The sequence below is a fragment of the Tenrec ecaudatus genome, chromosome 4 (genome assembly GCF_050624435.1).
Source record: "Tenrec ecaudatus isolate mTenEca1 chromosome 4, mTenEca1.hap1, whole genome shotgun sequence".
In the NCBI taxonomy this organism is placed as follows: domain Eukaryota; kingdom Metazoa; phylum Chordata; class Mammalia; order Afrosoricida; family Tenrecidae; genus Tenrec; species Tenrec ecaudatus.
In genome coordinates, this window is record NC_134533.1 from 68,418,589 (window position 1) to 68,490,677 (window position 72,089).

Here is a 72,089-nt window from a genome sequence, read left to right on the forward strand (position 1 = left end):
TAACTAGTCAAGGCTCTCTTATTTCTGTCTGATTTGGTGTGTTGCATTTTATGTTTTCTGTATGCGATATAAGGCAGTATTGTGAATAAAGGGATGAGGAGGAATCTATGTCGAGTCTCAATTGTGACTTTGGTAACCTTTCCATTCCTAAAATGTTTTTTGTTTGCTTCTTTATTGAGGTCAATAATCCTGGTTTTGTCCACTTCTGAGGATTTGAGTGAGGCTCCCAAATGAAACCATTGAGTAACAATTATAAAGACTATTGTTAACAATTACTCAGAGATATTAAGTATTACTAATAGTGAAGGGGGAATTTTCTCCTATAACTGTCTCAATCTTTTTTAAAAATCATTTTAGGGGTGCATATAACTCATATCCAATCCAAATACACATCAGTTGTGTAAAGCACACTTGTACATTCATTGCCCTCATCATTCTCAAAGCATTTCCTCTCCACTCAAACCCCTGGCATCAGCTCCTCATTTTTTTCCACTCCCTCCCCACTCCCTTATGAAACCTTGATAATTTATAAAATATTATTTTGTCATATCTTCCACTGTCTGACATCTCACTTCACCCAGTTTTCTGTTGTCCATCCCCCTTGTAATAGGTCCCCCCTTTCCAGCCTACCCTCCCTCCACCCTCCCAGTATCGCCACTTGCACCACTGGTCCAGAAGGGATCATCCACCCTGGATTCCCTGTGTTTCCAGTTCTTATCTGTACCAGTGTACATCCTCTGGTCCAGCCAGATTTGTAAGGTAGAATTGGGATCATGATAGTGGCAGGCGAGGAAGCATTTAGGAACTAGAGGTAAGTTGTATGTTTCATCATTGCTACATTGCACCCAGACTGCCTCGTCTCCTCCCTGTGGCCCTTCCATAAGAGGATGTCCAATTGCTTACAAATGGGCTTTGCATCTCCACCCGGCACTCCCCCTCATTCACAATGATATGATTTTTTTGTTCTGATGATGCCTGATACTTGGTATCTTTGACACCTCGTGATTGCACAGGCTGGTTTGCTTCTTCCATGTGAGCTTTGTTGTTTCTGATCTAGATGGCTGCTTGGTTATCTTCAAGCTGTTAAGATCCCAGATGCTGTATCTTTTGATAGCTGGGCACCATCAGCTTTCTTCACCTGATTTGTCTTCAGCAGTTGTGTCGGAAAGGTGAGCATCATAGAATGCCAGTTTAATAGAACAAAGTATTCTAGCATTGAGGGAGTACTTGAATGGAGGCCAAATGTCCATCTGCTATCTTAATACTAAACCTATACATATTTGCACATAGATCTATTTCCCCATCCTCATATATAGAATATATTTACATATGTACATGCCTTTATTTAGACCTCTATAAATGCCATTTGCCTCCGAGCTCTTTCCTCTTTTTCCATTTTGTTTCCTCTTATCCCACTGTCATGCTATGTCTTCATTTGGGTGTCAGTAATTAATTCTTCTACATTACCCTTGAACACACCCTACTAGGCCTCCTACACACTCCTCACCACCAATTTTGATCACTTGTTGTTTCCTTGTCCCTGGGTTTGTTAACACCACTGCCTTTCTTCCTACCTCCCCTCCCCCATGTCCCCCCGCAACTGCAGGTCCCGTTGTTTTCTCCTCCAACTTGTTCATCCAGCCTATCTTATTTAGACAGACTAGCAGAGATAATAACATGCACAAAAATAAGACAGAGCAAAACCAATAATCAAAATCAAACAAACCAATGACACACAAAAAAACACAACAAGAAAGAAAGGCTTGTAGTTAGTTCAAGGGCTGTTTGTTGGCCTTTAGGAGTGTTTTCCAGTCGAATCTCTTGGGGCACCAAGCTGACCCCAAAAGCTATTTTTTTGAATTCCCCAGGGACTTCGTTGCTCTGTTCCCCTTGCTGTTCTATTACATACCCTTAGCGTTTTGCCTCGGTGGTGTGAGATCAGATCAAACGCAATTCCCACACTGTATCTTCAGTCAGTATTGTCCACTGTAGGGCTATGGATCAGAGAGGGATGTCGTGTCTCATGGTGGGACCCGCCATGTAGTCTTCTCTGTGGATTGGCTGCTCTGAGAGGGAATATCATCCTCAAGGCTTGGTGGGCCAGGATGTGCTCCACTCTCTCTTCTTCCCCCTTCATTTGCTCCCGTGTGCTCTGATAAGACATGTCCCTCTTCCAGAGCTGCAGGTTCAGTGCTGTCCTCTGAAATAAATTCTTCTGGGGGGAGGGGCAGGTGTCCATATAGTTGGGATAGGGGCTGGCCCCAACTGTCTGGATCATGAGAGAAAATTTACAGGAACTTCTACATGCTCTGACCTGAACTAATTCTTCCTTGCTGAGCCTATACCTGATCCCTTCCCCCTCTGATTCCATAGAGACATCTAGGTCCTGCAACAGACCACCTCCTATTGTCTTTTAGGAATAAGGACTCACCTCTTTTATCCTAAGTCTGTGTAGCACACAGGGTTCAGATGGAGAGTGTGCACACTCTGAAATAGGTGAGCAGATTCAGATTATATGATGATCTGACTTGAGGTGACACTATGAGTGCTGGGGAAGTCTGGGTCAAAGACACTCAGTCTTAGAGAAGGGAAAGCTCATGACAACAGTTAAAAGAAGTCCAAGTTTGGTTCATGTAATGGGTGATGGTAAGATGGCAGTGGCTGATGTCAGGGTAGCAAAACCAAGACTTGAAAAACAAAAAATGAGGAGAAAAACCAAAAGTTACAATAAAGGAGTGGGTAAAATGCCTATGTAATATGGGATGGGGCAGAAAAATAAAAAGAAGATGGAAGAATGCCTTGGCATAGTCAATAAAGTACAAATAAACATCTTTGTGATACTCTATTCTTTGAGTCAAGATCCATCTCACATCAGCAATGATATTCCTGTTTAACATCCTTTTCTGAAAGTGGCGTGAACCTCTGGCAGCCCCCCGGCAATGTACTGCTGAATGTGAATGTACTGTTGTTTGATGTTCAGTACAATTTCACTCATACATCACATCAGTGATACTGTTCTATAATTTGAGTGTCCTGTTGGGTCACTTTTCTTTGGAATTGATTCAATTGTTGATCAGCTGCCCAAGTAGCTATCTTCCAATTCCCTGGCAGAGACAAGTGAGTGCTTCAAGTGCTTCATCAACTTGTTGTAACATTGAAATTGGTAACATATCAACTCTGGGTGCCTTGTTTTTTACCAACGTAAAAAACAAGCTGCTTGAAGTACTTTCTTCAGTACCACTGGTTCTTGCTCACATGCTACCTCCTGGAATGATGGAATGCTCACTAGTTCTATTAAGTAGTGATTCTATGTAGTTTTCTGTCTTCTTTTGATGTTTCCTGCATCATGCATTATTTTGCCTGGAGAATCGTTCAGTATCGAAATTTGAGGCTGAATTTTTTTCTTGAATTATTTTAATTTAAGATTTGCTGAATGTGGTCTTTCTTTTTAGTTCTTTAACTCCGGGTATTTGCACATTTCATTGTAATGTTCTGTCTTCTACAGCCCTTTGAAATTTTCTGTATATACAGTTACTTCAAGAAAGCAAAAAATTAATGAAGAAAGAAAGCGACTTATACAGCTGTATAAGTGGGTAAGTCCAATCTGGTTCAAGTCTGTCAGTCATATGGCTAAGCTGGGGCTTTTCCTCACTCAAGTCCCTGCTGGGATTGACAAACCAGAACAAGGAGGATGAAGGAGGAAGACTGAGGCTGTTGGAGGTAGAGATACAGTAACTTGACGTCAGCAGATCACATGATAGACTCTGATGGTTCCCAGGGTCAGTAGAAAACATGGCGGGCCACTGGTTCAAGCCCAAAGGCCTGGAGGCTTATGAGCCAGATTCAGGATCCTGCTCACGCAAAGCCTCTACTATGTGTATGAAGTAGGCAACATGAGGGAGAAAACATCATCAGGGCTGGGACCTAAGTCAATGGTTCTTTTTCACCCCAATCTTCCTAGAACTGCTTGGTGGCCCCCAGAAGATCCCATTATGGAGTTTTCTGCATTACGTTAAGTCACATCATAGGTAAAGACTCAGATGCCAAACTACTGAAATCCTCGTGAAGTCAAGTTGACACAAAACCAATCACAGTTTGACTGACTCAAACCCAAGTATTTTCAGTCTCTTCATATGCATGTGAAAGCTGGATAATGAATAAAGTAGACAAAAGAGGAATTTATATATTTAAATTGTGGTGTTAATGAAAACTACTGAGGGAACAAAGAGATTAGTCTTGGAAAAAGTACAATCAAAAGGCTCCTTTGAAGTGAGAATGGTGAGATGTAATCTAGAGTAATTTGGGTACCTTATCAGGAAAGAGGAACCCTTGGGAAGGGACATCATGTGGAGGGCATAGCATGCTGGTGGGGCTGGATCAAGGGAAATGCCTCCCAGAGGAATTCGTGAAACCCAAATGAAGGGTCAGCATGATAGTGGCACAAGAGGAAAGTAAAATGAAATAGAGGAAAAACTAGGAGGTAAAAGACATTTATAGAGGAATAAGTACAGGAATTTACTTATGTAAATATATATTTTATATAATGATAGCAATTGGATCTATGTACATATATTTATATGTCAAGTATTAAGGTAGCAGACAGCCATTGGGCCTGTACTCAAGTATTCCCACATGCAAGAACATTTCATTCTAATAGCCTGGCATTCTGTGATGCTCACCTTCTCAACACTATTGCTGAAAAAAAATGGGTGCATAAGCAAACGTGCTGAATAAAACTGATGGTCCCTGGTTATCAAAAAATATAGCATCTGGATCTTAAAGCTTTGAGGATAAACAAGCCGCTATCTAGCTGAGAGGTAACAAAGTTCACATGGAAGAAACACAGCACCCTGTGTGATCATGAGCTGTTGACGGGATCAGGTTTCATGCACCAAAGACCCACAACAAAAAAATCATATTATATGAATAAGTGCGAGCACACTGTGGAGACTCAAAGCCCCTCTGTACACAATTGGACATGCCCTAACAGAAGGGTCTTGGGAAGGAGATTAACCAGTCAGAGTGCAGTATAGCACCAAAAAAACATACAATATTCCTCTAGTTCTTTAATGCTTCCTTCACCACCACCCCAAGACACACACTACCAAGGCCCAAATTCTACCTTACACATCTGGCTAGACTAGAACATGTACACAGGTACAGCTAAGACCTGCAAACACAGGGAATCCAGGACAGATAAACCCCCTTGGGATCAATAATGAGAGTATCAACACCAGGAGGGGAAGAGGAAGCTGGTGAGAAAAAGGGTGAATGGATCACAATGATCTAAATATACCCCCCTCCTGGGAGAACGGACAACAGAAAAGTGGGTGAAGGGAGAGAGTGATTGGCTGAAGTAGAAAGAAAATGTATTGAAAATTATGATAACAACATATCTACAAATGTGCTTGACACAATGGATGGACATATGGATTGTGATAAGAACTGCAGGAGCCCCCAATAAAATGATATTATTAATATGAAATTGAAACAAAATGTGTTAAGAAATTAAGCATGAAAAAGAAAGAATGGACATCATGCTTGGTAGAGCAGGGGGTCAGCAAAAAAGGGGACACATTCAGAGAGATGGGATGATTTAGCTGCTACAATGGATGCTCAAGCTTAACAGTAAGTGTGAGGATGGGCAGGATCAGGCAGTGTTTCCTGTTAGGGTAACTCTGAGTTGGAACTGAGTTGATGGCATCTCTTAGCAGCAACAAAAGAACAGTCACAAGTCAGTGTTGGTACAAGAAGGGATTGAAAATAGTAGAGTAGAAACAGGAGTGAAACCAGTATAGTTGTGGCGAAGATTATAAAAAGGAACAATGCATTTTCTTTATTTTTCTTCAAATACAGTCTTGAATCTTAAATTGGATTGCAATATAGAGAGTACAACTGCATCAATCAGCTTCCTCTAGATTATGATGTGTGTGCATGGTGGGCGCGGGGGGGGAACATTCAAATCTCAGTGGTTTTCTACAAAAGCAATAGCAAACACACAACCATGCTGTGTGAACACTGAGGAGCATATATGCTATGGTCCATGCGATGATCAGATTCAAATGTGTTCTGTGTATTTTATCAACTTTGACCTCAGCTGAAAGATAAAACTGGAGGTAGAATATTCTGATTGTTATGGCAGAGAAGAGACCAAGTTTCCATTCATAAAGGAACCTTTATTTCAATACCACTCACATCCCATTGGCCAAAGTTTAACATCGTTGGAGATAGGAAATTCTCCACCCATCATGGGTATATAGGAGAGTAAGTATCTACAATTAGTAAGAATACATCGAGGTGTTTCATTGTAGCAATAATATAATCTACCAAAAACACATATTGTAACTATTTCCTTATTTATCCCCATATGTCCCAATTTAAGAGAGAAGGGTGTTTCCCAGTTCATCCCTCAATGATGGTAGTTATATCTTCATTCATAAACATATACACTCAGAATGTTACTGAGAATGTTTGGAGACACAATGTGTAGCATGTAAACAGTTAGTTGGATAAGCTCATATATTATCAAGAAAGAATGTCGGAGGGTCTCTTGGCTAAGCGTCCCATAAAACACCTGACCGTGAGCATGGGTGAAGAGAGGGAAGGAAAGCAAAGGGGAACTGACTTAATGTAAAAAATAGGTTTTTGTGTAAATGAAAGTGCCCAACTACAGAGCCAAGAGTGTCCTGAGGTAGTAGGTAAATAAACTGTGGTTGTGTTCAAGAAGAGACAGGGGGCACTTTTCAGAAAAGAAACAGAGGTAATTTCAGTATCAGTCTTTGGATTATAAAATTCAGAATTAAATTTCTCATCCATAGCCGAAATGATGAACTTGTTAAAATCTATGCTACTAGAGACAACCTTAGGTAATATTTCCCGTCTTTTTACATAAATGAAAAAGTCTACCCAAAATATCACTTGAGGGGTTCTTTGTGTCTTCTTTAATCAGGTAAGAAGTCTATAAAATGAAGAGATCAAACCACTGCTATCAGACCAGATGAGAGGTACACCAGGACTGACCTAAATAAGTGGCTCTAAGGCCTCTTTCTTGATCATCCTGGAGAATTGCCAGCAGAAAGATTGTGTGATATTTCTATTTTAGATTTCCTCTGGTACCTTAAACTAGCATCTACACACTACTAGAAATGAGTGTGAGATGAACTATCTATCCATCTATACCTCCTTTCTCCGGAATAGACTGAGAACATGATCACGAATCTGCTTGGTCTTGACACCATAGATGATGGGGTTGATCATGGGTGGGAAAAGCAGATAGAAGATGGCAAGCAGTATGTGTACATGAGGGGCAGCCCGGCGGGCCACTCGGTGCATGACTGAAGAGATGACCACAGGTGTATAAGTGGACAGAATGGCACCTATGTGAGAGACACAGGTCCCAAATGCCTTGTAGCGGGCCTCCTGAGAGGCAAGCTGCAGAACTGCCCGAAGGATAAAGATATACGACAGGATGACAAACAGCAGATCCAACACCACAATAAACATAGCCACGGCTATGCCATAGATATTGTTGAAGCGTGTGTCCCCACAGGCCAGCCTCACGACAGCCATGTGCTCACAGTAGCAATGAGCTATGGCTGGGCCTCGGCAATAGTGGAAGCGTCGGAGCAGGAAGGGGAGGGGAGTCATCAATGCCACAGCTCGGGCAACAGCAGCCATGCCAATCCTGGTGATCAGGGTCCCGGTCAGCACTGTGGTGTAGTGAAGTGGTCTACAGATGGCCACATAGCGATCAAAGGCCATGGCCAACAGCACAGCTGACTCCATGATGGAGAAGGAGTGCAGAAAGAACATCTGCACCAGGCAGCCATAGAAGCTGATCTCTCTGTCCCTGAACCAGAATATGGCAAGCATTTTAGGCAGTGTTGTAGAGGACAGGACCAGGTCAATGGTTGCGAGCATGGCCAGGAAGATGTACATGGGCTCATGGAGGGCGGTATCAGAGCGGATGACGAAAAGGAGTGTGCAGTTGCCCAGCAGAGCCAGTGAATATGCAAAGCAGAAAGGGATGGAGATCCAAATGTGCAGATGCTCCAGGCCAGGGATTCCCATTAACAAAAAGGCAGCTGGATGAGTCGAGGTCCTATTGGAGACAGTCATTCTCAATTCTCTTCTCACCTATTTCTACGCGAATCCTTCCAGAAGGTATCCAAGGTCAGCAGAAACACAGAATTCAAGTTCAAACTCTTATCAACTATGTGGAAAATGTACAACTATGTGTATATTTTCCCATTTCTAGACCTTAAAAGAAATTGTGAAATAAAACCAATTTACATGGAGAAATGTAAGCCATGCTTTCTGCACACAACCTAGTTTTTAAAAAGTCAGAGAGAGGTTAGGGTAATAAATAACAATAAAGCATGAATTACAATGCAACTTTTCCGGAGCAATTGAGCGAAGGGAGGGCATTCTTGTTTTCTTCATGTTGCCAAAGGCAGTTTTATAAAATACCTAGATTACTCCTCTGATCTTAATTCTTATGCAAAAAACAGCTATACATTTCTGTTGCTTCCAAACTCAAAATACACACCTAATTTTGAAACTAGGAGCTTTCTCCTGAAATGTCAAGCTATATTAACAATAATAAGCATTGCAATCATAATAATTTACTTTTCACAACGTTCTGTAGTTTGTCTCATATGCGTTAATTCACATCTGGAAATGTTGCCAATGAAAGTGTTACCACCAGCTAACTTGAGAGTGTTAGGAGCCCTTTGCTCTCCGGCTCCTAACTTTAGTTTGACTTCCATTTCTATATGAGAGCCCCTCACCAACCTTCTCCCTAGTGTTTATATCAGAAAGCATGCTCCCCTCAGAGCGTCGTTGCAAGGCCGACCACTGATCATTCTTTTTCATTAGAACACCATAAAGAATCTAAAATTATTTGACGTGATTATAATCCATTAGTTTATTTGTCAGGGAAGAAAAAAATTTTAATGAGGAAAGAAAGGCTTTACAACAAATAATGTTGGAGCAACTGGACATCAACATGAAAAAGATAAGGGGAGGACTCGCAGTGAGATGAGTGGGCTCAAACACACCAATTGTGAGGAGGGCAGAGGACTGGACATTGTTCCATTACGTTGTGCATCAGATCATTAATAGACTGAAATGACTCCAAGACAGCTAACACTAAACAACGAGTGAAAACGTGAACTTAAGAATGATATACTGCATGATTCCGCTGTCATTATGAAAAAGATTAAATGATATAGACAGCAACGAGATCAGGGATTTCCAGAGGGTTAAAGGAGAAGTGTGGAAGGATGCCTAGGTGGGATACAGGGCATTTTGGAAGCGCTGAAATGATGAACACATGTCAACATACTTGAGTAAAATTGACAGGACAGTGCAATACTACATTGCTGTGCTTAGGCAGCGTCAATCAATCCTGACTCACGTAGACCCTGTGCACAACAGAGTGCAACACTGGCCAGTCCAGTGCCAAATTCACAACTCCTGTGATATGTGAGCCCACTGTTGCAGCCACCGTGGCAATCTCTCTCTTTTAGAATCTTTCTTTTTTGCTCACCCTCTACTGTGCCAAGCATTCTGTCCTTTCCCAAGGACTGGGCTCTCCTGATAACATGTGCAAAGTACCTTGCCATCCTCCATTCTAAAGAGAATCCTGAGGGTACTTCTTCCAAGACAGAGTTACTTGTCCTTCCACAGTATTTTCGATATTCTTTGACGACACCAGAATCCAAATGCATCTACTCCTCTGCAGTCTTCCTTACTCACTGCCAACTTTCACATACAACTGAGGCAGTGGGTCTCACAGTGACATCCTTTCTCTTCAACACTTCAAAAGAATTTTGCAAAAGAAATCAAGAAGATGATACTATTTACAAATCATACAAAAAATACTCAAGAATAAAAGTAACTGGAGAAGCAAAAAAAACTTGTATTAAAAAAATCGACTGAAACCAAGAGACTGTAAGAATGTTTATCTGACTTAACAGATCCTTTAATAGTCTTGAGATAGCAATGCTAACCTTTTGAGGACCAGTTTTCCTATGAATGTTTCAGTAGTTGGGAGACTTTTTCTATTGAAAACCTGTGAGGTTTATACATGCTATTTGTCAAGATTTTGGAGACCTTGATCTTCCAGATAAGTCTTAAAAAATAAATGCTTTCAGTATTAAGAACGGCATTGCTAAAGGCTCCTGTCAGGGTAAGCATTGGGGTAGTGGTTTATGACCACATTTGTTCTTTTTTCATTGTGGAAATGTATACTTAGCTAAACTCACAGGGCTGTGGAAATGGCTTTGTAGTTCAGGATAGACGGGTTTTGCATGTGTTTAGCTATATTGTATCAAATTGTTATTGCACTTACAATAAGCATTAAAGTTTTATGGTCACTGAATGCTAAGTAAAACTGAACATTTGTGCACCACTTATAAACGTTCTCTATAAATCAGTACTTGGGAAATTTTTACTTTCTTAACCTCTTGATATAAGGAATAAAGTGTGACAAGTTTCACGGAAAAAAAAGAAAAAGAAACCAAGAGACTTACATGGATGGAATAACATCCCATTTATGGATTTTGAATGAGTAATATTGTGAAAATATCACTACTACCAAAAGCAATCTATAAATACAATGCAATTTGAAGCCATATCCCAACTTCTTTTTTGAAAGAAATGGAACTACTAAGTACTAACTTCATATGGAAAGAGAAGAGACCCAGGAAAAGCAAAGAACTTCTTAAGAAGAACTAAGGAGGAGGATCCTGACTACCTGACCTCACATTTATTCCACAGCCACTGTAGGTAAAGCAGCCTGGCCCTCATACAACAATGAATGCATAGACCAAAGGAACCGAGAATTGAGAAATAAATTCATCCACCTATAGACAACTGATCTTCAACAAATGGACCAAAAAATCATTAAGCAGGATAGACACAGTCTATTGAACAAATGACACTGGAAAAATTGGATTTACATATGTAGATGAATGAAACAGTAGCCATACTTCACTCCATGTACAAAACCAAACTCAAGATGGATTGAAGACCTAAGTGTAAATCCCAGAGGCATAAAGATCATCCACAGCTAATGGGGACTAACTTAAGGGGCTACATTGCATGTAATAGGCACGCTATTAAATATAATGAAGAAACAGACACACCGTAGAACATGAAACAGATGACTGGGTCCTACTAAAAATAAGATACTTTCGAGCCTTAAAAGACTTCATCAGAATAATGTAATGAGAACCAATGGAGTGTGCGTGGGGGTGGAGGAAATCTTTCCTTTTTCTTGAAATACTTTTATTGAGGGCTCTTACATCTCTTATCACAATCCACACATTCATCCACTGTGTCAAGCACATTTGCACATAAGCCATCATCATCATTTCAAAATATTTTCCCACTTGATCCCCTAATATCAGCTCCCCATTTCATTCCCCTCCCTCCCTCACTTGTCCTCCCTCCAAAACCCTTGATACGTTATAGATTATTATTTCCATATCTTACATCATCCTCTGTAACCCCTCACCAACTTCTCCATTGTTCGTGCCCCTGGGAGGGGTTTCTAGTTTGAACCTTGGGATTGATTCCTCCTTTCTCCCACTACCCTCCCCTAATTTTCCTGTATCTCTACTCACATTGTTAGCCATTACAAGTTTATCTATCCTGAATTCCATGTGTCGCGTGCACTTATCTGTTGCAATGTGCACGTTCTGGTCTAATCCAATTTGTGAGGTAGACTTGAGGTCATGATAGGGGGAGAAGGAAGCCCCAAAGACTAGAGGAAATTGTGTGTTTCATCGGTGCTATACTGAACCCTGACTGGCTCATCTCTTCCCTGTGACCCCTCTGTGAGGGAATGTTCAATAGTCTACAGATGGGCATTGGGTCTCCATTCCATGCCTCCCCCACCCATTCATATTGGGTATAGTTTTGTTCTGGGTCTTAGATGCCTGATACCTGATCCCATCAATACCTCATGATCCTACAGGCTGATGTGCTTCTTCCACGAGGGCTTTGTTGCTTCTCTGCTAGATGGTTTATCTTCAAGCCTTTAAGACAGGGGAAATCTTTTCAATGACACAAGGCACAAGGGACTAATTGCTAAAAGATAAAGAAAATTGTGACACCTCAGTAAGAAAAAGATTGGTAATCCTAATAAAAAGTGGCAATGTGTTAAATTGTATGATATGTGAATTATGTGGCAATAAACGTGATATAAAATTTTTTGAACGGGCACTGGCCGTGGACAGTTCACCAAAGTTGATATCCCAGTGGCCAAAAAAACATATGAAGAAATGCTCACAATCACTAGCCATCCAGGAGAAAACAACAGTGACAATCAAATTCAACAAACCAGAAAACAACAAATGCTGGAGAAGTTACAGAGAGACAGAACCCTAATACACTACTGGTAGGGCTGTAACTATATTTACAACCACTATAGAAAGCAATGCGGAGCTATCTCCAACAACTGGGAACAGAAATTCCATGTGATCCAGTAATCCTTCTGCTGCATATATACCCTACAGAAATAAGACTCATAACAGCCAAATAAACACCCATGTTCATTGCAGCACTGTTCACAAAAGCAAGAACACAAGCCAAATTTCCATGAGTAGAAGAGTGGGTCAAATATACTCTGGTACATACACACCATGGAATACTCTGAATCAATAAACAAAAAATCAGGAACCAGAAGCACCTCATGAGATGGAAGGACCTGGAGAACCTTATGTTGAGTGAAATTGCCACTCATAAAAGGACAATTGTTATATGACGCCACAGTTATAAGGGGGCAAAAGACAAGACTTTCTTTACAGCCAAGGGAACAGATTTGTAGGATGCCAAAAGGGGCAGGGGAAGGGAAGAAAGAAGAAACAATGAGCAAGATGGCTGATGGGTATCGACTTGACTGAAGTGGAAGTGGTGAAACCCAGGAGGGAGAAAGTGAATTCAGGTAGAGAGGAGGACGAAACTGCTATGGGACTGATTAATCATTTTAGACTGTACAATACAAAGAACTCTCTGAAAGGTCAACCCCATCCTACGTGACAATTAAAAACCAAACACACTCACATTTGCTCTAGAAGCTTTTACCTAAATCACAATAAAAGTTATTAAAGAAAAATACATAAATAGATGTTCCTTTGTTCTGAAAGGACTATTTTCACTTGATTCATGTACAGGTTCTTCGTGGTCCATACACTTGAATGCCTTTAGTGAAAACTAATATAAACTATGGACTTTAGCTAATAATAACAATAATAACGTATTGATACTGGTTCATCACTTATATCAAATGTACCACAGGATTGAAAGAGGTTAATAATCAGAGAAACAGTTCCTAAGATTGAATATTTACAAATGCTGCATGTTCTGCCTAATTTTTCTGTAAACTTAAAATTGCTCTATAAGTAGTGGACATTAACTAAAAAACTTAACAAATCTTTGGACACAGTAAGTAAATGTTAGGATCATTTTTGAATTTTGAAAATTAAGTTATATATTGGCTGTCACCTAATTGGTAAATGTCACAGATTAAATTTGAGTCCCAGGAATTCTGGTTTTCTATTTAAAATTCACTGTAAAAATTCATTATAACTACAACCTCAATCTCGTCACATGGGCGACTTTAGTCCAACATATTCCAGTTAAAAGAAATAAAACTCAAACTCATTTCCACCTGTAGAAACAGACATGAATCTTTTCTATGTTTAAAGTCTTAGTTTCCCTGCTATGATACAAGATCAACAAGGATAGCATCCAGGTATATCTTGCAAAGTTTCGGTGAGGAAAATGTGAGTGGGACTGAGTAGACTGTACTGCACTGTACAGACGCCTTTGTCATCACTACCTCCCTCTTCCCAGGCCAATCTGCTGCTTTGGCTAAGAACCTCATCGAGGTGGCCTTACCTATTCCTCCAGCTACACCTCCTAATTCTGTTCCCTGTCTCAGCAACGCTTGTTCAAAAATTTATTTCTAGCCACTCTCTATCTTATTACCCCTCTTTTACCACCCAGTGCCTTCCTTGTTATCTGCCCCTGCACGCCTGCCTCACACTGATTTACTCATCTTGGCGTTCCCCTCACTAGCTCCTTGTCCTCTTCTCTCTTCTAGCCTTTTGTCCTTCTCAAACCAGCCTCCGTGCTCTCCCTGGTTCCTCTGGTGCATTTACCATCTGTATTCAAGCAGCTCGTAAATGGAGAACTTCTAGTTTTGAGTTCCAGTTTATTATATCCGTTTGCCTATTGGACATCTCTACTCAGATACAACACAGGCATCAAAAAACACAACTCAAAGCAGTAATTGTCTCCCCACCCAGCCCCCTCTACCCCATGTCTTTCCCATCTGCCAGCCATTGAAGAGTTAGGCAGGAAACCTAGGAATAGTCCCTAACTTAGTTATATCTTTCATAGTTCACATTCATTGCCAAATATTCTTTTTTATAAAACTCATTTTATTGGGGCTCATACATCTCTTATCACAACCCATCCATCCATCCCTTGTGTCAAGCACATTTTTACATATGTTGCCATCATCATTTCCAAAACCATTTTTCTACTTGAGCCACTGGTATCAGCTCCTCATTTTCCCCTCACTTCCTCACCCTCCTCCTTCATGAACACTTGAAAATTTATAAATTGTTATTATTTTTTCATGTCTTACACTGACAGATGTCTCCCTTCACCCACTTGTCTGTTGTCCGTCCTCCTGGAAAGGGGTTACATGTAGACCATGGTGATCGGTTTCCCCTTTCCTCACCTTCCCCTTCCCCTCCTGGTATGGCAACTCTCATTATTGGTCCTGAGGGGGTTATCTGTCCAGGATTCCCTGTGTTTCCAATTCTTAACTGTACCCGTTTACATGTTCTGGTCTAGCAGGATTTGAAAGGTAGAGTTGGGGTCATGATAGTTGGGGGAGGAAGCATCAGAGAACTAGAGGAAAACTGTATGTTTCATCAGTGCTATACTGTTCCCTGACTCGCTCCTCTCTAGCCTTGTGACCCGTCTTGTAAGGAGATGCCCAATTGTCTACAGATGGGCTTTGTATCTCCACTCCACACTGCCCCTCAATCACATTGATATGATTTTTTCTTCTGGGTCTTTGATGCCTGATACCGGATCCCATTGCCACCTCATGATCACGCAGACTGGTGTGCTTCTTCCATGTGGACTAGCAAATATTCTTACACTGAAAATTATCTTTTCCTCTCCACTCTTTCTGTTCTACTGTAAGCAGTCTTGAATCATCCTCATTCATTCTGGATTACAGTGCCTCCTATTCTGTCTGTGTGGTCTGAATCTTGATGCTCTATAATCCATCCTCTGTACTACAGCCAAAAAGACGGTTTCACTTTCAATTTATTTTATTTTTAATTTTGGTGAAAATATACATATAAAAACATTCACTTACACAACGACTTCCACATTTATGAGGAAAGATACCATTTTATAAGACAAATTATACCATAACAATCCCTGCTTAAAATTGGTCATGGACTTACCATTATAGCTAGGATGGAACCCATGCTTCTAACCCTAGCTTAGAAAATCCTACATAGTGCAAACCTGCTCACTTCTTCTGCCTCCTCTCCTTCCACTTTCCTTCTGCACTCTGCTGCAGCCAAGTGGCCTTCTGACAGATGCTAGAGCTTGTGGCTTTCTTTCCCAGTCTGTGCCGATGCCCCTTCACTCTCTCATTGGATTGTTCCCGGGCTTCTCTGTGACACTCTCTGCTTCTTCCCCAATTCACATCTCATCATTTTTGACTTGTGACACTATAAAAACCTCATGTTTCCTTTTCTACCACCACCACCTCCATTTCAGTGTGGCAGGACATGTGTTTAACTTCCCTGATGAAAACTATTTGTCAGATATCACTGCTAGGAGAAAATGAAAAACCACCAAGCATATTTGCAAGCTTTCCCCCAACTAAATATTGGCTTTGTTCCTTGTCATCATCAAATATGCACCAGAGGTGCAGCCACATTGGATTATCTGCCTCTTTCTGAACCGACCATGCTTGAGTCTGTGTCTCTGGAATGCTGGCCTCTGCCCTCCCTCTCTGGGCCAACGGCCTGCCACTTTCTTAGGGAAGCTTTCTCAGAATCTCCCTGGCAGATTTCCTCATTCATCACAACAGACGCGTTAATTCAACACATTTTACAGCACAGTGAGAGGGACCAGTGTGTCACCCATGAACGTGTCTGTCCACTCGCTGGCTTATGGGGACGCTAAACACAAAAGCTGAGCTTATTCCTTGTTAGCTTCACCAAACCAAAACCCAAAGGCACTGCCATAGAGTCTATTGTAACTCAGGGGAACCTATAGCGCAGCATAGAACTGTCCCTGTGGGTTTCTGAAACTATAACCCTTTACAGGAATAGAAAGTCACGTTGTTCTCCCGAGAAGCCACTGGTGACTTTAAAATGAAGACCTCATCAAAGAATAACCGATAGGCAATCCTCGGCTCCAATGTGATTAGTGTTCAATATGTGTCTTCTGTCTTTTATTTTTTTTAATAAATGCATAAAATGACCTCCTTTCTGGAGAAGCTTGCTCCTCCCCTGCCTTTGCACAATATATCGCCTAGAAGGTAGGAATGAGAAGGTTTGAAGTTCTCAGAAGATGCAATATTTAAAGAGGGTTATAGTTCAATGAGCTTTTCTACTCCCTTAAAGAATTAGTCTCAAAAACCCACAGGGACAGTTACTCTCTGTCCTATAGAGTTGTCATGACTCTACATTGACTGGATGATAATGAGATAGATAGATAGATAGATAGATAGATAGATAGATAGATAGATAGATAGATAGATAGATAGAGATAGGAGTATGTTGTTCTATATACCCATCCAGATATTAGGTAAGGAAATATCCGAGATGCGGTCCGTGGTTTATTTGATCATGGGAGCTATGTTAAAGTGGGAGTCTTGCCCATGCAGTCTATACTTTGTGTCCCATCATACCCTGTCCCCTCAAACATTAAACCCTCTTTCCCTCCTCAGCCTTGAGGTATTCTCCGTGGTGATTACTCTCTTCCGTTTGGTCTCTGTCATTATCTCAGTTATGCCGGTTTTCTCTGCCAGCACATCTCTCTTTCCATTCACCTGTGCCTCTAAGTTCCATGTGACAGACTTCCAGAGAGCACTTGATGTCAGTTTCAGAACCCCACCCTGGTTGGCTGGTCCCTCTCCCATCTGAGTCAATCCACTACTCTTTCCTCTCTTCTGCTGACCCTTCCCCACCACTTTCGACCCAAGGTGTTCTCACCCCTGAGCATGCGGCTCAATTCTGCGTGTGATCCATGGGCTTCAGGGGTGGAAATGGGGGTAGTAATCCTCTGGCAGCGAGAGAAGAGGAGGAAAGCAGAAGCCGGAAAGGGAGAGTGTGTGCTTATCCTTATAATCTGTGAGTCTATTCTCCGAAGAAAACAGTGCCCTCGTCCCTAAGGAACAGAAAGACCCGGGGACTTCTCTGCACTAGTCTTCAGACATTTGCTGTTCTGGCCCCTGAATTTCTTCAAAACCTACACTCTCTCCATGTTATTCTTCTTTTTTTTTTCTTTTTAAAGCAGCTTTATTTTTTTTACTCCAGATTTAGCATATTTGGGATTATTTTAGATATGTAAAATGGATTGAACTTGATTAACAGTATATCAAATGTATGATGTATGTGTCTGATACAATCAAAGAATCATAAAAATACCACTTTCAAATTCAATATGAATTTGAAATGTGTAACTACACATCCATTTATTAATTTACTGCAAAATTTGTAATCTCTAGAATCGTCAGATAATATTAGTTACATTCCTAAAAGGCACAAGCTAAATAGCTGGAAATTAAAAAGTTAAAATCAAAAGTATCTTAGTAATATTGAAAGTAAAGCTTTATAGATTATTTTTAATAATAGGCTCATTAAGAAATAATAATCAAGAGGCACATTTATCCTTAAAATGCTTACCCTGTTTGAGGACTACTCTCCCACCTATATGTTGGCCTTTGCATGAGTTAAGATGTGAGCTTTCAGGTTACTAGACTGAATAAACTTCCGGGAACAGCCCTGATAGGGGCACGAAAAGCGTTTCTCACCAGTGTGGATTCGTACATGTGTGCGCAAATTGAAGTCTAGGGAAAAGCGTTTCCCATACCCTTCGAATGTGCACCGGTAGGGCTTCTCTCCAGCGTGCACCAAAAAATGTCGCTTCAGTTTTGAGCTCTCAGTGAAAGCTTTCCCACATTCTGTACATACATGGTCTCAGGGACCATGAACTAGGAGATGCTTTCTCAGGGAGGACTTAACCTTAAACTTCCTTGGATATCCACCCTGAGGACAGGGGAGTGTTTTTTGGTCATCAGATTCTGTACTTTTTCTCGGCTTCTTTCTAGTAAATTCCGTCAGCTGTTTAGGATCAGATAAGTCAACACCAGGTATTCCACCAGGGGGAAGCTTCTTGCCAGTCATGTACTCAGAATACACAAGTGAATTCTCTTCAGCAAACTGTTGAGAAATGTTTGGTCTGGTCCCTTCTTTGGCGTATTCCAAAGAGCATTCAAGTGAGTTGTCTCCAAGAAGTGAATTTTCTCCAAGAACCTGTTGAACAAGGGTTTGTTCTGATTCTTCTTTCAGGTATTCCAAGGATTTAAGAATTAAGTCTTCTTCCAGGATGGGTTCTGAAAACTCACCTCTTATTATGCATTCAATGTAGCATTCAGGGAAGGGCTCATCAAATGCCTGAAGACCAGTGTCAGAGTACTCGCTGTCTTCTTCACATGGGGCCCACATTGTATTAGCAGGTTCCTCCTCTGCCTGCAGCATGGGGCTAGACTTCACTTGGTTTGGCTTAGTCTCAACAAAGGCCTTTTCACCTAGGCCCTTATGGCAACTTTTTCGGAGTCTTTTCTTCATTTGCTGTTCCATGTTCTATCTGCTTCCTTCTTGAAGTTTAACAACAGGATCTAGCAATCAGGTTTAGGTAGTAACAATCTGGTTTGCAGCAAGCACCTTTCTAAGTTAGACTCTTTGCAGGTCTTCGAGCATTAAATCAGCCCTCACAGTATACAAGCATCTATTTTTGAAACAAAAGGGTGCAACTTCAATGGAATTTCAACCCCACAGCTGGTAACTTTCTTGAGTACTCGCCTTTCTTCTCCTGCCCGTTTTCAAAAGTTTGAGGCCAGTGGCCACAGGGCCCTCCGACGTCTGCTACTCCTTTCCCAGATCCAGCCACGTCTCCTACTTCCTTTCCCAGATGCAGCGACCGGCCTGAGGAACTCGGAAGTAGCAGCCTAGGATCAGATTAGGCCCCACCCACCTGATGATGGACACATGTCGATCAAGCGGCACCTCCTTCTTCATTGGGCATTAGATTGGCCCACCCCCCCCCAGAAGGGGGCGTGTCTAGGGGGCGTGGCATGGGAGGCTGGCCCGGAGCACGCTGCCTGCGCGGGTCACTTTCAACTAGGGTGCTGGGGGCGGCTCCGCCCACTGCGTCACAGGCCCGGACTCGCCAACTGCCTCGAATGTGCCATGTTTCAGCATGTAGTACGTGCCCAGTAAAACGTCTAACACATTGGACTTGAGTGAATCTTCCTCAGTGATCCTACAGGGCAGAGCAAAACTGTCCCTTCAGGATTTTCCTGGGTTGTAATCTCCACGGAAGCCGACAGCGGGGCCGCCATCTTTGCATCTTGCCCCCAGGCCTGAACGCGTCCACATAGCACTGAGCTTCCAACGCAACCCTTCTAGTCGATGCCAACTCGGCGTGATCCTATGGACCGAGTCCATTATGTTCTTCTAAGGCAGAACGTATTCTGATGTCAGTATACACTCTCCCCACCCTTTCCATCTCCCCCTGTGTTCATCCATATCTTCCTTCCTTGCATTATGCCAGGGATCCTGAGAAAGAAACCCAGCTAAGAAACAGAAGCTCTTTAGCAGATACAAATGAATGCCTGTTGTGAGTGCTTTCAGGTTATGATTTGGAAAAGTGGGGTATCGTCATAACTAGTCGAGGCTCTCTTATTTCTGTCTGATTTGGTGTGTTGCATTTTATGTTTTCTGTATGTGATATAAGGCAGTATTGTGAATAAAGGGATGAGGAGCAATCTATGTTGAGTCCTAATTGTGACTTTGGTAACCTTTCCATTCCTAAAATGTTTGTTTGTTTGCTTCTTTATTGAGGTCAATAATACTGGCTTTGTCCACTTCTTAGGATTTGAGTGAGGCTCCCAAATGAAACCACTGAGTAACAATTGTAAAGACTATTGTTAACAATTACTCAACTGTCTCAATCTTAAGAAAGAAAATTTACAGGAGCTTCTACATGCTCTGACCTGAACTAATTCTTCCTTGCACACTCTAACAGCTCATGTTGAGCCTATACCTGATCACTTCCCCCTCTGATTCCATAGAGACATCTAGGTCCTGCAACAGACCGCCTCCTATTGTCTTTTAGGAATAAGGACTCACCTCTTTTATCCTAAGTCTGTGTAGCCCACAGGGTTCAGATGGAGAGCGTGCACACTCTGAAATAGGTGAGCAGATTCAGATTATGTGATGAGCTGACTTCAGGTGACACAATCAGTGCTGGCGAAGTCTGGGTAAAAGACAGTCTTGGAGAAGGGAAAGCTCATGACAACAGTTGGGAAAACACACACCTATTGTGCAGCTTATGATTCATGTTAAAAGAAGTCCAAGTTTGGCTCATGTAATGAAGGGTGATGGTAAGATGGCAGTGGCTGATGTCAGGGCAGTATAACCAAGACTTAAAATACAAAAGTGGGAAGAAAATACAAGAGTTACACTAAATGAGAGGCTAAAATGTGTATACAATATGGAATGGAACAGAAAGAATAGAAAGAAGATGGAAGAAATAGGAATCGTTGAATGCCTTGGCATAGTCAGTAAGACATAAATAAACATCTTTGTGGTACTCTCTCCTGTGAGTCTAGATCCACCTAATATCAGCAATGACATTCCTGTTTTACATCCTTTTTCTGAAAATGACCAGAACCTCTTGGCAGCTTCCGGGCAATGAATTGCTGAGACTACGGTTGTTTGATTTTCAGTAAAATTTCACTTGCCCATCATATCAATGATACTGTTCTAATATTTGAGTGTCCTCTTGGGTTACTCTTTGGAATTAATTCAATTGCTGATGAGCTGCCCAGTTGCTATCTTCCAATTCCCTGGCAGAGACAAGTGAGTGCTCACAGTGCGTCATCCACTTGCTGTAGCAGTTCAATTAATAACCCATCAAATATTGGTGCCTTGTTTTTGACCAATGCATTGAGAGCAGTTTGAAATACTTTCTTCAGTACCACTGATTCTTGCTCATATGCTACCTCCTGGAATGATGGAGTGCCCACTAGTCTTTTTTAGTAGTGATTCTACGTAGTTTTCCATCTTCTTTTGATGTTTCCTGCATCATGCATTATTTTGCCTGGAGAATCGTTCAGTATCAAAATTTGAGGCTTACATTTTTCTTGAATTATTACAAATTAAGATTTGCTGAATGTGGTCTTTCTTTTTAGTTCTTTAATTCCAGGTATTTGCACGTTTCATTACAATGTTCTGTCTTCTACAGCTTCCCTTTGAAGTTTTCTGTATATACAGTTACTTCAAGAAAGCGACTCATACAGTTGTATAAGTGGGTAAATCCCATCTGGTTCAAGTCTGTCAGTCACATGGCTGAGGCTTTTCCTCACTCAAGTCCCTGCTGGGATTGACAAACCAGGAACGAGGAGGATGAAGGAGGAAGACTGAGGCTGTTGGAGGTAGAGATACAGTAACTTGAGGTCAGCAGATCACATGATAGACTCTGATGGTTCCCAGGGTCAGTAGAAAACATGACGGGCCACTGGTTCAAGTCCAAAGGCCTGGAGGCTGATGAGCCAGATTCAAGATCCAGCCCAGGCACAGCTTTTATGTGTATGAAGTAGGAAACAGGAGGGAGAAAACATCAGGGCTGGGACCTGAGTCAATGGTTCTTTTATACCCCAATCTTCCTGGAATTGCTCGATGGCCCCCCAGAAGATCCCATTATGGCGTTTTCTGCATTACGTTAAGTCACATCATAGGTAAGGTCTCAGATGCCAAACTACTGAAATCCTCGTGCAGTCAAGTTGACAGAAAACCAATCACAGTGTGACTGACTCAAACCCTAGTATTTTCAGTCTCTTCGCATGCATGTGAAAGCTGGATAATAAAGTAGACAAAAGAGGAATTTATATATTTAAATTGTGGTGTTAATGAAAACTACTGAGGGAACAATGAGATCGGTCTCGGAAAAAGTACAATCAGAAGGCCCCTTTGAGGTGAAAATGATGGGATGTAATATAGAGAAAATTCAGCATCTTAGCAGGAAATAAGAGCCCTTGGGAAAGGCCATCATGCGAAGAGCATAGCATGACTGATCAAGGCCAATGCCACCCAGAGGAATTAGTGAAACCCAAATGAAGGGTCAGCATGATAGTGGCACAAGAGGAAAGTAAAAGGAAATAGAGGAAAGAACTAGGAGGCAAAGGACATTTACAGAGGGATAAGTAGAGGCATACACTTATGGAAATACACTTTTATGTGATAGTAAATAGATCTATGTACATATATTTATATGTTAAGTATTAAGGTAGCAGACAGCCATTGGGCCTGTACTCAAGTATTCCCACAATGCAGGAACACTTTATTCTAATAACCTGGCATTCTGTGATGCTCACCTTCTCAACACTATTGCTGAAAAATAAAATGGGTGCATAAGCAAATGTGGTGAATAAAACTTATGGTGCCTGGCTATCAAAAGATATGGCATCTGGGATCTTAAAACCTTGAGGATAAACAACTAGCCATCTAGCTGAGAGGTAATAAAGTCCACATGAAAGAAACATGCCCACCTCTGTGATCATGAGCTGTTGATGGGATCAGGTTTCAGGTACAAAAGACACACAACAAAAATCATATTAATGTGAATGAGGGCGAGCACACTCTTGAGACCCAAACCCATCTGTACACAAATGGACATCCCGTAACAGAAGGGTCTTGGGAAGGAGATTAACCAGTCAGAGTGCAGTATAGCACCAAAAAGACATACAACATTCCTCTAGTTCTTTAATGCTTCTTTCCCACACAGTCACACTACCATGGCTCCAATTCTACCTTATAAATCTGGCTAGACCAAAACATGTACATGGGTAAAGATAAGACCTGCAAACACAGGGAATCCAGGAGAGATAACCCCCTCAGGATCAATAATGAGAGTATCAATACCAGAAGGGGAAGAGGAAGCTGGTGAGAAAAAGGGTGAATGGATCACAATGATCTAAATATACCTCCCTCCTGGGAGAACGGACAGCAGAAAAGTGGATGAAGGGAGACAGTGGTTGGCTGAAGTAGAAAGAAAATGTATTGAAAATTATGATAACAACATATCTACAAATGTGCTTGACACAATGGATGGACATATGGATTGTGATAAGAACTGTAAGAGCCCCCCAAAAAAGGATATTTTTAAGAAATCAAAACAAAATGTGTTAAGAAAGTAAAGCATAAAAAAGAATGGACATCATGCTTGGTAGAGCAGGGCGTCAGCAAAAAAGGGGACACATTCAGAGATGGGATGATTTAGCTGCTACAATGGATGCTCAAGCTTAACAGTAAGTGTGAGGATGGGCAGGATCAGGCAGTGTTTCCTGTTAGGGTAACTCTGAGTTGGAACTGAGTTGATGGCACCTCTTAGCAGCAACAAAAGAACAGTCACAAGTCAGTGTTGGTATAAGAAGGGATTGAAAAAAGCAGAGTAGAAACAGGAGTGAAACCAGTATAGTTGTGGCGAAGATTATAAAAAGGAACAATGCATTTTCTTTATTTTCATCAAATACACAGTCTTGAATCTTAAATTGGATTGCAATATAGAGAGTACAACTGCATCAATCAGCTTCCTCTAGATTATGATGTGTGTGCATGGTGGGCGCAGGGGGTGAACATTCAAATCTCAGTGGTTTTCTACAAAAGCAATAGCAAACACACAACCATGCTGTGTGAACACTGAGGAGCATATATGCTATGGTCCATGCGATGATCAGATTCAAATGTGTTCTGTGTATTTTATCAACTTTGACCTCAGCTGAAAGATAAAACTGGAGGTAGAATATTCTGATTGTTATGGCAGAGAAGAGACCAAGTTTCCATTCATAAAGGAACCTTTATTTCAATACCACTCACATCCCATTGGCCAAAGTTTAACATCGTTGGAGATAGGAAATTCTCCACCCATCATGGGTATATAGGAGAGTAAGTATCTACAATTAGTAAGAATACATCGAGGTGTTTCATTGTAGCAATAATATAATCTACCAAAAACACATATTGTAACTATTTCCTTATTTATCCCCTTATGTCCCAATTTAAGAGAGAGGGGTGTTTCCCAGTTCATCCCTCAATGATGGTAGTTATATCTTCATTCATAAACATATACACTCGGAATGTTACTGAGAATGTTTGGAGACACAATGTGTAGCATGTAAACAGTTAGTTGGATAAGCTCATATATTATCAAGAAAAATGTCGGAGGGTCTCTTTGCTAAGTGTCTCATAAAACACCTGACCGTGAGCATGGGTGAAGAGAGGGAAGGAAACCAAAGGGGAACTGACTTAATGTAAAAAATAGGTTTTAGTGTAAATGAAACTGTCCAACTGCAGAGCCAAGAGCATCCTGAGGTAGTAGATAAACAAAGTGTGGTTGTGTTCAGGAAGAGACCGGCGGCACTTTTCAGAAAAGAAATGGAGGTAATTTTTGTATTAGTCTTTGATTATAAAATTCAGGATTAACTTTCTCACTCACAGCGTAAATGATGAACTTGTTAAAATCTATGCTACTACACTCCCTCAATACAATAGCACCTTGCTCAGTTAAACGGTCATTCCATGATACCCACCTTCCATACATGATCACTGAAGACAGACATGTGCATAAGCAAACGTTGTGAAGAAAGTTGATGGTGCCCGGCTATCAAAAAGATGCAGCATCTGGGGTCTTAGAGGTTTGAAGGCAAACAAGAGGCCATCTAGCTCAGAAGCAACCAAGCCCACAGAGGAGAAGCACACAAGCCTAAGTGAACATGAGGTTTTGAAGGGATCAGGTAGCAGACACCAAATAACAAAAACCATCATTGTGTGATCACCTTCCCCACATACGCTGAAGACGAATGTGTGCATAAGTAAGTGTGGTGAAGAAGGCTGATGGTGCCCGGCTATTGAGAGATATAGCGTCTGAGAACTTAAATGCTTGAAAGTAAACAAGTGGCCATCTAGCCCAGAAGCAACAAAGGCCACATGGAAGCAACACACTAATATATGTGATCATGAAGGGCCGAGGGGACCAGGTTTCAAGCAACAAAGGTGGGGGGAAATCATATCATCATGAATGAGGGGAGTGCGTTATGGGGATGCAATGCCCATCTGTAGACAGCTGGACTTCTCTTGCAGAGGGGTCGTGGGGAGGAGAAGAGTCACTCGGGGTTCAGTGCATCAACAATGAAACTCAAAACCTTCCTCTAGTTCTTGAACACTTCCTCCCTCCCCAATTATCATGATCCCAATTCTACCTTGCGGACCTGGTTAGACCAGAGGATGTACAGCGGTGCAGTAGGGATCTGAAAACACAGGGAATCTAGGACGGATGAACCCCTCAGGACCAGCGGTGAGAGTGGCGACACCGGAAGGGAAGCAGGTGTAGAAAGTGGGAACCGATCTCGGGGATCTACATGTAACCTCCTCTCTGGGGGATGGGCAACAGGAAAGTGGGTGAGGGGAGATGCCAGGCAGTGTAAGATAGGACAGAGTAATAATTTATAAATTATTAACGGTTCATGAGGGGGGAGAGCAGGGAGGGAGGGGGAGGGATAAAAGGAAAATGAGCTGATTCCAGGAACCCAAGTGGAAGGCAAATTTTGAGAATGGTGAGGGCAACGAATATATAAGGGTGCTTTACTCAATTGATGTATGTATGGATTGTGATAAGAGTTGCATAAGCCCAAATAAAATGATTTATAAAAAAGATTTTTAAAAATCTATGCTACTAGAGACAACCTTAGGTAATATTTCCACAGTCTTTTTACATAAATGAAAAAGTCTGCCCAAAATATCACTTGAGGGGTTCTTTATGTCTTCTTTAATCATGTGAGAAGTCTATAAAATGAAGAGATCAAACCACTGCTATCAGACCAGATGAGAGGTACACCAGGACTTACCTAAATAAGTGGCTCTAAGACCTCTTTCTTGATTCTCAATTCTCAATCCTGGAGAATTGCCAGCAGAAAGAGTGTGTGATTTTTCTATTTTAGATTTCCTCTGGTACCTTAAACTAGCATCTACACACTACTAGAAATGAGTGTGAGATGAACTATCTATCCATCTATACCTCCTTTCTCCGGAATAGACTGAGAACATGATCACGAATCTGCTTGGTCTTGACACCATAGATGATGGGGTTGATCATGGGTGGGAAAAGCATATAGAAGATCCCAAGCAGTATGTGTACATGAGGGGCAGCCCGGTGGGCCACTCGGTGCATGACTGAAGAGATGACCACAGGTGTATAAGTGGACAGAATGGCACCTATGTGAGAGACACAGGTCCCAAATGCCTTGTAGCGGGCCTCCTGAGAGGCAAGCTGCAGAACTGCCCGAAGGATAAAGATATACGACAGGATGACAAACAGCAGATCCAACACCACAACAAACATAGCCATGGCTATGCCATAGATATTGTTGAAGCGTGTGTCCCCACAGGCCAGCCTCACGACAGCCATGTGCTCACAGTAGCAATGAGCAATCACTGGGCCCCGACAAAAGTGGAAGCGTCGGACCAGAGCGAGCAGTGGAGTCATCAATGCCACAGCTCGGGCAACAGCAGCCATGCCAATCCTGGTGATCAGGGTCCCGGTCAGCACTGTGGTGTAGTGAAGTGGTCTACAGATGGCCACATAGCGATCAAAGGCCATGGCCAACAGCACTGCTGACTCCATGATGGAGAAGGAGTGCAGAAAGAACAGCTGGACCAGGCAGGCATAGTAGTTGATCTCTCTGTCCCCGAACCAGAATATGGCAAGCATTTTAGGCAGTGTTGAATTGGAGATGACCAGGTCAATAATTGCCAGCATGGCAAGAAAGATGTACATGGGCTCATGGAGGGCGGTATCAAAGCGAATGATGACAAGGAGTGTGCAGTTGCCCAGCAGAGCCAGTGAATAGGCAAAGCAGAAAGGGATGGAGATCCAAATGTGCAGATGCTCCAGGCCTGGGATCCCCACCAACAGGAAGACTGTTGGATGGGTTGAGGTGACATTGGTAGTTGTCATGACTCCTGGAAATTCTCTTTATTGGTTTTCACAGGTTCCTTTGCCTTCCAGTACACCTTCCAGATACATAGAATTTAAGAATCCAAGCTCTGATCAGTCACCGAAGAGGATTAGCTCTTTTTCATTATTCCTAAACCATATGTGAAATACAAAGAGTCCTCATAGACCTAGATAAGCATAACCATATTTCCCATCCCCAAATCACTTGGAACATCCCTGAATATTAAATACCAATAGATCACAAATCACAACTAGCATTAATAAAAGAGTGAGAAAGAGGTAATTTCTTTTTTGTTTATTCATGTTGTCTAGATTTCTTTATGAAAGAAATAAAATATGTTTACCACCAATATCCATTGACACCATCTTACGTACCTACTTAAGTTGGTTATGGATTGGGTTGCTAAACACAAAATCAGCAGTTCAAAACCACCAAGAGCTTCACGGAATGATTGGGCCTTCTATTTCCATAGTGTTCCTCTTAGAAACCCACAGGAGTGGTTAGTTGTGCTCTCGCTGAGAGGGTTGCTAGGTTTGGAATTGACTTTATGGCAATGAGTTTGGTGTTTTGATTCTCAATCACAAAAGTCAAGTTTCTGTCCTGAAACTTCAGACATTAGTGCCTGGGTGAATTAAATATACCCTGCTGAGCTCAATGCCCAAATTAATCCCAATTAAATATACTCTCTATACTTTCCCTAGAACTATGCTTTTTTAATAGAGTTCCCACTGGCTACATGTGGTTACGTAAATTTTGGTGTAAGTAAAGAAAATAGTAAATTTGGATTACCATTCCACAACATACTTCATAAGTGCTTAATTAACATAGGTCCCTGGTCTCTCTACTGTCAGACATTGTAGAGACAGAATATTCCTTCAATGCAGAAATATTTTTTTGGAGAGCAGTGCCCTACAAGATATCTTTGCGGTTCATTCAACACAAAGAAATCTCTCTAAATATTCTGCTGCTGACAGTTAACTGAGAAAATGAAGATTCCCTTTTCGGGGTTCTCTTCCACCAACATTCATGTCGGTTTTTCTATTCATGTGAGTCTCCCTCCACACATTTAACAATTCCTTACTTTTCATCGGTAGGAAATTCTCGCCTCTTTAGCAATACTGACCTCTGGCTTTCACACCATATCCTGTAATAGTCCATCATTCCCTCTTCTCTTGGTCTTTTTTCTCTTCTGCCAAAGTCCACAGTCAGACTATTTTCTTTGTTGCTGTTGTTGTTACAATTAGTTTCCATTGAATTGGTGCTGACTCATGACCATCTTTTGTCGGACGACTCCCGTGTCATCTTCATGATTGCTGGCATATTCGAAATTATTGAAGCTGTTGTCCAATCCAAGGTTTCAATCCAGCTCACTAAGGATGTCTCTCATTTTTGTTAGTCCTCTAATAAGCATGGAGTTCTTTTCCAGCTATATGATTTTCCTGAGGATGTGCCTGAAGGAAGTTAAAGTCTTGTTCTTCTGGCTTACAATATAGATATATATGTGCTGGTTGTATTGACTGACTTGTTCATGCCTTTGATACTCCACAGTATATTTAGTATTCTTCACCGACACTACAGTGAAAATGCACCACTTCTTGTTTCAAATTCCTTTTTAATTATCCAATTGAGTTGTATTGAAGCAATAGATAAAAGTATGGCTTGGGCCATACACATCTTAGTCAACAAACTAACATCATTTTCTTTTATCTGCTCTTGCCACAACAGCCACATAACAAAGGCATAGAGTCACCTTTTTGTTCTTCAATATCTGTTCCTACTGCAAGTGTCCCCAGTGTTGTGAAGCGAAGGGACTTGAAGTGAAAGGACTGGGTTGCGCTTTGCCTTGTTTGGCTCTTTCACCTCTATTTCCCCGGCCTCTCTCTAGTACACACAGCAGGTGTTGGACATTTTGCCAAGAAAAGCATGAACTACCAGACTACTTGAAAATAAGTCTTACGTGTATTTGTAAAAGATCCCTTCTTCAACTGATACAAACATAAACTGGCTGGTTATCTCCTAAAATGCACCCTGAGTAGAAGTTCTAAGAAACCCAACAGAGTAAAAATCTTCTTCTCATTAGAAAGATTTTTACCAAGTCTTACTAATATTTGTTCATCTTTTCCAAGAGTGAACAGTGGGATGTATACCAAGCAACCCCTAATAAGGACTTTTTTGATCATTTTATATATTTCTGTATCTCTAATATCAGGGTCATCTGTTTTTTATTGCTGTATCTCTAATAGCTAAGATCTAAGATCAGTATCTCTAAGAACAGTGCTGAGTAGATTACAGGATTCTGTAAATAACTGTGGAGTGATCCTACATATTTGTTGTATATATTTGTTGCCATTTTATCCTCTGTGAATATCCATTTTCCATATACCTAAACATGTTTCATTTTATTCCTGATCCTCCATATCTTCAGGCTTCCTGCATGCTTCTTATGATCACTGGCTGTCCTATGACTGCCCTCCCATCCTTATACAAAGAAAATTTTATTTATTCCAAATTTTTAATCCCACAAGCTTAGAGTATTCATTAATCTATGATGTTTATTTTCTTTGCTTTTCATGCAAAATCTTTCCCTCCCAGAATCAGGGTCCAGAATAGGAGTGCAAATACAGAAATTTATCTGCCCCTAATTACTAGAACACCACCCTAAAATTTATCTGCAGTAAATGTTTTGCCCACTGTGTAAAAGTTATTGTTCTGTACCCATATCCTTCTTCTGAAGCTAGAATTTCCTCACTTGGCTACCCTTCATCTTCTGTTTCTGTGCCTCTTCCCAAAGTGTTTAAACAGAACTCTAAAGGACTGTACAGAAAGTACTCAGTCAATGCTAGCAACTATTTGGTAGGCTACATATTAATCCTAAAAATATATAACTAGGATAATAATGGAAAATTAATACTCTGATAAGAGAAGATGGTTACTCACCTAAGGTACTTTGAGGCAATGGCTTATGGCAGAAGAACCTAAAAGAAATATATCTCCTGCCCAAACGCAGGCAGTTGGTTGTCCAGGGAAGCCGGGTGTGCAAGTTGAAGAGACGAGGACCTTCCTCTAGAACAGGGGTTCTCAACCTTCCTGACGCTGCACTCTAACACTGTTCCTCGTGTGCGGGGGGACCCCAGCCATAAAATTACTTTTAGTTGCTACTTCATCACTGTCATTTTGCTACTGTTACGAATCGTCATGTAAATATCTGAAATGCAGGGTGTATTTTCATTGTTACATATTCAACATAATTAAACACAAAGCATAGTGATTAATCACAAAACAATATGTAATTATATATTGTGAAATATTTGTGTTTTCCAATGGCCTTATATATAAAGGATATGATTCTTATTTTTTAAAAAAAGAAATATATCTCCTACCTCTCCCACCATCTTCCTAGTTTCGGTCTCACTGGCTCTTTTCTAACCCCTGGAACAACCTTCTAATTGGGATGGGGACTCTGGTGAGGGTTGGGAGGAGGAATGCCAGGTGGTGAGAAGTGACCAGATCTAAGCAGGGATAATCAGAAAAGACTGCTTTTCTAGAAATGAAACAAGTATCTTCTGTGATCTCAAAAACTGTGAAACTGAACTCATTGTCATCAAATCTCTTGATTCAGAGAGACCTACCTGTAGGATAGAATAGAACCACTCCTGTGGGTTTCTGAAACTGTAACTCTAAATGAGAAAAGCTCATCTTTCTCCAGAAGAGCAGTTTCAAACCGATGACCTTGTGGTTAGCAATCCCAATATTTCATTCGCTACACCACCAAGACCCCTTTCCCTCTGTGACAGAAGGGTTTGCTTACATAAAACCTTTGGCTAGGACTGTACAGACCTCCCTTCCTACTGAAAAGCCAAAGGATAAGCAAAGGGGCGTTGCACTACAGCAGCACAGGGGAAACGAGGCTGAGACCAACAACAGGACAGTGCCCTCGTCATTCCCCTTCAACACATTTGCCTGCTACTTCCTGTTTTCCTGCCGTTCAAGCTCTCACCATAGCCTCTGTCTGAAGCACAATGCGCAAACCTTTCTACTAGCTTCGTGAAGCTCCATGCGTCTGTCCATGTTCAGTGAGAGCACTTTGAGAAGGAGGGAGCTGGGAAGGAAACAGCTGAATTTATCCTCATAAATCTGATTTTCTCCCCAAAAAAGCTGAAACCATTGCATTTGAGAAGGGTCCTTGGGGGCTTCATGATAGGCTCCAGCCTCTTCTTTGGCCATTAGTTCAAGGAGACCGCCCTATCCCAGGGCTCCTGTCCCCAAGGTTTCTAGCAGCGCATCGGCTGTCCCCATTTAGTGGCATTAATTCATGCCTCCCCAGGGCCATCCCTTACTCTCAGGGACTGAAAATTTCAGATGGAGCCTGTTTGTGCCTGGGTCATCGATCCTGCTCCCCTTCTCCCTTTCCTGCAGCATCTCCTAAGAAAAAGAGCCAAATTATATTATATAAATTACAACTAACTTCTGTCTGACTATGACTGAGAAGGGCAGAAATTCCAGCTAACCAGACCAAACTCATTTATGAAGTGTTTTAGTTCCCAGGTGTGCTACATATTGATTTTTAACTTGTGTCTATGGCAGGCACTTAATTTCTCTGACACTTGGTCTGTTTTCTTCTAAAATGAGGGTAATAATCTTGATTATTAAATTATAATAACTCACAGAGTAGATGAGAATATGTAAATAAATTACCCATATACTCGTGTATATACTCGTGAAAAGCTGGAGTTCCGCTTATAAATGGATCAGTGGTACCCCAGCGAGGTGTAACATCTCGCTGGTTTCCCCCAAGGTAACCGGAAGAGCCTCCGTTATCTCTAGGGTAATTGCCGTTTCTCCGCTGTAATTCAAAGCCCCGCTGACACTGCAGGGCTTTGAAAGTTTGTTTACTCACATCTAAGCAATCAGAGCCGTCCTATGACGTGTATCTTTGAATAAGCCTTTTAAAGACTGTGTGTGAAGGATGTGGCATGAATGGATGTCATCTGGTCAAAGCCCGACTAACAAAAGGAGGGAATCTCATGAAGCCTGACATAGAGTTAATAGCAAAGTGGGTTCGAGATGCATGGGAAGACATTCCAGAAGACATGGTGTGACGTGACTTCCAGAAATGTAGTATTAGTAATGCTGTGGATGGCAGTGAAGACTGCGCTTTGTATGAAAATGACAGCAGTGATGGTGATGACGGCGATCTCAGTGAGGACAGTGTCTATGATGACCTCACACCAGCTGAAGCTCTGCATTGGGATACGGATGATGATGAGGAATCCAGTTTTGAAGGATTTTAAGTCTTTACATTTCAGCTTGGTTGCTGATTGAGCTCAGGAATAGTAATCTTAAGGTATCATTGTGGATACCTTATTATTTTTGTTGAACCTATTTTCCATTTACTGTGCTAGTTTACTAATGTTAAATGACTTGTCCTTTTATTTATGTTTTTTATTTAAAATAAATATTTAAATACATTACCCCACCGATGTCTCCATTTTTAGTAATTTTATTTTCATTTGTTTTGATTATTGAAACTCACCAATAGCTTCTGCATTTCCCACCCTAGGCTTATACTCGAGTCAATCAGTTTTTCTGGTTTTCCAGGTAATGATTAGGTTCCTCAGCTTATACTTTGGTCAGCTTATATTCGAGTATATATGGTAATTATTATAAATAAGTGAATGATTAAGAAAACATTATTAAGGTATACATAATTAATAATAAATAATTTTCAAGCATTGATAAATAATAAAGGACTATGTTTTCTACATAAAATGATCTCAAATGCCCAGTAGTTTGCAAAGATCTGAGAGCAAAACTAGCTTCTTGAGAGCTGGCTTTATGGGCTTTCCCTTTCTGATGCCTAATAATACTTCACAAAGATAACCTGAGGAGCATACTCATAGCCACCCCTTTCTCACAGAATTGTCCTTGAGTTCCCTTTATTTTGTGTAACACTTTGTTCTCAGAGAGTGTGAACTCAGCCTCCCCTATGGTAAGTTGAGTACCTTCAAATGTTAGAAAAATAGGGGTTTACATTGACTAGACACAGGCCTACTGAGGATACGGGTTATATGAAAGGAACACGGGCTATGCCTTAAGTAGCGAAAGTTGTATTGCCATACCTAGGTTTGCTGTAATGTTATTCATAATAGCAAAAAAAATGACGCCAACATGCATGTTCATCAACAGATGAAACAAAAAATAGTCACATATCTACAGTGAAAATTACATTGCCAAGAGATATACGATTTCCCCTTTAAAATATCCACAGGATATTCTGAGTAAAATAAGGCAGTTGCATATTGTATGATCTCACTTTTATTATGTGACAAAAAATTTACACATGCAGAAACTAATGTTTACTTGTGGTTACCAGAAATGTGAGTGGGGAGAGGGAGGTCATTCTTTTGGTAGTAGACACGTAGTATGTTTAGTTATGGGAAAGGTAGCATTGAATATAAGAAAATCATGCAGAGCTAGGCCAAGGTAAATGGTATCACTAAGAAGTACAGACACACATGGGATGCTTTTGGTAAATGCTAACCCACTGCCTTTGAGTCTATTCCAACCCATAACAAACCTATAGAGTTTCTGAAACTGTAAATCATCTTTCTCCTTTAGAGTTGCTGATGTGTTTGAACCACTGACCTTGCCGTTAGCGGCCCAACCCTTAGCTTACAGTGCCAAAATACCAGGATGAATATAATGGAGAAGCAACAACAACAAAAATGTGTTTACATATGTAGGTGTGTGTGTGTGTGTATACATACATACAGCAGCATTTGGTTTATGGGTTTATGAGGAAGTGATGTGGAAGCCAAATCTAACCCCCTCTGCCTTCAGTCTGGAAAAGGAGCCTCCCACATCAATGTAAGGCTGACTGCCATAAGACAGAGTTCAACCATGCCCCCACTCTCCACCCTTCCGTACCTACTCTGACAGCAACTATCCCTCTCACAGCACTCTGCTTCTCTGCGGGGTGCAGCTACTCAACAGATTCAAAGAGTCCATGGAGACTAGGGGACAGAGGAAGGAGTCAGGCTGAGACCAAAGGCGGAGGCAAGGAAGCCGTGAGACAGAGCAGAGGAGCGGTGTCTTTCAATTTCATCGCAATGGCACCCAATTTGGTTGTTAAATTTTCCAATCTGAAGGATTATCTAGCACTCTATCTGACAGTATTCTGCAACTATTCATAAGATTTTCCGTGACTAATCTCTCAGTAGTGGACAACCTGTTCCTTCTTCATAGTCTGTTCTTTGCCTGAAAACGCGGCTGAAACCTGTTCAGCACGCGTGAACTAGTGATGGCATGGCTCCCGGCACCTAGCAATGCCCAAGCCAGCACAGAAGAGAAGCAGACATGTCTATGGGTCACTTGAAAATACCAAGACCTGGGTCAGGCACACCTTAGTCTTCAAAGTGACATCTTTGATTTTTCACTCTTTTGTAGCAGACTAATTTGTGCAGCAATTGTTAAATTGAAACCTAATTGGCTGTGTACATTTTCAACAAAAACATTAAAAAAATTTAAGTTGCTTTCAGGGTAAAGGCAATACAGAGAAAAACAATCATAGAGTCAGCAGAATGTCCCAATAGACATTATGTAATAGCATATACTGTTTGTGCTATTGCATTAAAATATTCATCCTCGTGCTGTGGGGCTTTATTTATGTAATGACTCCAAAGAGAGTTGGTGATACGTGCAGTAACGCTAAAAAAAAACCCGCGAGAACCACCCAGAGCTAAAGACAGAAAACAATGTGAAGTTTGAAGCAGGTCACCGCTTGTCTGATTTGGCGGATGAATACAAAAGGACTAGGTCGATATTGTCAACATTTTTTTAAGTGTGATTAAAGTGGTTAATGTAGCAAAGGATATGAAATTGCTAACCGGGAAACCAAGAACACAGACCATCAAAGAGGTTGAAAAGGTATTGTTAATTTGGATAAATCAGAAACAACCCAATGGCGATAGCGTATCTATTTTGCACCTCAAAACGAATTTTTAGATTTTCCATTCATTCTTAGGAGAAAAATATGTTCAGTTCTCGAACTTTTTGGTGTTCAACCACAAATGTGGAATGAATGGAGTTCAACAAGCGAGGTGGTCCTCCCTTTCCACGGAGACCTCCAGAGAGCCTCATCAGATACCCTCCACGGTGAGGACTCGCCTCTCTCACCTGGAGCGCAGGGGTAGGTGCGGGACTCCTTCACAGGACCTGCATTGTGAACGTCTGCGTCAGCCTGAGGACACAAACGCTAGCTGGTGTTGAGAGCAGTTGGGCTGAAAGATACCTACCTATGTTGGGTTAGGAAAAGATCCTGGGTCGGGCTGTTTATGATTGATATTAAAAGGGATCCAAGTTCAGGATACAGTGACACAGACTGAGGTCCCAGGGGGCTCGACAGGGCTGAACGAGAAGAGAAGTGGATTGATAGCTAAGGAACCTGGTTCCATGGAGCTTGGGGTGAACGAGTGTAAACCAAGAGGTGTGTAACTAGGACTGGGGGCACAGTCTGAGACTAGAAGACACGTTCACTTTATTTGCTCTATTTCTTTGGTATAAGTATCAGCAATGAGGTATAAATGTGGAGGATCAACAAGGATCCAGGTCTATATTTAAAATGCAATGATATTAACTAGATTATAGTGCTACCAATGGGGATTTTCCCCTTTATTCCTCGTCAACATATACGATCCCTTCTTGTTGAATCCATGCCTTATCTCTGATCATTTTCCTTCATCTACTGACGATTTAACACCGTACTCATTTCCACTTCTACTCTCCAATTATATTCTCTCATTGTTAGTGATTTTAGTAGCCATGTACACAATCTCTGATTTCTCAATTTCTTTATATCTAATTATCTCATCTTCAATCCCATGTCAGCCACGCACTGCCATGGTCATACAATTGACCTCATCACTATCAATAACTGTAGTACCAGGATTTCCAATGACCACAGTTTGACAAATCCAATAATCAATTCTTGAACTTCATTGTACTCAACCCAGTGGCAGGACTTGGCAAAGCTGAGCACTGACTACTTGCTGACTTCCTGGACATCATTCTCTGAAATCCTACTTTACTAGAGTCTTCTGAGTATCCTTTGCTGGCTAGTTCATCTCTTCCCGCCCTCTAGCGTTAGAATCTTCTTTTAGACTATTTCATTTTTCCTGACTCTGCTATTTGATGACTCAAAAATGAATTTGGTGTCATCTCTTCAGACACCTACTCTGAACTTCAACTTGGTAAATATAAATTGCCGACCTGACACCTCCTCTACAGTGTCTAGCATACATTTCCAAAGTCATGTGTCCAAATCAGAACCCTGGTTTCCCTATCCCTTGATCCATATAAGCCGACTTTTCTTTCAGTGTTTCTCATTGATCTTCCAGCATCCATTTCCTCAGTATAGCGCCTTCCGTCAACCCCTCAGGTTCTCATAACCCCATATTCATTTCATCAGAAAATCTTATCTGCTGGACTTTGGAAGCATATTTCAATTGTAATGTGACTTCTCATGGCTTCTACTATTGCCACCCCAGGCCAAGCCATACCATTTCACTCTAGCTATTATTATAACTTTCCATCTAGTCTCCCACTTTTCCCTTGTCCCCCTATAGCTCTGCCTATAACCCAGAGTACACATCGTAAAACTTCAATCACAGCATGACATAACTCTATTTTAAAATGTTCCAGTGGCTTTCTAGCACATTTCAAATAAAATTCTGTGTAAATCATGCTTATAATATACTCCAAAAACCTCGACCTCTACAAATCCAGGTCCTTCTAACCTCGCCTCACAGTCACCCCACTTCAGAAACTGGCCAATGTTCTCGCACTTGACCTGATACACTCCTGACCTCAAGGTCTTTGGCATCGACTTTTTCTTCTGTCTGAAACACTGCCCTCCACACAGCTTCATCGTTTGCAGGTTTACTTCCTCCAAATGCCTGCTCACATTTCACCTTCTCACAAAGGTCTACTGTAATCACTGTCTCAAATTAAGTCTTCCTACATTTTCTACCATGTTATTTGTGGTTCATCTTTCTCCGTTGTACATTTCAATACTTTTTTAATTTATATATCAATTTTTAATGAAAGTATCTCTGCTAAAAAACAAACACCAAACTCACTGCCATCAAGTAGATTCCACTAATAGAAACCCTACAAGACACAGGAGAACTGCCCTGTCCAGATCTCAGAGACTAACTCTTTGTGGGAGTAAAAAGCCTCATATTTCTCCTGAGGAGTGACTGATGGTTTTACACGGCTGACCTTGACGTTTGTTGCCCAATGTGTAACCACTATGCCAGTGAGCGCACAGAGGAGTCGGAACTGATTCAAAGGCAATGTTGATTTGTTTTGTGTTAACTGTAGACTTATTATGTGTCAGGCAATGGACTAAACACTTTATACATAATCTCTCACAGGACACCTCACGACATTTCCACAAGGCAAATAATCCCCATTTTTACTGCTGGAGAATAAGCGGCAAAGAGTAATTACTTTACTTAGGCACCACATCACACCAGAAACTTTAAAGTTCACTGTAGCATGCAAAAGGAGCCCTGGTGGTGTAGTGGGTTACACATGGGGCTGATAACCACAATGTCAGCAGTTCAAACCCACCATCTACACAGAGGGAGAAAGATGAGGCTTTCCGCTCATGTAAAGATTTACGACTTAGAAAACCCACAGGGGCAACTCTACTGTTTCCTATGGAGTCACTGAGATAGGATCGAATTGATGGATGTGATTTTGATTTCTGGACTGAGGAGCACAGAGAGAGCATTTGAAAGGAGACAAAAGACCCTCGCTGTGGCTCAAAGTATTTGAAGTTATTTGAGAAGATTTTCACTTTGACCTGAACTCTAACATCTCCCAGAATAAACAGCAAAATATCCCCAAATCTCTTCCTATCCCCAAAAGTCTATTAGAGTATTTTTTTGCTTATGGATTCTCTCCAGCTACACCCTTCCTACCACACTGAGCCCTCCAGGTATAGCTTCTTTGCTAGCCATCATTCCCTACCCAATCAAGGCTGAAGTGTTTTAGCCTCACTTTGCTGACTCTTTCCAGAATCCCAGAGGTCCTTTTAGTGTCCCCAGGGAAGCCACACTCTCAACCTGAGCCCTAATAACAATAAATACTGTAGCTATTCTGCTCACTCGCACTGTAAACCCTGCAGGCCCCGAGCTTCCACTCTCTGACCCTCGATATGGTAAGACTGGCCGTCTATGTGCTCAACCCTTCGACATGTACACTGTAAGCAGGCCAAAGACAGGACCACCACGAAAATAATTTGCTCGCTGGGGTGGTCTCCCCTTCAGATAAAGGGGACGTAGCAGATAAGCTGTATGTCTTGATCACTACCGTGTGCCATGTAATGTGATGTGATGTGATTGGCTCTTCAAATGAATATCTTCCATGATAATCTTCAAAAGGAAATTCCTTCAGAGCCTAAGGATCAAACCTCTCCAAATCGAGATTACAATATCAGATGGAAAGAGGTTAGGTGCCTTTATCAAGTTCACGCAATGGTGAGTGATGAAGCTGGGATTTGAACTGGCCTGCCCTTGGTCTCCCATTAATGAATGCTGACTTCTTGGCAGGTGGCTTCCGGATGCTCATGGACACATATGGGGAACTGATGAAGACCTTATCCCTTTCCTTATGAGACAGCCTTGTTCCTAGTATTTCAGGTCCTTATATTATATGTTTTGGGTAAGATCATTCCCATACCAAATGCCAGGCTGTGGCGTAGGGTTATCCTGTGGGAGCTATCTGGAGAAGGCTGGGGATCTGTCTTTGTTTAATCTCCAAAGTTTACATAGGTATAGGTCCAGGAAATCGAAACCTCAACATTCTCACTGCAGCTTCTTACATAAGGATCGCTGCTGGCATAGCGGGCTCTTTGTTGGGCTGCTGTCAATGAGGTTAGCAGTTCAAACACACCAGGTGCTCCCCGAGAGAACTTTGAATTTCTGTAAAGATTTACAGTCTCAGAAACTCAGAAAGGGGCAGTTCTCCTCTGTCCTCCAGGGTCACTAGGAATCAGAATCAGCTCCTTGGCATTAAGTCTGGGGTTTTTTGAGTGCTTAACCTGTGCTTTTCCAATTTCTGCTTTGCCATCTGTGCAAATGAAATGAGGGCAAGGCAAATTTGCTACCAAATCAAGGAGGGAGCAAAAGTCCTTTGAATGGCTGCAAGAAGCGAGGAAACCTGATTTTATTATGGAAATGCAGAGGGGAAGGAAGGGAAAGAAAGCAGGACCGTTCCAGTAATGACTGCACTATTCAGCTCTGACTTTGCCACCCTAGAAGGCAGGCCCTGAAGCAGGAAGACTCCCCAAACGATGCTTAGCTACCCTCTGGAGAGCTCTGAAGCCAGGCTTGTGGAAGACACACAGGAGAGGGCTCTAAGCTTAGAGTGAAAACAGGAAACAGGCGAAAAAGTGGATGATGAGATAGAAAGAGGTGAAATGATTGCTTCAATATCTCAATGACAGCCAGCGTTGAAATCCTGCCAGGCATCCCAATCCAGAATTTCTTCCCCATATCACATTATACTGTGTCTTCTTACCCTAAGACAGTTTCCTGTGATGCCTGGTACGGGACGTGAATGGTAGAGATTGCAATGAGTATTCGAGTGTAAAATAAGTAATGGAAATAATAACCCCAGGCTTTATCCACAGGGTCCGGTGGGTTCGACTCTCTCTGTTGTAACTGACAACTAGAACACAGCTCCACCTATTATCAACCCTTCGACGAGATGTAGATTTTTCCCGGCTTTTCTGCCCTCGCCTTTATCTATTTGTGGTCCTTATTCTTTCCTTCTTATCTGTATCACCTTTCCCTTTGCTTTATTTTTGTTTACTCTTCTCCTCTCAAAAAAATTCTCAATTCCTACTGGCTACTGGACACGAGAAAGGCAAAGATGTGCATATAGGTGAGAGATGACCAAGGTGCATGGAGTATGTGGGCAATTAATAGAAAATATGAGGTGGAGATTTGCTATATGTGTTATATAGATTCCTTGATATTGCCTAGAGGATATGAATCTGTGTTTCCAACAACTAAAATTTCCTCCCATTTTCTTTCTTGCTTACCTTTCATTTAATGAAAATATGCTTTGTACAGTCATCTATCAATTATTTTATTAGATCATGTATCAGCCTGGTGCCTCACTACTTGACCAATTATGCACGATTCCACCGGCCTCTACCAATATCGATATAGGACGCTTAAAAGAAGTTTAGAGACCTAACACTAAGCTTGGGCCAAGAAAACTTAAGATGGTTGTAGGCAGCAAGAGCTCTCAGCCCCTCGCTATGTACTTGGCATTTCCTAATGAGAACCCAGGCTCTGACAATGGCATGAGAAATCCATCCAAAATCTCTTTCCTCCCTTATCTTCCCCGCCAGTTTTGATCTTCCCACCTCTGAGTGTGCTACCTAATGTGCCTGACCTTTAATCATCACAATATCCTTCTATTGTCACATGGCACCTGAAGCCAAAGAAACTGCCACATAAATACAGAAGAGGGTGTACAGGCAGACAGAAAAGGGGCTGTCTTTAGCCCCTCACTCTGACCACGGCAAAGATGCTGCTTCCATCACACACACATACCCTCCTTGATGTTCTTGAGATCACTGACACAGACAGAATGTGCAAGAGGCCCTGGGAACCTGGGTGATGGTAACCCCACATCCTGCCTTGCTCCATTTCCCAATGGCCTACAATGTTCTCATCCTGGATGTTTTTCGAGTTTTAACTCAGATATTTCCTTCTGTCATTTTAGTTTCAGTCGCTTCACAAGGATGAATCCCAGCTGTTTCATCCCCCAGGGCTTCCCAGTGCTCAGAGAAGGGCAGTGAGGTCTTCGCGGTCTACCCTGCCTTGGCCTAGCCATGCAACACACAAATCACAGCCATCAGAACCCAGCCTTCTTTCTGCTCGTGGGAATTCCTGGCCTGGAGGCATCCCACTTTTGGATTGCATTTCCCTTCTGCTCAATGTACGCCCTGGCAGTAGCTGGCAACATGGCGGTGCTGCTGGTGATCCGTTCAGAGCCTGCGCTGCACCAGCCCATGTACTTGTTCCTATGCATGCTGTCGTCCATTGACCTGGTGCTCTGCACCTCCACTGTGCCCAAGCTTCTAGCACTCTTTTGGGCAAATTCGGCTCAGATTGCTTTTGGGGCTTGTGCTGCCCAGATGTTCTTTATTCATGGCTTCTCAGCTGTAGAATCTGGCATCCTGCTAGCAATGGCCTTCGACCGCTACTTGGCCATCTGCCGACCATTGCACTATGGTTCACTCTTGCCCCCAGAGGCAGTGGGCAAATTGGGGGCAGCTGCTGTGCTTCGTGGCCTGGGGCTCATGACCCCACTCACCTGCTTACTGGCCAGACTAAGCTACTGTAGCAGAGTAGTGGCCCACTCCTACTGTGAGCATATGGCAGTGGTAAAGCTAGCTTGTGGGGGCACAAAGCCAAACAATATCTATGGTATCACTGCTGCCACGCTGGTGGTAGGCACTGACTCCATCTGTATTGCTATCTCCTACGCCCTCATCCTACGGGCTGTGTTAGCCCTCTCCTCCAAGGAAGCAAGGGCCAAGACCTTTGGCACTTGTGGCTCCCACCTGGGTGTCATCCTGCTCTTCTACACCCCAGGACTCTTCTCATTCTACACACAACGCTTCGGACAGCAGGTGCCCCGGCACATCCACATCCTCCTGGCTGACCTCTACCTGGTCGTGCCACCCATGCTCAACCCCATCATCTATGGCATGAAGACGAAGCAGATCCGGGATGGGGCCCTCCGACTGCTGAAGTGGGGCCCTGCTCAGTCATGAAATATTCGACTCAGCCCTGGAATTCTACCTTCTCCTTCCCTCGGCGCCAGGCACTCCTGGAGAGACCCATAACTCTCAGCATAACTAGAAGCAGAATCTATCCTCAATGTCCTCCTTGCTTTTCAACACAGCACACAGCACAGACCACATCAGAGTTGAGGGGGGCGGGGGAGGAACTCCCAATCGATACCAACTTAAGAGATAGGTATGGGCACAACACTCAGGGGACATGCCTAATGGGGTAGCATAATACCAAGCTGATGACCTTCCATGCCTCCCACCTTCCAGATACCTCAGCAAAATGAGAAAGATATGGCTAATGGTCTGACAAAATAACCTCTCACCCATAAGCAGGTGGTCCTATTCTGAAACAGACAGGTGGATACCTCCCTCCGTGAGCACCGTGTCTAATTAGAATGCACGCACACACACACACAAGGACACCCACAGAGAGAATAAGACAGAAACACAGACACAGCACTGAGCTATAGGCCACAGAGACAACAAATGATGAATAATCATAGGTAAACTGTCCAAAGAAATAAACAACAAGGTGTAACACCAATTTAGGAAGGTTCTCTGGAAGGTGTGTTTTGATGTTTTCATTACACATGTACTGTGGACCAGATATTTTGCTAAAATGTCTTCCTGTCAAGGCGACCACTTACTGTTAGAGGCGATGAACCTACACAGGACTTCGAAAAACTTGTGGAAAGTGGAATCGAAAGCCTTTTTCCCCAGACTTTTGGAAGCTCGCTTTTATGAAGAGAGGGTGGCCAAACACCGTCAAACGACTGTGAATCGGATAAGCCCAGGACTGTGGACGTAGCACAAGGACACCTCTTTTGCTGAAGGGAAGTGAGGTCCCAGGGCCCATCTTGTCCTGTTCCCACATTGTAAGGGCATAAAAGGCCACTTTCTCCCAGGTCACCTAACCTGAAGGCATCTAAACAATTCTTCCTTCACTCAAAGGCTCAGGACACATTCAATTAACCGACTTAATGTTCTCAGTTTGTCAGACTATACAGAACCACAGGTTGGCAAACTAAGTCTATTCCCAGGATCCTTAAGCCAAACTACAGAGGAAGTCAACAGAGCTCCAGCGATGGAGTGGGCTATAAGTCTGGCTGTTAATTACAAAGTTTAAGCCCATCTGCTACTCCACGGAAGAATTATGAGGCTTTCTGCTTCTATAAAGCTTTACAGCCTCAGAAACCCACAGGACATTCTACTCTGTCCTAGAGGATCACTATAGATTAGAATTAACTTAATGACAGTAAGCAATTTTGAGATGGGGGAAGTCAAGAAAATTGGCTAGATACTATTTGAGGTAACATTAGCTATGGTTTTAACATTTTTCCCAAAACTATTTCCCCCACACACACACTCCCCACCCCACCCCCAGAGCAAAATCACTGCCATCAAGTCAATTCTGACTCATAGCAACCATATAGGACAAGGCAGAACTGCCCCTGTGGTTTCTGAGACTATAATTTTTTAATCATGTTATTGGGGGCTCGTACAACTCTTATCACAATCCATGCATCCATCCATTGTGTCAAGCACATTTGTACATTTGTTGCCATCATCATTCTCAAAACATTTGTTTTCTACTGGAGCCCTTGGTACCAGCTTCTCATTTTCCCCTCTCTCCTGCTCCCCCTCCCTCATGAACCCTTGATAATTTATAAATTATTATTATTTTGTCATATCTCACACTGTCCGACATCTCCCTTCACCCATAGGAGTAGAAATCCTTGTCATACTCTCAAGAAACTGCTAGTGGCTTCAAACTGCTGACTTTGTGGTTAACAAGCCAAAATGCACATATGTTGAGTGTAGGAGAAATAGAGGCACAGAAGTTAAGGGGTTGGCTGCTGACCAAAAGATTGGAGCCAACAACAATTCCATAGGGAAAAGACCCAGTCATTTGCTCCAGGAAAAACTGTAGCTTAGGAAACCCTGTGGGGAAGCTCTACTCTATCCTACAGGGTCTCTGTGTGTCATAATTGGCATGATAGCACACAATGAAAGCAACGACATTAAGCCTACAGATTCCCAGTGCAAACACCACCCCAATCAATAGCTCTCTCTCATCAGAAATGTCCGTGGGCCCTTTTGCAGGCACTACTTCTACTCCGCTATTCTTTGATTTTAATCATTTTGGATTAAATTAGCTACTTTAGGCAATTAAATGATACAAAATATATTCGTTTGTGTCCAACTTTTTGGTTCAACCTGTTTTGTTTTTTAAATTCATTCATGCTGGTAAAACCAAACTATAATTTAATTCAGTAAAAATTTCTGGCTTCAGCATTATGATCTTTAAGAACTATTTGTATGAGATCAAAAGTAGAAACTTTTTTTTTTTTATAAAGTAGAAATTTTAAGATTAGAAAAGGAATTTAGGGGGTAATGAATTTTGCAGGGAGAAAAAAACAGAAAAGTAAGCTAAGAATGGTTGTATAACTCACAGAATGTAATCAGAATCACTGTTTTGAATTGTATATGGAGAAATTGTTGAAATGGTATATGTTCTACTGTAAATATTCTCCACAACAAAAATAAATTATTTTAAAATTATACATAAAAGTTTCTTTGTATGCACTATTTTTACAGCCTCCTAAGAATATTAATAATGTTAAAATATTTTAAATCATTTTATTCAGGACTCATACAACTCATCACAATCCATAATACATCAACTGTGTCAAGCACATTTGTACATTTGTTGCCATTATTTCAATGGGTAGTCCATCAATTCCTGGAGCATTATTTTTGGCTAATGCATGCAATGCAGTTTAAACTTCTCCCTTCCGCACCATTGGTTCTCCTGAAATGGTGGCATGCCAACTACCTAATAGCATTAGTTGGCACTAAAGCAATTTTTTCATTTGGAAATGTTGTAATAATCTTATTATATGATGTTTTAGGATTTACTTGATGTAGAAATGGTCCAGTGAATAATAGCAATCTAAAGGTTACTTAAAAAAAAACAAAGCATACAGGCTTTGGATTGATGTATAAAGTTGAGTTGTATCTTTGTTTCGTTTTAACCATGATGGGAAATTTTGAAAGTCATTGTAGAGTCTTAACTGAGTAAACCAGTAGAAAGCTATTTAGAGGTCATCTCAGGCCTTCGCCTATGCCAGCCTCAGCTGCTCAGTATGTCTTCTGCCTGTGGAGCAAAGAAAGGCAGAATGGGACATACCATGATGTTTGCTCACTGACAGGAAAGGTCAGATCTCCAGAGCCCTTCCACCATTTTATTCCAGTGAAGCCATGGAGCGGCCAGCAATAAGAAAGGTTATCTTGCGATGATAAGTACCGTGGAGGGAGAAGGCTACACACTCAAAACTGCTGAGAGAGAGCAAGAATGATGAAGGCAAAAAATCTCTGAAGTCTCAAATGTGTGCTAACATGTAAGTTTTATTCTCTTAATTCTCTGAATATAAATTTTTCCAGCTCCAGGATTTTCTGTTCCTTTCTCTTCTGTTTGCTTACCTAATTTTGACTTCCAAGGGCTGCTTGTGGTTCCAAACACAATCACATCATCCAAGAGTTTCTAATCAAGAATAATGGCCATTCCGGTTCCCTGATAAGCATCTTCCTCTGTTCCACCCGGCTTAGTCCCCCACCCTCATGGCCCTCCGACAGATTGTACATTGCTATTATTTTCATCTCTCACACTGACCATTGTCTCCCTTCTCCATGTTTTCTGCCGTTCTCCCCCTGTAGAGGAGTATATGGTTATGTGTCCATCACTGTGATTGGTTCATTGTGATTCGTTCCCCCTCTCTCCCTTCTTCTACCCCTCTTCCCCCTACCCTTCCGGGATCACCATTCTCACTCCTGGATTCTGTGTGTTGTGAGCTCCTATTCCTTTCTATACCTGTGTACATGTTCCAGTCCAGTCTGAACAGGGAAGCAACACTAGGGTCATGGTAGTGGGGGGGCGGGAGGAAGCCTCAAGGAGCCAGAGGAATATAGTGTGTTTCCTGGATACTTTACTGCACCCTGGTGACTCATCCCTTCCCTGTGGCCCCTCTGTGGGGAGATTGTTCCACTGTCTTGTTGAAGGCCATTTAGACTCAGCCTTGAAACGGCTGAGAAGTCTCATGACCTATGTGTCAGTGTTTGCTGATTTCTTCTGTGACTTTACGTTTTGAACAGACTGTCAAGGACAAGAAAGGATGCAAGGTCTGGGAAAAACAGGTTATTTAATTTTCTCAAGGATGTCTGGCTTGGCAGAAGATAGAGTTGCTACGTGTATCAAATGTGTTTGCTTAACAATGAGATCATTAACCCCGGGTTGTTTCTGCATGGATATAAGAAGTGTGTAAAATAAACTCAGGTGCTTCAGTCCATCAGACTGTTGCCCTCCCAATACTTTGTCTCTCTTTTTTTTTCCTTAATCCTCACTCCCCTTTTCAGGACTGTTTGACTGGCTCTGACACTATCTACAGCTGGGTTTTGGATCTCTGCTCCAGCCCTCCTCATTCGCAACAATATGTTTTTATTACGTGTCTGCTGATGCCTATTACCCGGTCTCTATGACCCTCATGATTGCACCGGCGATGTACTTCATCCATGTGGACTTGTTGCTTCATTGTTGAATGGTGACTTGTGTAACTTCAAGTCTTTAAGACCCCAGATACTACATCTTTTAATAGCCAGGCACCATTGCCTACTTCACCACATTTGCTTATGCACCTGTTTTGTCTTCAACAATAATGTCGAGAGGGTGGACATCTCAGACTGCCAGTACCAAGGACTCAATGAAAAGTAAATGTCTAAAAGAGAATGGGGGCTGCAGTGTGCAAACATGCCTGATTCAATTGATGTGATAAGAGTTGTGCAAGCCCCCAATAAAATGATTTTAAAATAAATAAAACCCAAACCTGGAAGAGGGAATAGTATTAAAGCTTAAATTCTGAACACTTGGTTTGCAGGCTCTGAATATCAGCAAAGGCCCAGAACCCATTCAAAGGGTCCTCTCTAGGTTCTCCAGAAAAGTAAGCTTCTAGTGAGCCCCCTCTGACTATTGGACGACGGATAGGAAAGGCCTTGTTATCAAATAGCACATAGTAGGTTGAATTGCTGCATTTGTAGATAGGTCAAAAAGGAAAAGAAAAAAGAATCTTCCTCTGAAGCACAAAAGGTCCACAAGGACTGCTCTGCTTTGTGAAGTCCATTACGTCGGACGTAGTTGGGTCAAAATGTAATATCTTATCATTTGATCTCCCTTTTGATTCAATTTAATGCTGTTTCAGTTTTAAAAAACTGGAATGTAAATACACATGGATTAAGCTCCTGGGGAATCCCCTTTAATCATGGATCAGGGGTGTGAAATGCCTTGCTAACATGCAGCATGCATTGGAAAGTGGATTCTTGCAGATGCAGTTAAGTTAAAATTTAGCAACCTGCCATTTGATCTCCCTTTTACTTCACTTAAATTTGTTCTAGTTTTTAATATTTTCTGATTTCTTTTTTATTGAGATTTAATCTGTTTTATTTTGTTACTGTTTTGTTTGTTTGTAATGTTTCTCTATATATGAAATTCAAGATAAGCAAATATACGCTGGGCTTTGCAGATCGAGTATCACATGTAGATGCTAAAAACACAATCAAAGGATTAGAATAAAAGATTCTGCACCAATTTAGGCCACAAAGTTATATCTCCTCAGACCAAGGAACACACTTTAGAGCCCACAAGATTCAGCAGTAAGCCAAGAAGCATCATGTTAGATGGACATACCATATTGCATACCACCCTCAAAGTAATGGCTGAATAGAGAGTTGGAAGAGCAATTGAAATATTTGCTATCAAAAGTGAGGGGATGGGGCTGCCTTTCAGAGTGTGTACCCACATTCAACATCACAGGAACAAAAGGAGAATCACCACTGGCTAGAGTCCTACATTTTCTCAGGAGAGTATGGGGGTGAAGGGGTGGGGGAGGATGTGGGTGCCACTGTACAGTTCTTCCCCACATCACCTGAAATTGCTTTTTCTCCCTGCTGGATGCTGTGGTTCCAGGAGCAGGGATGCTGTGCCGAGTGCCAAAAGTAGAGTAGTCCCTCAACAGGAGTCTATAGCTGTACTCCTGAACCTGCATGTGAGGATTCCCACGGCCTGATAGGATGGATTGTGTCTTCTTCCTATCTGACAAGATTGGATGGACTGTGAACAGTGTCATAGTGCCTAGTGGCTGACATCATCTCCTACCCTTGTACCTATGCAACCCCACCCAGCATGAATGGGAATGGAATGAGGGAGACGCAGTTGCTACACTGGTCTTGCTATCACACATCTGGACTGTCAAGGCAGTGGAACCTAACGTTCTTTCCCATGGTGGAAAAGTTAAGGCAAAAATAAGTGACCAATGGGAGGAAAGAGAAATAATAGCTGAAAGTAAAGGAATTAATGGATTAGGCGGTGAGGAAAATCTAACATTATGCTTAATCCCCAAGAGAGACTCAGAGTAAGGGACTCATTAAGAATGAATAGGTTAATGTAAGAGCCAAGAAGTAACCTAAAATTGTAGTCAATTAATAAGGCCTTTGTAGTAATAACTCCTTATGTGGTATATTAAAATTCTGGATCCTACACCTGTGGTTTTAATCCCATTTTGGAAGGCATTCTCTACAATACTGATGGACAAGATTAGAGAGGGATTAAGACCAGACTTTAGGTCTTGAGAGAGAGGGTAAGGGCCAAGTCACACCCTTTGTTTCCTTGGGGGTGCATCTTTAGACTCTGCATTGCTAGATGATATAATTTAAGACACCATTCTTTTTTCCTGGAGGGTATGGTCTGCTAAAAAACAAAGGCACACCTGCATCAAAGTCTGGAGCTCTGGTGGCACAGTGGTTACATGTTGGGCTGTGATACTCAAGGTCAGACGTTCAAAACCGCCAGCCACACTTTGGGAGGAAGATGAGACTTTCTACTCCTGTAAACAGTTACAGTCTTGGAAACTAACAGGAGCAGTTCTACCCTGTCCTATAAGGTCATGATGAGTCAGCAATAACTCAATAGCAGTGAGTTTGGAAATTTTATCAAAGTCATTCCTCTGTGTTCTGATTTTGGTAGAAGCAAGAAGACCTACTTTGATTTGGGGACATTTAGGGCTTCTGGCTCTGGACTTTACATTTGGCTCCCCTTTACCAGACCTTCAGACTTGGAAATGAATAGCACCCACGCCCACGTGAGACACTTCTTTAAAGTTTTGTGAGTGTCTGTGGGATATTGCAGAGAATCACAGAACCTAAGGATGTGAGGAAATATATTCAAGAGAGGAATGAGGGGTGGGAGAGGTAGGGGAATAGAGCCAAATCACATCTTGAAAGAATTGGACAATTGGAACATCATTCGTTTCCAACTCTTCATAACTAGTCTGATATTACCTCTTTTTTAATAAATTATTACCACTCTAGGGTTTCTTATCAAAGGTGGTGAGACCCTCAAACTAATGGTCACACTGGCTCACTGGTCTTAATGTTCCTGTTATCAGGGTGGATGGTGGGTGAAGTAGTCAGAGCAGACTGAGTGGGATGATGCTTTTCCAACCCAAGTTCCTAGTCCTTAAAAGAGATAGTTGATAGAAAAAGCTATCTTTTAGCAGCCTTTTATCTTCTGAAATATCTGGTGAAACAGCTTTTGGATGTACTGAAAGCAAACAATTTGAATTTACTAAAACCATGGGTTGACAGTGAGTAGACATGATGTTCTAAAAGGATATTTCTGAATGCAGCCTTTATTAGCCTTGCCTTTTGGGCTCTCTGGGTAGATCTGGCCATTTTCAGATGCACAGGGCTCTTCATTCCTTGAAATCCATGTTCAGTGCCCATCTAAATACAATGTCTGATGGAAAACAAGCTTTCCAAATAAAACTGCATTTGCATTAGACTCAGAGGACAGCAAGGTCTATTGGTATAACATAGCTCACAGACAATGCTCTACAACCCACTTGGGAGAGTAGCAACTGGGTATCAAAGTTCACAAGCAGCCAGCCAAGTTGCAACCACTGGTCTCTCCCCATCCAGAAGAAAAGTGGTGAAAATCAAAAGACAAATGGATATAGTGGACGAGTGGACCATGCAAATATCAGCCTCCATGGCCCTGAGAGCAGAAGAACTAGATTGTGCGTGGCTATTCCTACCAACTTCTCTGAAATGGATCGCATCGCAAGGTCCTGGGAGAAAAATGTGGAAGAAAACTGAGTCATAAAGGATAACAGGTTTATTGGCCAAAAAGAGACAGCTGGAACCCCTAAGAGTATATAATTGTTAGTCACCCTTCAGGTCTGGAACTGAACCCACCTCTGGGGTTTTAGGTTTTTTTAAATCATCTATTTAATATCAAAAGGGCAGCATTTACCCAACACCAAAGTTTAGAGAGTTATGGGTGGAAAAGGGGAAAACAAGAAACCCAGCGGGGAGCGGAGTGGGTGATGGTACACTGAGGGGAGTTGAAAAGTGTGGATGAGTTGCTGAGTGTAAAAACTAATATCTGCCCTGTATACCTTCACCTAGTTCACACCAAAAGTTTTTTAAAATGAAAATAAAGCTTCATGTGCAGTGCTCATTATTATGACGCCTGCCTTCCTACTTCTAAGTTTCTCACCCTCTCTCATTTCATAAGGTTCATGGAAATGATAAATAAAAATGACCACAATTACTGCATCTTTGCCACCTGGATGTGCACAGATATAGACAAGGCACTTTTAGATGTTTTAACAGCTTGTTCTATTAAATTTGAGCAGTGATTTTCCCCCAGGAATACTCTTACACCATTAAATAATGCATGGAACTTTTAGAATTTAGTAGACCAGGGAAAAATCTAGTATGAGGGCAAGACATCTCTCCCTTTCTAGCTAAGTCTCTTCCTGGAAATTGATAAGTAGCTTTAGAAAATGCTCCACAATAAACTTACGTTCCCTTTGAGCTCCATTGGAAATGATTTTCTTTACCACATGATACAGGAGAACCTTGTCCCACTGCTTCTGATATCTCTCCTTACTTCACTCTGTTCTAGTCTATCAAATGCCTGCTACCTTGCACCCTCCGACATTCAGATCTCCCAATCCTCTTCCTTCCTGTGAGTTAACTGTTAAGAAACTTTGTCTCTTCATCTTCCTTCCTTCCTTATTCAACAATATGCATTGAACATCCACAATGTGGTAGGCACTGTGGGGAAGTGGAAATACAGTTGGGAATAAAACAGCCCCTGCATTTCTACTCTCATAGGACTTGCATCCTGGCTGATCGCCGATTTTGAAAGTGCGTCTCCCACTCTGAGGTCCAGTCCACCCTTACAACTGGTACTTAAAAAGCCAATGCTACATAAGCAAATGTTATAGAAAAAGTTGAGGGTGCCCACCTATCAAAAGAGATAGTGTCTGGGGTCTTAAAGGCTAGAAGGTAAACAAGCGGCCATCTAGCTCAGAAGCAACAAAGCCCACATGGAAGAGGCACACCAGCCTGTGTGATCATGAGGTGTTGAAGGGGGCCAGGTATCAGACAAAATCATATCATTGTGAATGAGGGGGAGTTCTGATTAGGGGCTCAAAGCCCATCTGTGGGCAACTAAACAGCCCCTAACAGAAGGGTCATGAGGAGGAGATGAGCCAGTCAGGGTTCAGTGTAGCAGCGATGAAACATACAACTTTCCTCTAGTTCCTAAATGCTTCCTCCCCCCACTATCATGATCCCAGTTCTACCTTACAAATCTGGCTAGACCAGAGGATGTACACTGGTACAGATAGGAACTGGAAACACAGGGAACCCAGGACAGATGAATCTCTCGGGACCAGTGGCAACCGTGGCGATACTGAGAGGGTGGAAGGAAGGTGGGGTAGAAAGGGAGAACTGATTACAAGGATCTACATATAACCTCCTTTTGGGGGGACGGATAACAAAAAAAGTGGGTGAAGAGAGACATCGGGCTGTGTAAGATATGACAAAATAATAATAATTTATAAATTATCTAAGGTTCATGATGGAGGGCAGAGCATGGATAGAGGGGAAAAAAGAGGAGCTGATACCAAGGGCTCAAGTAGAAAGCAAATGTTTTGAGAATAATGATGGCAGCAAATGTGCAAATGTGCTGGACACAATGGATGGATGTATGGATTACGAGAACTGTTGTAAGAGCCCCAATAAAATGATTTTTTAAAGCCAACGCTATCCAGAGGTTATAAGGAGTTTTACTATGTTTGGAGGGCCACACTTTATGTCTTGCTAACAACATAGACATACCCAAAGAACACCAAGAGAAAAGCAGCATTCTTTTTTTTTTTTTAACAATTTATTGGGGCTGATACAATTCTTTTCACAGTTCATACATATACATACATCAATTGTATAAAGCACATCTGTACAGTCTTTGCCCTAATCATTTTTTTCTCTTTTCTTCTTTTACATTTTATTAGGGACTCAAACTCTTACCACAATCCATACATATACATACATCAATTGTATAAAGAACATCCATACATTCCCTGCCCCAATCATTCTCAAGGCATTTGCTCTCCACTTAAGCCCCTTGCATCAGGTCCTCTTTCCCCCCCCCTCCCTCCCCATTCCCCCCTCCCTCATATGCCCTTGGTAATTTATACCTCGTTATTTTGTCATATCTTGCCCTATCCGGAGTCTCCCTTCCCCCCTTCTCTGCTATCCCTCTCCCAGGGAAGAGGTCACATGTGGATCCTTGTAATCAGTTCCCCCTTTCCAACCCACTCACCCTCCACTCTCCCAGCATCGTCCCTCACACCCTTGGTCCTGAAGGTATCATCCACCCTGGATTCCCTGTACCTCCAACCCTCATATGTACCAGTGTACAGCCTCTGTCCTATCCAGCCCTGCAAGGTAGAATTCGGATCATGGTAGTTGGGGGGAGGAAGCATCCAGGATCTGGGGGAAAGCTGTGTTCTTCATCGATACTACCTCACACCCTAATTAACCCATCTCCTCTCCTAAGCCCCTCTATGAGGGGATCTCCATTGGCCGACACTTGGGCCTTGGGTCTCCACTCTGCACTTCCCCCTTCATTTAATATGATATATATATACATATATACACATACATATATACACATACATACACACACTTATATCTTTTTTTTTTTGCATGATGCCTTATACCTGGTCCCTTGGGCACCTCGTGATCGCACTGGCCGGTGTGCTTCTTCCATGTGGGCTTATTTGCTTCTGAGCTAGATGGCCGCTTGTTCACCTTCAAGCCTTTAAGACCCCAGACACTATCTCTTTTGATAGCCGGGCACCATCAGCTTTCTTCACCACATTTGCTTATGCACCCATTTGTCTTCAGCGATCCTATCATGGAGGTGTGCAGTCAATGATATGATTTTTTGTTCTTTGATGCCTGGTAACTGATCCCTTTGGGACCACTCGATCACACAGGCTGGTGTGTTCTTCCATGTGGACTTTGTTGCTTCTGAGCTAGATGGCCGCTTGTTTATCTTCAAGCCTTTAAGACCCCAGTCACTATCTCTTTTGATAGCCGGGCACCATCTGCTTTCTTCACCACATTTACTTGTTCACCAAGCAGCATTCTTTTGCTTCAAATAATTGCTAGATAAATTGAGCGTGCACAATATTGTATGTATCCCTCCCTCCCCACTCTCCCCCTCGCCTCCACACATGTTTCTGCATCCTGGTATATGTGCTGGTTAATAGTAATTTGGGAGAGAGGACCAGTATAAAGGTAAATATCATTTACCACTTACCTTCTGTAAACTTAAAACTCAGGGGAGAAAATGAACAAATAAAATAGGGGAAAGAAGTGATACACACACATCCTAGCAGTTAGTGTGGTTGAGTCCACTGGGTAAAAGGGGGACTGGAACTGCCCCCAAAGGATTTCCAAAGCCGTAAGCCTTACAGTAGCAACTACCACATGTTTCTCCCACAGAGTGGCTAGTGGGCTCGACCTGCCAACTTTTCGGTTAGCAGCTGAGCACTTAATGACTATACCTCCCGAGTTCCTTAATAATAGTTATAGAAACTGATATCGCCCCACAAAGGACTACCAGTAAGGGAATAATTATTCAGAATTCTCAAAATATTAGCTCTTCCCCACTATGTCCATTCTTCTACATCCCACAGAGCTACTGAGCCTTCTGCTATTCTAGGCGCTATCAACCCTCTTCTGCTGGAAGCGCTTCAGGAGGCCCTGGCGGATCTGCTTAGACTTGATGCAGTAAACAATGGGGTTCATGAAGGGCGGGACCAAGAAGTGGAGGTTGGCCATGAGCACGGCTAGCGCAGGGTAGCTGTGCTTCTCTACTCGGTGCAGCACGGAGAGCCCCAATTTGGGCAAGTAGAAGATGAGAACAATGCAGAGGTGGGAGACACACGTATTGAGTGCCTTGAGCCTTTCCCCGGGGGATGCGATGCCCAGCACAGTCCGGAGGATCAAAGCGTACGAGAGCATGATAAGGGAGGAGTCAAGGCCTAGTGACAGCAGGATGGAGACCAGGCCAACCAGACTGTTGACCCGGGTGTCTGAGCAGGCCAGTCCCACCAGGTCACAGTGCAGACAGTAGCAGTGTGAGAGTATGCTGAACTGGGGAAAGAGCAGGCGCCGCAGGAGGATGGGTCCCGGGAGGTTGAGCAGGACAGCTCTCACTAGCACAGCAGCCCCCATTTTGGCCATGGCTGAGTGGGTAAGGATGGTGGCATAGTGCAGAGGGTTCCGGATGGCAACGATGCGATCAAAAGCCATGGCCAGCAGCACACCGGATTCCACATAGGTGAAGGCATGAATGAAGAACATCTGCGCTGCACAGAGGTCAAAGGGCAGTTCACGAGCACCGAGCCAGAAGAGCCGCACCATGGTGGGGAAAGTGGAGGCACAGAGGCCCAGATCAGATGCTGCCAGCATGGACAGAAAGATGTACATGGGTTCCTGCAAGGCTGGGTCTGTGCGGATCAGGAAGAGGATGATACTGTTGCCCAGGATGGAAACCACGCAGATTAAGTTGATGGGGATGGACACCCAGTGATGAGAAGCCTCCAGGCCTGGAAAGCCAGTAAGGAGAAATGTAGAGTGTGCAAAAGTGCTGGTGTTGCAGGAGAACATAGCGACTCCAGGAGGGAGTTGTCCACCCTATGGAGAAGAAGCATTCATTGACTTGACTAGCATTCATGAAGTTCCCTACCAAGTAAAAGGAAAGAGGCCTGGTGACGCAGTGATAGACAACTTGGCGGCTAAGCAAAATCTCAGCAGTCCAAGCACAGCTGCTACTCTATGAAGGAAGACATGGCACAAACATCCCCGCCTTGGAAACCCAAGAGGTAGGTCTGCTCTGTCTCCTAGGTCACAATGAGTTGGAATTGACTTGACAGCAAAAGGTTTCTGTTTTTTAAGTTTAGGTGGTAAAAGAAAATTTGTTCTATATTCTTTCTTGACCCATCAAGGAACCTAGTTCTTAGAAGGTCCATTCTCTGAGACTTGCTGCTTAGGTTAATTTTCTCTTTGAATAAAGAGATATTAAATAAATTTTCCAAATTGATCTTATTATGACTATTTCTTTTTTATTATTAAAAAATGATTTCATTTGGGGCTCTTACAACTCTTATAACAAGCCTTACATCAATTATATCAAGCATGTTTGTACATATGTTGCCTTCATTATTTTCTAGACATTTACTTTCTATTGAGCCCTTGGTATCAGCTCCTCTTTTACCCCTCCCCTCCCACCCTCATGACCCCTTGATAAATTATAAATTATTATTATTTTCATCTTACACCAACCGCTGTCTCCCTTCCCACAAGGTTTCTGTTGTTCATCCCCCTGGAAGAGGGGTGGTGGTGGTTGTGTGTCAATCATTACAATTGGTTCCCCCTTCCTCCTCTCCCCTCCCAACTTTCCCCCTACTTTTCTGGTATCACTACTCCCATTCCTGTTCCTGGATTCCATTTGTCGTGAGCTCTTATCTCTTATCTGTACCTGTGCACATGTTCTGATCTAGCCTGCAGTGAAAGGCAGGACTGGGGTCATGAGAGTGGGGGTTGAGGAAGTCTCAAGAAACCAGAGGAATAATGTGAGTTTCATTGGTGCTATATGGCACCCTGGTTGACTCATCTCTTTCTTGTGACCCTTCTGTGAGGGGGATGTCCCGTTATGACTATTTCTTTAGTCACTCATATATTTACTAAACAACTATGTTCTTTTTGACTTAAAGAAACTCCTGAAACTTTCACTAAAACTGCAGCTAAATATTTGCTTCCTCTAGAGTGTCTTCTCAAATTCGATGATAAAAAGTAAAAAGGTAAATTTTGGTTTAAAGTGAATAACTTTTAGTGGATTCCTTATTATTGTCTATACAAAATAGCATACCATTTGTGATTTTAAAATTATTTTATTTCTTCCTTTCCAATCTGGCTGTCGTTATTGTGCTTTCTTAAATGACTGCTTTTATATAGCAAGCATCCAAATCAAGAAATTAAATGTTGTCATTACCCCAGGAGACCCCTGCGACTCCTTCCAATCACTTCAACTTTGGGAGTTAACTACTTTTCTAATACTTATCATTAATTTTGCCTATTTTTTGAACTTCATAACTTCAAGTCATAAAGTGTGAATATTATGTACCTGGCTTCCTTCACTCAGCTTAATATCTGGGAGATTCACCCATATTGCTGCAAGTAGTTGTGGTCCATTTACTCTCACTGCTGTATTACTTTCCACTGTGCGACCGTACCTCAGTACATTTATCCAGTCTATCATTGGGAGATATTCTAATAGCTTCCAGTTTGGAGCTAGTCTGACTAGTGAGTACTGGCATAAAAATTTTAATACATGTCTTTTGTGAACCCATATATGCATTTCTATCAATTACATATGAGTTGATTCTCATTATCTGCTGTATTTATAGTCTATAACGTTTCTATGAACACAGAATTAGTGAACGCTAGATCTTTTCTCAAAGGAAAACATAGAATTAAGTTTCTGTGAGACTCTGGTCACAATATTTTTTGTCAACCAATCCGTACATAACCTTGTTGTATGTGTGTTTCTATTTAAAGACACATTGTTTGTCCATCATTGGCATTGAATTCATGGCCAACAGTAGTGTAACTCCTGACTGAACAAAGCTATTCTCACACATATTTCTTTTGCAACGTTTCCTTGTAGCTTTCAGACGCTTCGTTGGGAACAGTAAATAGAACTTCAACATAAGGTTTGTGGGTCATTTTAAACATAAATGTAAACCCTTGAATTATTTTATTATTTCCATTTCTGTCCTTGCTTTTTAGCGCTTCCTCTTTAGGAAACTGTGGGGATACAGCTGGCAGAGGAAAGGTAAATAGAAAGCGTCATTTCACCCATTTCAACCCTTTAGACAGTCTTCCCCAGCTGAGTTTCATACCCATAACCCCCCAGCGAGGACAATTATGTGCTTACTATAAATTCATTTAAACAATTGTCAAGGTCAGAGCCACCACTCTGGACAACTGTGATGGGGCACCATTCATATGCTAATCTTTGTGAAGGAGGCCCTTGGGGTATGGTTTTCATTGCATTACCAACTCAACTGGTGAGGAGCCAGGTAATACATACTGACATTGAGTCTGATGAGACCCTCACACACTCACAGGAGGCGGTCAGGGGATCAGGGGAGGCTATTCAGCTGGTAGACAGTGGCAGAGGCCAGGGCTGGGGAGATGATACTTGCTTCCTCTCGAAACCAACTCATTGCCATCCGGTTGATTCTGACTAATAGCGACCTTCTGGAACAGGGTAGAATGGCCCCTGTGGGTTCCCAAGTCTTTACAGGAGAGGGAAGCCCAGTCTTTCACCCATGGGACAACTGGTGGTTTCAAACTGCTGTCCTTGCCATTAGAAGTCCAACCCCAAACCACTCTGCCACCAGAGCAACTGCTTCCTCCAGCTAAGAATGTGTGTTGTCATCACTGTGCTCCAACACTTAGTGCAGGATCTGGCCAGAAATGGAACTAAATAAATGTTTGGTGAAGGGATAAATAGATGATATGACTTGATATAACAAGCACTATCATGCTCACTGAAGTGTCTGCTGTTTTAAACACGGCTAGAAAACGGATGTAGAGATGAAATCTAACTATGTTTTACCCTGAATGCATGCAGTCGCACCTCTTGGTATGTGATAATGGTTATTAATAATGACGATGACATTATTGACAAAAATATCTCTAAAGGTTAGATGAGAAACCTAGGGGGCAATGAATTCATGTTCACTGTGGTGGAATAATTTGGACATCTGAGAAAAGCTATGCAATTTGAAGAATGTAAGCATTGCCACCGCATTGCTCATAGAGTTTAAGTAATGTATCCCTTGCTGTGTGTATTCACCAAAAATCAATAAATGAATACATTCAAAGGACAGTTGCCAACATGTATGGGCCATGTGCCACACGTTGAGTTAAGGACTTTACCCATAATCCTCACCATTTAAAATGAAGCTTTTGGTTGAATAACTTGGCCCAAACCAAACACTGGTAATTGAATAATCTCAGTTCAGGATTCTCAGATTCTCAAGGGCTCTCAGATTCTCAAGGTCATGTGCTAGCAGCCATTTTATAGACACGAGCCCAGTCAGATGAGACAGGCCAAGACTGAGTCCAAATGCAACGGCTTCTGCTTTGCCCTGAGCCCAGTCCAGATCACAAAGCAGTCCCTGCGCCCGCTCCCTTTGTGAAAGTCTCGCGATAACTGTGACTCGTGGCCCATATGGGAATCAGGGTTTCACTAGCGGTCATTCGGCATAATGGCATACACAGGAGGACAGACAAACTTTGTGTCCAGTGCAGGGTGAAGCAACAACCACACATTTACGGTACCAGCTGATGAAAGGCCAGAGGACTCCTTTTTTAGGAACTTGGCAACTTGGATCTTTCTCTGTGGTTCCTACAGATTCCAAGCTCACTGTGCAAGATTAAAGCTGTCTTGGGCGGCCCTACCCCACAGCCCTTTTTAACTTATTTGCTATGATCCTTATTTCTTCAGGGTCCCCAGCTTATTTTCTTACAAAACAATCCTTGTTATTAGTGCCCCCGAGGAGTTCCCGACTCATCGCGACCCTGTGTACAACACACAACAGACCCTGTGTACAACACACAACAGACCCTGTGTATAACACACACACAACAGACCCTGTGTACAACACACAACAGACCCTGTGTACAACACACAACAGACCCTGTGTACAACAGAACGCCTTCTGGGCCTGCACCAGCTTCACCCTGGTTCTTCCGTTGGAGCCCGTGGTCACAGCCAGTGTGTTAATCCCAGGGCAAGAGTCCAAAATGAACATTCATCTGATCTACATGGACTCTACCCACAGCTTCATGTGCTCTGGCCCCGTGGGATAGCGGAAATCAAGGGTCAGAGAGATGAGTAGTTTACTCACAGTGATGAAGCTAAGTGACAGACCCAAAATTAAAACCCATAACTGTCTAAAGATAAAAGCAATTATCTGAATTGTTTTATATAGTAGGGAAGGAGCAATTGTGAGTCTTCCTGGTTATCAGGTCTTTTTACCACAGGTAAAATTTAAAGAGCACAAGATAACTTATCTCCCCACCCTAGCCCCACGCCCACTCCACCTCCAAACCCTTTTCTCTTTAAAGCAATTACAAGGGTTTAAGACTGGAGCAAAGTCACCCCTAAACGGAGTGCCCTTCCGACAAGCCTCGCTGCTCTGTTTTCCACTATCCCCCCCCTCTCCCCCCAGATGTTCTTCTCCTTCCACGGAGTGTGGCTCGGCTGGATAGTGTCAAAGTTACCTTTCCCAGCCCCACTACACCCAAGAGTACCACGAGTGGGTTTCTCAATAAGAAGGTAAGCATGGAATTACTTATGCTTATTTACTCATCTGGAGTGAACAAGTTTATATCACAATGTCACCACAAAGATTTGGTGATAACCATGTGGAATGGTTCACAAAAGATTAATAAGTGTGCATAAGTAAGCTCATGCTTACCTCATTTACCAAGTACCTCATCCCTGTGAGGGACTGTAAATTTGGAAAGAGCCTCGGGTTCTATAAGAAGGTGCTGTGGCCTGAGAGACAGGTGCCAGCCCCAGTTGGAAGCTGAACCTGCAATGTGCTGAAAGGGTGTGAAAGCACCTGATGGCAATGCTTACTGGATATTTATGTATTCCCTAGGTGGGTACAGTCATCAGTCCCATGTTGTATATAGGAAAACTCCCATGTTGTATATAGGAAAATCATCAGTCCCATGTAGTATATAGGAAAACTGGGGCACCAAGTGGTTGGATAACTTGCCTATGATCTCAAAGGTACACATTCATCTAGTCTGATTCTTGTGTCCATGCGCTTTAAAGCTGTGGTGAAGCTTTTTTTGTTCGATAGCATGGTTTTTACTACTATTAATGCTGCAAATTTTCATCCCCGCCAAAATGGGATTACAGATTTATGCAATCTTCTCATTTACCACTCCTGCCTCTTGCTTGACTGCTTACGTGCATTGAGCTGCCCAAGGTGATAAGTGTTTTAAGTGCTTGTTGTCCACTCCAGTCTTGCACACTGTGAGTTTAATTACAGGCTTGTGGTTTCAGCCTATGCAGAACAAGATTGTCCTCAAAGCAGGCATCTCCTGAGAGAGCAAACAGGAAATGGAGTAAAACCATATTTGGAAGGAGAAACAGTATAGGGATAATGAGATCGAAAGAGAATCAATGCAGATCAGATCCTTTGAGGTAGAGAAAAAACTTAAACCACACTCCGCCCTTCTGCCATCTTATTCCAGCTCAGGAGCCTATGAACAGACTGTTTATTTCTCTGTCAGAGAAGGAAATCGATGCTTAATGGCTCAGTTTAGAAAAGTTGGAGATTCTCCGCTTCTGAGGTTTCCACGGCAGCCAAGCATGTCTCCAGCAGGTTTCTAACACTCAAGGATTTAAACCTCTGGCTTTGCCAACTATGCTTGAGACTGAGGAAGTCCCAGCTGGGACCAAGAGTGAAGGAACAGGAAAATAGGCCCTGAGGCTGCAATCCTAACCAGCAAAGACGTCGAGATCTGAGGAAGAATCCAGTTTCATCTGGGAAAGTGGTTCTCAACCTGTGGGTCGCGACCCCTGTAGGGGTCAAATGACCCTTTCACACATATTACCCAATTCATAACAGTAGCAAAATGACAGTTATGAAGTCGCAATGAAAATAGTTTTGTGGTTGGAGGGGCACCACAACATGAGGCACTGTCTTAGAAGGGTCGCGACATCAGGAAGACTGAGAACCACCTAAGAGCTAGCAGGTGTGACACATGACCTAGGTGACAAAGGCAGGGAACCCCACTCAGCGGTGTCTATTAACCGTCAATTTCTGTCACCAGCTGTGACAAGTCAGTCGCCCAGCAAGTGAAAACTAGTCGTGTTGTATTTGAGAGTCCTTTCCTGATTTTGAGGAGCTCTGGTAGTGGTTAAAGTTTGCTAACCAGAATATTGAGGTTCAAACCCACCGGCAGCTCCGTGAAAGAAAGATGTGACTGTCTGCTTCTTGAAAGATTTACAGCCTTGAAAACCCCGTGGAACTGCTTGCTCTGCTCCATCCTGTAGGATCCCTCCAAATTGGAATCAACTCCTTGGCAGCAGTTTTGCCGAACTTCCGGATTTTCTCCCCTCCCCTTTCCAGCCTGGTCCCACCCCCAGCAACCCAAAGACCTTCCCACCATCCTGCCCCAAGTTAAGCACCTTCTTTCCCTTCTTTTCTCGGAAAATCTTAGAGACTATTGTCACCGACTGTAACCTTCCACCAGGCTGGAGGGGGACAGTACCCCAAGCAGAGAGGTGCAGTGCTAAAGAGGAAGAGGCGTGACAAGAGGAGGGCCTATGGGAGTTGCTTTTTCTTGTTTGGGGTCTGGTTGGTGTTCCCGGCCTCTCTTCCATAGTAATGAACAATTGGGCTCTCAAGTCAAAGTCTTGTTGATTGTGTTAAGTGTCCAGGTGTACTGCTTGATGATGCTGTATTTGAGTCCCAGATGTTGGCACAGGAACCCAGGTGCAGGGCTTGCTGTGGCTGCTATTTCCCCCATAGATGCATTTGCCCCAAGCCCATGATGTCCGTGTGCTTTAGCCAAGATTGTGTCTAAGATGACTCTGTGCAGAAATAAGTGCCATAAAAGCCTGTCTAGGCTGGACACCTGCAACTGGGCGGCAACAAACTCACAAAGCCTTGTTTGCGGATCCTCAGCTCCCCATTCACAGCTCAGACCTCTACCCCCTGCTGCTTCCAGCTGTCAGCTGTCCTGGTCTAGGCTGGACAAGTGGGGAGATGCGTAGGGAGGCAGTCTGTTCTCTACCTCACATTCCTCCCCGCTCCATAGCCAAAGTGAGACATACTTGGAGGGGTGCTGCTTTGATATTGGACTTAAATCCTGAAAGCGATTAATGAAACTGAATTGAGAGCTCATTGACAGAACACAACTGGAGTTTTCAAAAAGTAACAGTTAACTTATTTATATGGGGGTTCACATTGAAAAAAATCACATCTAAAATCAGATCTTATTAGTAGTTTTTATTGACACTAGCCTTTATATGATCTTGTTAAAGATTTCTTAAATAATAAAGCCACTTTAGAGCTGATAATATATTGGCTAGTTTAGAAAATTAGTGACCAAGCCCTTGATAAGAAGATTTAACAGGTGAAGCCTTGCTACTTAGAAAAACAATCACAGAATCTGGAATAGTTAGGGAATATCTCGTGTAGTGACTATAGAGTTGAGAAAGACAGATAGACTCAATGATAGCATCCACTTGGCACACAGGCCATTTTTTGTAAACCACCGGTACCCACGAATAGCCACCAGTAGTCACCAGTCTTCCTTGATCTTCTCTCCTGACACAAGTAAATTGGCTGATGGGGCCTGCCCTGTCACCCCTGTGGATGTGATTTCTTTCTTAACTCTGTTGGGCATCTTTAATAGAATAAACAATTTGTCTGTACCAAATAATTTGGGAGCATGACAGTGGAACGTACTGTCCTTTCAGGAATGAGTACAGGGTGGCAGCATATGTTTAATGTTGGGGTGTGTCCTGGGCAGGCAGTACACAATTAGAAGCGCATGGTGGAAATCCACACTGCTAGGGTTTGAGTTCTGGTGGTACTACTAACGCATGCAAGGCTGCAGGCTGGGTCCTAATGCCTCCCCTGGAAAATGGAGCCAATGAGAGGAGTTCACTCATTTGTGAGGGATAAATGAGTTCCTGGAGAAATCACATGCCTTTTAAATTATTAGCGATGACCAGCCTTACATCGTGGCAGCCTTCCAGGCTTGGGTTAGTTAGGATGGGTGGAAGAATGTCTCACCCCTCTTCCACTCCAACTAGTCACAATATACCCTTTAAGGGAAAGTTGAGCAGCTGGACCCCAGAATGAGACAGAGGACAAGCTGTGTACCTCTAGCACTATGCAAGACACCTGTGAAATTCATCCTGTGCTAGAAGCAGCCACTGCAGGTGCGCCTGGGAAGCCATCTGCCATTGATTTACCACATTTAGCAAGTCAGATGAGGACTGGGGAGGAACATGGTTTCCTTTTGTCATGAGGTCGTTATGTTTCTGGGTCTAGATTGACAAGGAACAGGCAAAAGGGACTACAGTGCGATAAGAGTTCACAATGGACACCACCCAAAATCCATCATGGCATAAAATTGGTAAAGGCCTGGAGGCTACGCTTTCCTCTTAGTTTATAGAAAGACCTGGAGGGAGTTACACTGCCCTAGGCAGGTTCAGTGCTGCCCCAGGCAGACACACTCAAAGAAGCCTGTGGTGCCAGGCCCATTGTGCTCAGTCTCCTCCCCTCAAGCCTCACCAACATTGTCCCAGCCAGGAACTCACCACAGCTCCAAAGCTTGTGTCTCCTCTCATCTGTCTCTCTGTTTGTGGAAAGCATTTCTTACTGGGTCAGTAAAGATCAGAACTTTATAATCCTCCTGGTGAAAGTAGAAAAATAACAGGTCTGCTGGGATCCGGGTGCAAATCCAAGAGCTTTTCATAGTTGAACTTGCTGAACCCCCCTGAGTGTTTTGCCAGACAGCTCTGGGACCTGGGAGGAAGTCTCAGGCAATGCATCCTGATGATTTAACACCTGATGATTTTTCGTAGAGGGCACCAGGAGGACACGAGGGTGCCCAGTACTGAGTACCTACTCTTCCCAAAGAGCATCTGGTCCCATGAATTAGCTGATGACACAGCTGAGGCAGGTGGGCTGAGGAGTTGAGTCTGCAGCTCACTCTGGGGCAACAGAGATGGCAATGAATTTACTTCTACTTCTAGACAGCATGGACACACTCTCTGAATTCTGGCAGCGTAGCCAAAGACATTCATGAGTGCTGTATACATAGGGAAGGTGTTAACTCCTATCATTGAATTGATGCCGACTCATAGTGACCCCGTAGGACAGGGTAGAACTGCCCCCCTTTAGGTTTCCAAGACTGTAACTCTTTATGGGAGTAGAAAGCCCTGTATATCTCCCAAGGAGGAGCTGGTGGTTTCAAACTGCCCAGCTTTAGGATCACAGCCCAAGGAATAAAACCCTAATTTACCTAATGAAACACCGTAAATGTGACTTTTGTCTGTGAGTTCTGTGTGGCCATTCCGATGAATTGTCAAACCCCACACAGAAGTTGAGTGTCGTGGGAGGACCTGTTGGTGTCGGGTCAGAATAGTTAAAGAGGGATGAAGGGTGGAGACATGTCTGATCCATGGCTCTTGGCAATAGGGATGACATTTTTCGTAAGTATGTACATATTCCAAACATAGATTTGCTTTTCCCACTTATGTTGCTTCTGCCAGCACCACCAAAAAGACTTACACAATCAAGTTAGTCCATGCAGGTATCTCAAGAGCATTATTTGCAACTACAGAACTGATGTACAAAGAATACAGAGAATGGCCTTACCCTGTGGAATACACTGCTCTCATGATAAACTCCCACAGCCAGAGGCACCTGACCAAATAAAACTGTGGGACAGACAACTGAGAGCTCAGATATTCCACCAGTTTGAAATTTAGAGGCTGTCATATAAACTGTGTCTCAATTTTAACCCAGAATATAAAATCTAGGTTTGGTTTTGTTGTTGCTTTCATATCTATTATATACACACTGGTCAGAGAGTCAAGGGAGAGAAATACAAGTTGTAACAGTAAACACCTCATTTACAGAACTTGTTTCTTTCCATCTCTACAATATAAGGCTCAACCAATTTGGAGGCCCTGGAGCCTTGGTGGTGTTATGGTTACGTGTTGGGCTGCTAAACGCCGGGCCAGCAGTTCAAAACCACAAGCTGCTCCATGGGAGGACAAGGATTTCTACTGTCATAAAAAACAAAAAATCCCAGCCTTGGAAACTCACACGTAGAATTCTACCCTGACATATAGGGTCGCTATGAGTCTCAATCAACTCAGTGGCAATGAGTTTGGGTTTGAGTAGAGAAGGGAAAAGCCCGTCTGTCAGGAACCACCCTGGCTCTAAAAAATTGAAATCTCTTGCTATATCCTGTATATTTGGGGTTTAGTGAGCCACTGAAGAAATGGGCAGAAGATTAGTTACTTATACTGGCTGGCCTGACATAAGAAGAACCTGGGCTGTTAAACAAAGTGGAGGCAAGGGGATTTATACCTGAAGCCCAAAGTATTTCCTGGAGAAATGCCTCGTTTTTTTGTCCAAAAGCAATGGCTGATGTGTTAAAGACAAGATCTTTGTGCTACTGTGCTAAAGACAACCATTAAGGAACTGATCCTTCAGGACCAGTTATTTGGATCACTTTATCAGTGATCCACTAAAGTGCTGAAGCACAGGCAATGAGTGAGGGGAATGTGGAGTGAGTGGCTGTGGTAGTTACATAATCTGTTGTCAATTTGAGACTTAAGAATGAAGGGGTGGAGTCTGGCATGTCAATCAGGTCGCAGCTTGATGACCTCATTTGGAGGCCTGAAGGAGATAAATAGCTTGCTGGAGGCAGGACACATGCTCACTCCCTGAGAGACATTACTGAGGACAAATTTGATGGAGCTACACTGATGCAGCCAGAACTCGGAGAGCTGGTGGAGCCACGTGGAGACCCACGCTAATGCTGAGATGCCTTTACCGCCACAGGATCCACAAGACTTTCTACCCACTGGCTTGTGATCTTCCTGCATTTGGAATCATTGCAGATTTTGCGTGAGTCTAAAGAGGAATTTATAGATTGGTATCAGACATATGGCTAATATTGGATTTATGGACTTGGTCTGGACTGGACTGGGATGTTTTCTCAATATTCAATTGTTCTTGTATATAAAACTCTTTCTTATACACATATGAGTGTCTAAGAATTTGTTTCTCTCGTCTACCCTGACTAACACAATGGCATCTTTGATTTTATAGTCAATTACCAAAGTGGGACTATAGCTAATCGTGTTATATTAATTAATTATATACAAATTATTGGGCAGGTACCAAAACATCCCTGTGGTAAATGCATTAATAACCCAGCTGCATCCAACTCATGGCAATATTCTGTGTTTAGAATAAAATTGTACTCCGTAAGATTTTCAATGGCTAATTTTTCACAAATAGATCACCAGGTTTTTCTTCTGAGGCATCTCTAGGTGGCTTTGAACTGACAACTTTTAGTTAGCAATTGAACACAAATGATTTCTCTACACTGGGACCTTATTTGCACAAATATTGTTGTTGCTAGGTACCACTGAATTGGTTCTGATACATAACCAGGCAGACAGGAACATGGAATGTACCCTGTAATTTATTACCTAGGTGCCTATCTCGCTAAACCTCGATTTAAGTAGGAAAATAAAAACCTGCACCATCCTCACAGTTGTTTTCTGTGAGCCCACTGTTGCAGCCAGTGTGTCATCTTGTTGAGAGTCTGTCTCTTCTTCACTGCCCCTCGACTTTACCCAGAAGGAGGTCCATCTTCAGGGCCTGATTCCTCCTGAGACCATGTCCCAAGGAAGTGAAACTCAGTCTCATTTTTAAAGAGTTTTCTGGTTGTCCTATTTTCAAGACATGTGTGTTCATTCTTCTGGCAGTTCATAGTATATTCATTGTCCCCACCACCCCCCCAAACCCCTTAATTCAAATCTACCGATTCTTCTGCCGTTTGCCAGCTTTCCCATTCCTAGGAGGTGATTGAAAATCCCAAGGCTTGGCTCAGGCTCACCTTAGTCTTCGGTGGGACCGCTTGCTTTTTAACAGTTTAAGAAGATCTGTGGCAACACACTCGCCCAGGGCAATACATTATTCCATGTTTTGAACCCCTGCTTCCATGGGCATTGATTATGAAACGAAATCTTTGACAATTTCAATATTTTCATTTTTATGACCAAAACATGTATTAAAACCCTGTATTAATTAAATAAGTAAGCCTGCCTTTCATATTGCAGCCCAGAGATGGGAGCCCCTTGGGATAAATAGCAGGTGGGGGGGGGCGATATGGAGCCTGTGTCTTGTTATAAAATCTATGCTCTTTTCAGCAGGCTGCCTCCATTCCTGCCACGAACCACAAAGATTCTGTAGTGATGTGACACAGGCCTGCTCTGGGGTTCTTTTTTCCTTTGATTTCCCCCCACTCCTCTCCACTCTGGCTTCATTCTGCTTTCAGAGATCGTTTATATTACGTGAATCACAGGAATACAATGACATGGTTCGATGTATTTACCACTTTGATTACCCAACAATCAGGCTAAATGACAGGATCTACTCTCCGCTGTGCCAACCCGCCTGCCCATTCCCCAGACGCTGACCGCGGGTTCGCAGAAGGGTCTTCTGTGCCCCCATGCTCATTTCAGGAAAAGGAGTGGAAATAACGCCTGGTGGCACAGTGCCTGCTGCTGCTGCCAACAGCAAATTCGAAACCACAGGGCCACTTGGTGGGAGAAAGATGCTCAGGTGGGTTTAGAGTTCGTCTCCGAAACCCACAGGGGCAGTTCTGCCCTGTCTGTGGGATCGGAATCAACTCGATGGCAGTGAGCCTGGGTTTTGTTTGGGGTTTTCTGAGGGCCCGTTCCTCGACTCCTAGTGGGTGACTTTGTCCCCAGAGGCAACTGCAGCAGCGTGTGACACCCTTGGGCGGTCGCAGAATGAAGGGGCAAAGAGGGCGCCCAAGGCAGATCTGGGATTTCTCGGAGCGGGAGAAGGCGGCGGCGGCGGCAGGGCCCTGAGCCTCGGACTGCGGGCTCCGCGGGGCGCCAGGAGGGGGGCACCGCTCCGTGCCACCCGGGAGCGAGGGGCGCCGCTCCGCTCCTTCGGAGCGTCCAAGAAGCCCAGATGTGCGGTACCTCCCGAGACCCAACTCTTCCGAGTCTCCTAGCACTTCCCGCCCACGCTCCTCCTCCCCGGCCCGCAGTCTTCTCTCGCCCCGTCGCCATTCCCGTGGCCTGCCTTCAAGTCTCCTCCCACTCTCCGCCCCTTTGCGGGCCGACCTTCCAGAAGAAACCGAAACTGAAAACATGCGTTCGCTACAGCCCTCGGAACCCCGGGTTAGGTGAGTGTGGCTGCCGAGGCCCAGGGGTCCCAGCCCTGCCTGCGGGCCTCGCTTCGCCCCCCTTCTCCATGCCTCCAGCCCTGGGTCCCCATCGCCCCTTCTTTCCAGCAGACGGGCACCTGAAGCCCGCTGCTCCGGGAGCGAGGCTGCGTGGAGGAGGAGGTGGCTCTGAAGGGGACGGTAGACTCGGACAGTGGGAAGGGGCGCTTCACAACAGGGGCTTCCTTGGGAGGAAGGAGGGGGAGGTCCAGAATTATAGCCCTGGGTCACCAGCCTTTGAAATGGAGTTCCCCTCCTGCCCATCCCCAAGGGAGTCTTGGTGGCTTTGTGCCTCACGCTTGGGGTGCTAATCACAAGTTCAGTAGTTCGAATCCACCAGTCGCTTTTCAGGAGCCAGGAGGAAAACGGCTGCTAGAATGTACTTTCCAGAGCCCTATAGAGTTTCACTACGAGTGGAAGCGAAAGCATGGCCATGGGTTTGGTTTGGGAATTTATTTTCTCGTTTCCAGAAATCCGTCTCTGGAGGTGAGAGGGGTAGGTATTTTAAATTAGGATGTGCGCTGGCGGAGGGTTGAGCTGGTCAGTGCCCTAGAGGACATGAAGACAGGAACTGCCTAGTTGGAGGAGCCCAGAGAGTGCTGACCACAGTTTTTCATGCACCCAACCTGGCGTCCCTTCACCAGGAAGTGGCTTTCGCCCACTACTTTACTCCTCTAAAGCAACCCATCCAAATTTCTTTCTCTCCTGGCCATTTCTTTTACTCATTTTGCAGTTTGTGTAACTTTCTGTAAAGTATTGAGTGTGCTTGTTACTACTGTGTATGTATATATGCATGTATGTATAAGAATCTAGGAATCTTGAAAGTTGTCAAAAATGAGACAGAACACCTAAAGATGGAAATCCTAGGCATTAGTGAGATGAAATGGACGAGTAGTCATGTCATCATACGGTTTACTACGCCGGGGACAAGTGCAAGAATGGTGTCCAAAAGGACACGTCAAGATCTATCCTAAAGTACAGTGCTGCCTGTGAGAGGATTATGTCTATGCACAAATAAGGAAATTGTGTCAGTGTGGGTAGACTAGAGCAACCAATCCATGGACACGCATATGTGTGTATAAGAAAGATTTATATACAAGAGCAACGGAACATTGAGAAAACATCCCAGCCCAGTCCAGACCAACTGCATAAGTCTGATTTTAGCCCATACCAATCTATAAAGTCCTCTTCAGACTCACGAATCACATACAGTGACACCGAATGTAAAAGATCACAGGCCAGTGGGTAGAAAGTCATTGGATCCAGTGGAGTGTAAGCATCTCAGCACTGGCAGGATTCTCTGCATGAGGGTGGGCCCATGTGTCTTATCAGCTGCTATGTATCCCAGGGAGTATCAGAGAAAGAAGTGTCTCCCAGGGTGTGAGCAGAGAGTCTCCCACCTCCAAGGAGGAAATACCGGATTTCCCAGAATTCTCAGGAGAAGCCCATGCCCACACAGAGGCCTCATTGGCTATGATCAGATTGACCGATTAGACTCACTCATAATCCTCTCAAATTGACAAATGATTATATAACTAGACAGAAATACAACTATTATTCAAATGTATACACCAGCCACTAACACTAATGTTGAAGAAATTGAAGAATTCTACCATCTTCAGTCTGAATTTGATCAAACATACAATCAAGATGCGTTGATAATTATTGACGATTGGAATACAAAAGGAGGAAACAAAGAAAAAGGAACTATAGTTCAAAAATATAACCCTGGTGATAGAAATAAAACTCGAAAGCACAGGATATAATTTTGCAAGACCCACACGTTTTTCACTTAAATACCCTTCTTCAACAATATGAATCGCAACTACACACATAAACTTCTCTGATGGAACTTCTCCAAAAATAAAATTGACCACATCTGTAAGAAGAAGCCCGATATCAGCAGCCAGAACAAGGCCAGGGGATGACTGGACTATGGCATCAATTACTTCTATGTACGTTAAAGTTGAAGAAAAATTAAATCCATGGAACCCAAAACATGACCTTGAGTTTATCCCACCTGAATTTGAAGAACATCTCAAGAACAGATTTGACTTATTGAATGCAAATGACAAAAGACTAACAAGCTGTGGGAGGGTGGTGAAGAAAACAAAATGTCAAAGTGAATGTCAGAAGAGATTCTGAAACTTGCCCTTGATTGTACAGCAACTAAATAAGTGAACAGACATTTTCTAAGGATATTTCTAGCAGACAAAGTAGTCATATCATCATACGGTTTAATGCAATGTGTAAAGACCTTCTATTAGAAAACCAGAAGAAAAGACATGCTCAGCACATGTGAAGCAAAAGAAATGAAGGAAAGACCCATGCCTGGAATGGCATTATTAAAAGATTCTATGGGCAAAATATTGAACAATGAAGGAAGCATCCAAAGATGGAAGAAATTCAGAGTCCTGTGTCAAAAAGAACTAGCCAACGTCCAACCATTTCACAAAATAGTACGTGAGCAAGAACCAGTGGCACCAAAGGAAGAAGACTGAGCTGCACTGAAGGCATTAGCGAAAAATAAGGCTCCAGGAGTTGACCGCATGGCCGTTGGAAAGCTGCTGAACTGTTCCAGAGCCCTGCATGAAGCCCTGGAAGCAATTACACATGGGGGTGCCCCATTCAGGGTTGACTCCACGGCAACTAGTTTACCGTCTGGTTGACTTCTCAGCAAAATCCATGATTGATTGTATAAGACGGGAGGTGGGGACAAACTCACTCCATGTAGTTGATGCCGACCCATAGCAAGCAACCCTGTAGGACAGGGCAGAACTGCCCCTGTGAGTTTCCAAGACTGTAAATGTTTCTGGGAGTAGAAAGTCTAATCTTTCTCCCATAGAGCAACTGGAGGTTTCAAACTGCCGACCTTGAAGTTAGTAGACCAATGAGTAACCATGACTCTAAGATGGAAAAAGCCTGAGCACTGAGAGAAATCTTTTTAATAAGTCATCAGAAGGATTCTCAAAGTGGTGACTTGTGGAGGCTGGGAACCCCACAGGCCCCTAACTCAGCCACTCCTTGACCTCTCTTCCAGCCATATTAGCTACTGTGCATGCCTCAGATGGACAGCTTGATATATTTGAATGGACTCAGTCCTAGGCTAGCCATAGGATTTATTTTCCATCCCCTAATCTCCTCCTTTTGTCAGTCCTCCCTGATAGTTGAATTGTTATTCCTTTGGATTGTAACAAGAAACTTTTGAACGGTTTATGAAGGGGTGGACACGATAAAGTACAGTGGTAAACAGTGTGATGTGTAGTGTTTGGGACAATTTCCTCCGCAACTTTTAAAGACTACGTTTCCCTTTCTGTCTGGTCA

At 42.8% G+C, this 72,089-nt stretch overlaps 5 protein-coding genes and 1 pseudogene across 5 annotated transcripts in view; 2 read left to right on the forward strand and 4 right to left on the reverse strand.

Annotated features, from left to right (window-relative positions):
* Positions 1-7,173: 7,173 nt before the first annotated feature.
* LOC142446906 (olfactory receptor 52K1) lies at positions 7,174-8,118 on the reverse strand. The gene has a single exon (XM_075548639.1). The coding sequence runs from the start codon at positions 8,116-8,118 to the stop codon at positions 7,174-7,176; it is 945 nt and encodes a 314-aa protein (XP_075404754.1).
* A 9,866-nt stretch (positions 8,119-17,984) lies between these two features.
* LOC142445908 (zinc finger protein 42 homolog) lies at positions 17,985-18,917 on the reverse strand (annotated as a pseudogene).
* Positions 18,918-26,406: 7,489 nt separating this feature from the next.
* On the reverse strand, positions 26,407-27,351 carry LOC142446907 (olfactory receptor 52K1-like). Its single transcript, XM_075548640.1, has one exon. It carries the CDS (start codon positions 27,349-27,351, stop codon positions 26,407-26,409), a length of 945 nt encoding a protein of 314 aa, XP_075404755.1.
* Positions 27,352-41,264: 13,913 nt separating this feature from the next.
* LOC142446908 (olfactory receptor 52P1-like) lies at positions 41,265-42,212 on the forward strand. Its single transcript, XM_075548641.1, has one exon. It carries the CDS (start codon positions 41,265-41,267, stop codon positions 42,210-42,212), a length of 948 nt encoding a protein of 315 aa, XP_075404756.1.
* Positions 42,213-54,362: 12,150 nt separating this feature from the next.
* On the reverse strand, positions 54,363-55,316 carry LOC142446910 (olfactory receptor 51G2-like). The gene has a single exon (XM_075548642.1). It carries the CDS (start codon positions 55,314-55,316, stop codon positions 54,363-54,365), a length of 954 nt encoding a protein of 317 aa, XP_075404757.1.
* Positions 55,317-68,612: 13,296 nt separating this feature from the next.
* TRIM21 (tripartite motif containing 21) overlaps positions 68,613-72,089 on the forward strand; it is a 14,486-nt gene continuing 11,009 nt past the window's right edge. The window contains exon 1 of the mRNA XM_075546171.1: positions 68,613-68,726. The gene's annotated coding sequence lies outside the window, so the exon portion shown is untranslated. The remainder of the gene's footprint in view (positions 68,727-72,089) is intronic.

Excerpts from the sequence above, each read along its gene's own strand:
- LOC142446906 (XM_075548639.1), bottom strand. The coding sequence starts at position 8,118 with ATGACTGTCTCCAATAGGACCTCGACTCATCCAGCTGCCTTTTTGTTA.
- LOC142446907 (XM_075548640.1), bottom strand. The coding sequence starts at position 27,351 with ATGACAACTACCAATGTCACCTCAACCCATCCAACAGTCTTCCTGTTG.
- LOC142446908 (XM_075548641.1), top strand. The coding sequence starts at position 41,265 with ATGCAACACACAAATCACAGCCATCAGAACCCAGCCTTCTTTCTGCTC.
- LOC142446910 (XM_075548642.1), bottom strand. The coding sequence starts at position 55,316 with ATGTTCTCCTGCAACACCAGCACTTTTGCACACTCTACATTTCTCCTT.